This window comes from Loxodonta africana, chromosome 14 (genome assembly GCF_030014295.1).
Source record: "Loxodonta africana isolate mLoxAfr1 chromosome 14, mLoxAfr1.hap2, whole genome shotgun sequence".
NCBI classification, from domain to species: domain Eukaryota; kingdom Metazoa; phylum Chordata; class Mammalia; order Proboscidea; family Elephantidae; genus Loxodonta; species Loxodonta africana.
In genome coordinates this window covers 27,063,476-27,135,564 of record NC_087355.1, presented here as the reverse complement: position 1 = coordinate 27,135,564, position 72,089 = coordinate 27,063,476, and positions in this window count along the sequence as shown.

Here is a 72,089-nt window from a genome sequence, read left to right as displayed (position 1 = left end):
TCCAAAGTCATATATTATCACTTCTGTCATATTCTATTTATTCACACAGTGGAATAAACCAAACAAAACCAAACCCAGTGCTGTCGAGTCGATTCTGACTCATAGCGGCCCTATAGTACTGTGGAATAAAAAAAAAGAAAAGCTTTATTATTATTATTTTTTACAGTGGAATAGGCCTGCCCAATTTAAAAGGAGGGGAAATAGACTCTGCTTTTCCAAGGTTCTGGAATGACATATAAATTTGAAAATATTGCTGTAGTCACTTTTGGAAAATATAATTTGCCACAACTCTATTTCATCCATTGACGTGTGTTTTATCTGTTTTCTGTGTTTCAGAATTTCGTTCAATTTCTTATTTGTCATTTCCCTCTCTTTCTTGTTTGCTTTTATAGGTTCATTTATTTAACTATCTCTTTGCTGACTTTACAGTTGAATTTCATGACACAAGGTTGGCAAATGCATGACTCAGGCCATTATTTTGAACTGGAATCTTTTTCATTTTTCTCTAACCTGCTAAAATAATGATTTTGAAAAAAAAAAAAAGCATGGGTCAGATGGCCTTTTAAAATTAAAAGTTTGTATGGAAGGAGGTGAAAATTACATACATGAATGAAATACTGCTAATTGTGCTGTAGACAAAATAAACAGCAAATAGAAGTAAATTTAGCAGAAAATAAAAATTAAATATTTTCAATTAACAAGTCACATATGAACAAGAGATCAATATTATCCAAAATAGGTAAATCCTTATTAAATTCTCAACCAATAGCAGTAACAAAAGAAAAGAAAAAACAGTAATTTACAATCTTAGAGCAAGAACAGGGACCAATAAACAAATGGAAAATAATTCTAATGTAGGACATCTTAATCATCCACTGAACCATTCTATCTGAGTTTCAATAGTATTTCTTCCATTTTCTGATTAACACTAACCTGGTAACTTCTATTGACATCCTTAAATTTATTCCTTGGTCCTTGGAAAAACTTTGATGTGTGCTGGGGTGAAGAAAATTCATTAGAGCTAAACAAAAATATTTCATTTTTAGAGTTACAGAACTTACCCTACAAACTTTAACAAGATACTTTTAAAATACTCTTAAATCCTAGGTAAATCTATCCCAGTGAAGATAGAAAGACTAATTTCACTTGTCACTTACAGTATTACTCTCACACTTTTGAGGCTATCTGAAACCTCCTTATAATTACAATGTTTAAAAAAGAATTTCTATGTCATTTTACGTCACCACGTATCACATTTTAAATTTTAACGAAATTAGCATATTTTCTTATCTCACAACAAAAAATATCACCATTTAAAAAATAAACGTAAAGTAAAACAAAAGTAAAGAATTAAAAATCACTTATAATTTTAAGAGTTAATCATGATAAAATTTTTATCAGTATCCTTCTATTCAATTTTTTTCTTGCTCTTCTTCCATCTTTTTTCCTTTCTTTCTCAGCTTTTCTCTATAATCATCATACGTAGCATTTTCTGTCTTCTTAATAGTGACTAGATTATAATGTCATGATTAAAAATTTGTATATAGTTAAATGTGATAATATTCTACACAGTGTTTTACAATATGTGTTTTTCCTTCATATGTTTAAGTAGCTCTTTTTATCACAGTCACACATCGTTTATTGGAAGCATATTATTTGTACTCAATAAGCAAAGTCCAAGGTGTAGATTTTTGGAGCTGGAAACATAGCATAGGTTGCTGGTAGTATAAGGTCATGTGAGACCTCTACATGCCACTAAGGTCCCTCCAAGTCTAAGGGGAAAAGACTAAATCATGGCGTCTATTCAGAGACATTTTATGAGTGCATGTATTTCTGATTATGAAACCCATTCAATTTAAACACACTCAAAGTGTCATTTGTGCCTCTTGAAAGGGAAGACACAATTCTAGAGGGAAAGGGACTGCACCAGTGATTTTTATATTAAAGGGATGTTTGTTTCAAATAAGATTTATATTATTGAAAAATTCATCTTCAGCTATGTTTCAGTGCTGTCTTCAAATCATCATCATCACACACACTGTTTCCTGACTTCTTAACAGCCATCAGGATAGTATGCCATGTTTAAAAACCACAGGGCTTGAACAAGATAGATGCCTGTATTATATTATCTCCAGGGGGAAGAAAAAAAAAAAAGATTGGGGTACAGGGAAAGCTATCTTACTCTCTACAAGATTTTTGTTGTTGCTGAATGACTTTTTTTTTCAAACTTCAGATATTAAAAGGGAAGCTCAGATAGCAAAAGGTACACTTTCAAAGAGAGAGAGAGATTCCTTTCTGTTATGGTTACCTGAAAGAGGAAAAAAAAAAAAAATTGCAAAGGCTGACTGACCAATACATGGATTTTAAAATTACAATTTAGTTGGACTTCCCATCTTTTTATTTGAAACACATTTTGATTACCATTTTTCCAGAAGCTTTCAAATGTTTACAATTTAATCTCTTTTATACAGCATGGTACCTCCTACTAGTGGGCACATCCCAGCAGGCCTCCAGCATTTACAGAGGGGGATGACTCCTAATAGCCTACTTTTTCAACTGCAAGTAGAATAAAGGCTAATTGCAACAAACCACCTCAGTTTAGTAAAACTAGAAGTCTCCTGACCAGTCAGACAAATCCATTAGGATTTTATTGGGTCCTAAAAAGAGTTATGTGATTCCCTAGGATCCAATCCTTGTCAATCAGGCATGGTAAATTGGATTCTTGAATAGGGAAATCCCTTAGGGAGAGTAGATGTTATTTAGATCAGATGCAGTGATTTTTTCGACTCTGTGCTCACTAGGTTCTGTTCTCTCTTTAGTGAACCAATAAAACCATAATAAGTATTGATTAACCCATTACTGAGCATTACCCACTGGCTTCTGCCTGGCTGTATTTAAACACTACATTGTACTTTCACAGTACCACTGTACAGGCACTTGCCTTGCTTTGGCCCTCTTGCCAAGATGATACCAGCTATATTTTCTTTTAGCACAAACAAAATATTTCAATTATACTGCTTGCGTCAGCCTCCAAGGTGTTCGGCTGGTTTTCTGAAGGAAGAAAATTATGCAAATATTCTGAGTACAGTTGAATAGAATCATATTTCAAGTGTTTGAATACTTACTAAATCTTAGGTATTGTTTTTCAAAATATTTCACAAATAAATATTCAAGCGCCTTGAAGCTGGTGCATCTTGGCAAGAGGGCCAAGGTAAGACCAGTGTCTATACAGTGGCCCTGTGAAAGTATAATATTGATAAAGAAACTCTCTTCTAAATTCACCTTGTATGTGTATCTTTGAACAAATTGTGTCATCTTATAATCATTTATGATGTCAGGATAATGAGTTTTCACTAGCACGCAGCTGATGTCATTAACTATTGAGAAAGTCATAACATTCAAGAGACAGACCGCCACAGTACAGCCTCTGTGATGCTATGAATTTTAGGGCAGGTGTTTAAGATTTCCCTGTAAATTGACTGCTCATGTGTGAAACTAAAATTTTTGACTAGCCTGATCTATAATATTTTGAGAACTTCCTTCTTAGTATTAGCATTTTCTTAGCTCTCTGATTTTCTTTCTGAGGCTACTTAGTACTTAGAAATGCAAAGCTCAGCCAGATAAATTAAGTTTGATTAGAGAGGACAAGGGGCATGTGCTGAATGGAGACAGGTCAATCTCAGGCATCTCACCAGTCTTTTTTTAACATTTCCATGACTTATTGTGCTTTTAGAAACTATTTTATTTCATATTTATGCTGAATACAGACATAGTTTTTGGTAAAAAATGTGGTTTGAGAAATTGATGTGTATTTACGTTCTTTTGGAATTTATAGTTTCCAAGCCTTTATTGTCTTTTGTGTTCATTACAGAATAGTCATTTGATCAAGTGATTTTCAATACATTGTCAAAATAAATTACATTCACTTCATTAGATGTACAGGATGTGTAGCTAAAGCAGGGACAAGTATTAATTTAGGGCTCTGCTGAAACTGACACTCCATCTCATGACCCTGAGGCTGTATTATTCAAGATACCTAGTGATGGAAGGAAGTCTGTCTCCATAGCAATTACCTGAATCTTTTATCAGTCATTTCTGGGAAGAAAATTAGAGCAATTGTGTCAGGATGGTCATATGGGCAGAAATTGCACACTCATTCAAACCACTTACGTCTCTGACTTTGTCCTTGCTTGATGGCTGCTTTTGTTTACTACTCTGTGTTTGAAAGCTTGATTGGACATGAGCAGATGTGCCAAACTGTAACCGCAGAAGGTCCGTCTTTTGTTTTCTTCTCATTTCTTTATATTTTCTGCTTCCTTTTTTTCAATTCTTTCTTTCTCTTCCTTTCTTTCCTTCCCTCCTTCTTGACCTCTTTCCTTCAATCCTTCCTTCTTTTCTTTCATCTTTTTCTTTCTTAGGGAAACTGCTAAATTGTGAGTCGGAATTGACTCTACAGCAATGGGTTTGGTTATTAGGCAAATTACTCATCTAAGGGTAAAATGTTAAAAAAATGACTCACCTAGAAATAGTTAAAATAAGTTGCAGCAGTCTTTCCTCCTTGACATAAACTTAAGCTTTAAAATTAGTAATTTTTAATAGTCAGGTGAACCTGATTGCCAACCGGAACAAAATATTGCAAAGAATGTCTAGCTCCTCTTGTCATATTTTATGATACATGAATATTAACCTATTAGATAGCTGATGTCACACCTGCAAACTTGTCAGTATGGAGGGTCACTGCCTAAATATGATTTTATTGATTTAGAAGTTTTGAAATACTAAAACAAATTAATAACCAAGGAGGAATGTCAGTTCCACTGTGGGAAAGACTTCAAAACTCCCTCTGAACATTTAGATTTTTGTACCGTAGGATTTTGAAGTATGAATAAAAAGCTTAACTCTTGATCAATAAGACTTGCAGTTTTCATTGAGTGGTATGTACAATGCAGTCTAAGCTTTCCCTTCATGTTCCTTGTTCAGGAAAATTTACAATTAATGGCTTGCTACAACAGCAAAGATATCCTCTTCTTCATGGCTCAGCTAGGGACCTGCCAGACTAATCTATTCCCAGTGGGCTGACCATGGTCCTTTACTCTATCTGTCTTAGCATATTGATTTCTGAGCTGTCTTATTGGTTCCTAACATAATTATAGCAGGAGTGGGTCTCTTAGTACAGCTAATACATTTACACCATGGCATCTAGGGGAGCTTATTATAACAGCATCCGGTAGTGCCTCTATAGTTAAGGGTCAGTTTCTACTTCCATTATAAACCCCATTTTTCAGGGAGTTCATACCTTAGCAGTTTTAATTTACCTAAAGAAAAAAAAAAAAAAAAACTGGCTTCGGGTCACCCAAGAGTCACATATTTTCTGCCCTTAAAAGTTAATAAAACTGAAGTCTCTATTCTTAACAATACTTTTAACATTTTCAGGAAAATAAATGATATCTTCTACTTTTATGGGTCTAGGACTTAGCAACTAGTTTGACATGTAGTTTAGTTGGGGTATCAATAGAGGTAGATTTTATACTCAAAACATTTTTTGGAGGACAGCCTATATTTATAAGTTTGCATTGACAGATTATGTATATTGCAATTTAATTTCCAGAAATTTTGTTAATTATTCTCTTCATTTTATATATAAAAAGTGACTTTTTGTTTTGGCTTATTTTGCTTTGGTTTGCTTTCTTCCAGAAATCTTCAGCAAATGGATAAATGCAATGACTGTGTGGAGTTCAGGAATACTACCCAGTTTTTTAGTGAATTGACAAATTCAGTTTTAATAATCAACTAGAACCGTAAGACAGAACTTGATCAAATTTCTGGGCTAACAGACTGGTAAGTTTGTATTAATGTACATTTAGCCGAAGCAACGAAATATTTCTATTTTTGTCATAGGTTATAGTCTTTACATCAGTGTAAATACACATACTCATATAATTTAAAAATGCAAGAAATTAACTCACGGTTATGCTACCAACAGGTGACTTTTTGAAGTTTATAGACTAGATCAAATTAGGATAAACTTTAAAGACAGCGTTTCAGCAGCATTCCTGAGTCATTTAAATTTTGCCAGGACATTTCACAAAATACTGTAGTTAGATTTTACATACTAAAAATAAACATTAACTGGACTTTTAGCTTTTTTTTAAACAGTTTGTGGGTTCTGAATGAAGCATGGAATTGCAGTGGCACAGAAATTTTACAAATAATGAGATGAAAACAGCTTAGCCAAACTTTCCGAATCTTCAAAGGAATTCTACTCTGGTTTGTAATAGAAGGGCCGTGGATTCTCCCTCACAGCAAGGTGGCTGGGCACTGCAGTACTACAATTCATATTCATAAAATAGGCTTTTTCTTGGTAAAGATGGCTTTACATCCCCTGTCATAGCAGAGAAGAATGGCCAACTATTTATTTCAGTGTTCCTAATTGTTGTCAGAATGTGACCTAAAACTCTGACACAGAATTTTTCAAAGTCAGGCTTGCAGCAGGCACAGGCATTTGTCAATGTTTATCCTGCATTCACCTATGCAGCCGCACTTGTGAAGGTCTGTTTTTATTTAATTCTCAAGATTTTGTTGTTAATGGGAAAACCGTCCCATAAATTAGGGAAGTGCTCAATTACAAGCCTGACAGAGATTGATTTTGGTTCTGTTGTTGGTCACTACCAGCAAGTGAAGGCCGCAGAAACCACAACTCTAGCTAATGCTCCTCATTTCAAAGGTGATCATGGAACAAGTGTTCACTTAAGAAGGCAGAGAATGGTTGGCAACACATCCACGTGTTGTTTTGTGTGTTCAGGCATATAGCTGTAATCTGTGTGACGATTCCCTCACTGTCTAGTTACATACATTCACGCGACAGAGCAATGTAACTTTAAATTGTTTGCACATAGATTTTTCAAAAATTATACAGAGCAATTGAAAGTTCTCAGCAATCCAATGTAAAACAGGAAACTATATTTTAGTAGTTATAGATATCTCACTGGAAATCCACAGAATAAAATGGTCTACAACAGAAAGACCATAGACCTAAGATATCAACCTAATAAGTGAAACTTTGGTAGCTACGTGTCATGAATCCATTCCCAAAACTCACTTAAGATTCAGTCAACTAGACTAGCAAGAGCATTCTAAAATGAAATGTTAAAATGAAGATATGCCTGAATTGTCATCTTTTGAGACAGAAATTAGAGGAGAGTTCAAAAAATTATTTTTCTTTGGCTTTGAGATAGGCAAGCCATTTGAATAAAGCTTCTGTTTTCTTTTGAATTTTCAAAATAACTACACTATATTCTGAAATTTTTTCAATGTGTTTGGAAAATCCAGGTGTATTTTCTGCATAAAATATCGGGCAAGAGCCATCATGGATCATGAACTATATTTGAAGGAAAAAATAAACTATACCAAAACAATGACATAAAAAAAAACCACGTGTGTTTTAATTCCCAGGCAGACCCATTGCTGCTATGCCAGTGTGGTGTAATCGGTGCCACAACCTCTTTCCTCCCAATTTCATGTCTTATATTTTGATTACTAAATAAAGGCACTTAGGTCTAGTGCTTGATAACAGATCACTTGTTTCCATAATTACATAAGGCAGAATAAACAAAAAGTTTAAAGATGGGACACCTGGGTCTAATACATCCCAAGGTTGACAAAGTGTCTTATCTATGGGTTTATTCAAGATATGATTACAATATTAAACAAAACTCTCCCTATATCTGAGCTTCTTTCCAGGATATTATATAATTGATTATATTATGACATATCATTTCAGGATTCTGATATCTGCTTATCCCAGCTGTTATTATACAGAGTTTCAAATTTTGGCTGTGCATATAAAGAAATTATATATTATATATAAAATAGAGAAATTATATATATATTGTTGTCAGAGCCCTGGTTGTGCAGTGGTTATAAGAGCTTGGCTGCTAACCAAAACTCAGCAGTTGAAATCCACCAGTGGCTCCTTGAAAACCCTATGGGGCCTTTCTACTCTGTCCTATAGGGTCACTATGAGTCAGAATCAACTCAATGGCAATGTTTTTAACGTTGTTAAGTGCCATGGAGTCAGTTCCAACTCATAATGACCCTATGTACAGCAGAACAAAACACAGCCCCTTCCTGTGCCATCCTCGTGATCATTGTTATGCTTGAGCCGGTTGTTGCAGCCACTGTGTCAATGCATCTTGAAGGTCTTCCTCTTTTTCTCTGGTCCTCTACTTTACCAAGCATGATGTCCTTCTCCAGGGACTGGTCTGTCCTTATAACACGTTCTAAGTATGTGAGAGGATGTCTTGCCATCCTCCCTTCTGAGGAGCATTCTGGCTGTACTTCTTCCGAGACAGATTTGTTCATTCTTCTGGCAGCCGGTGGTATATACGATATTCTTCGCCAACACCATAATTTGAAGGTGTCAGTTCTTCTTCAGTCTCCCTTATTCACTGCCCAGCTTTTGCATGCATATGAGGCGACTGAAAACACCATGGCTTGGCTGAGGCACACCTTAGTCCTTAAAGTGACATCTTTGTTTTTTAGTACTTTAAAAAAGGTCCATTCTTGTATCTTTTCTTCATACTCATTCCCAACTAAGTTAAGCAATCATTTAAACTCATCAAATTTATTGTAAAAGATGAAGAAGTGTAAATATTTCAATCTTTTATTCAGAAACTATATCATCTGTATTTTTAATAATATGAAAACAAAACAATGCTGTTTGTTATTTCTGTTTGTTTTTGATTGGAAAATATAGTGTTCAGATATTTGTGTGTTGTGCTGATAATAAAACAAATTTAACAACTTTCTCTAGGACTGAAATGCACAGTTCAGACTTTTCTATGGGAAAGGATAAAATCACTTTTCTTAGGAGCAAATATCAAATAAAACTGCTTTCAAGAGAAACAGAACCGTAATACCCTAAAAGTTAAAGTTTCTTTCTTTCCGTAAAGTAACATCACAAGGCTCTGGGATTATTTTTCTGCTTTACATTGTTTTCAAACGCACCTAATGGCAAGCATGGAATGTATATTGAATACAACTGTGTTTTATAAACAGGCCTCATGAAATAGCACATTTATAAGAAGCTGAGGATGAATATCACTACAGTTATTAAATTACCGTTCTTTAAAAAAACATTAGACAAATAACAGGAAATCAAGCTGTGCAGCAGGATAATATAATAAAGCTTCAATCATAAGAGTTATGAACAATAAGTGAGCTTCTAAATGGCAAAGTTGAAAGTGGTCTTTTATTGTAACTTAACATTTCGTGGTTTAGAACTTAAAACACTATTTCTTCAGCAAAAAAGAAAGAAAAGAAGTATTTATACGGTGTATATCATTTTCCGTAAATTTACAGAGTAATAGCATTTGAAGAAAATTATTTTGCAGTTTTATTTAATGAATGCTGCTTATTGTTGCATTTGTTTCCAGTGACTGAATGAATATTTGAACAGCTTTGCTAGTTACAAAGGAGCCGAGATGCATGCCCTTCTTGGCCTTAGTTTACTTTGTTGGAACATGGTTTCCAGGGAACTGAAATGTGAGTGCTTCATAGGCATTATAAAGACCTGATAGGATTATAAATACCAAACCTCATGAGCAGGCATATCAATCCTGGAGAAATTCCTAGAAATGTTTGAAATTTATAAGACTTCTATTACTTTATTCATCCTCATTCATTCACTCTAGCAGTGCTTAATCCCTGGTTGTTCTTTAATTACTTCTTTATCGGCAACACCTATGTCAAATATAATTACCTCTTTGAAGGCATTCTCACTCTTATTGCAAGAGTAATTCATTACTTCTGTTTTCTGGTAGCTTCTCTACATTTGGTGACAAATTCTATGGAAATAATAATCACTGTCATTCTTGATCATTGACTCTTTGCCAGGCATGCATGTATTATTTCATATAATTCAATGACCATGGGGTATATACTGTTAAGGTTCTCATTCCACAGATGAGGAGACTGCCACCTTCTAAGGATAAACAGCAAGCTTGACACAGCTAGAAAGCAGAGGAGTTGAAGCTGTACTCCAGGTCTATTTAAGTGCAAAGTTCATTCTCTTTAATCATTCAGGCAAGAAATCAAATAGGATGAGTTCGATGATAATTTGAGTCATACACGGCACATTATGTTAGAGATGTCCTTCTGCTTCAGATTGCCCTTTCTTAAGAAATAAGCCAAGCCCATGTATTTTTGTTCTTTCTTCACTTAAGATGAGTAACTTTCCAGGGGGATTCTGAGCTCTTTATGAGAAATTGGAAAAAAAAAAAAATTTTTTTTTTTTTTTTTACTGTGTGTGGCAAGTTGCATCAATGGTCCCAATTTTCACCCATTCATCCCTTCATTAACCCGCTTGCTGTGACCTCATCATGTCTTTGAACATCAACATGTGAGTTCATTTGGCCAATGATAAATAGGCAGAGTGATGGTGTGCCAGTTCCATGCCTGGGTCATAAGAGGTATCACAAGTTTCTGCTTGCTATCTTGCACCTCTGCCATTGCCAGAGGAAGGACAAGCTGTGGCTAGCCTGTTCATTCCATCAGGATGCAGAGCAAAGCTGCCCAGCTGAACCCAACCCAGCACAGGTAAATCCCAGCCGGCCCACAGACACATGATTGAAAATAAATGGTTGTTCCTTTAAGCCATTGACTTTTGAGGTTGTTTCAGGCAACAATACTGTGTTTCTCTCACCATATGCAAAAAAAGAATTATATTGAGTTAATATTGATTCAGCACTTATATTTTCAATGAATAATATAAAGACAGTATCATATTGGTCAAGAAGACCTTACCACCAAGTTATTATAACTTCTAACGTTCAGCTTGATAAACAGCAGAAAGTCATAGAGTCCATAATAATTAGAAATATGATTTTCTGATAAAATTTAGTCCTCTCATGGTAGAGAAATGTAGGTGGGGAGGTGGGAGGAAAGAGCTGCTCTAAGGAGTCAAATTGTTATCATATAATGTCCTTCCTTTAAGGATGATGTGCTGAAACTAAATTCAATACAGGTCCTTTTCAATGCACAAATATTGAATTTACATGGGTCAAACAGGACACAACAGTCGCATTCACTATCCTCTATGTCCTCTCGTTAACTCATAGAATTTCCAGTACCAATCTTCATGAGTTAGAACTGATGAATTCCAATTCTAAAAGTTTCCAGGGTAAATTCCCATATGACCATAGCTACAGCTGAGACAAGGAAAAAAAAAAAAAAAAGGATAGTTATGGTTTTGCCCCTTGACCAAAGAGCTGAACCTTCAGAGTTGAGCTGTGGAGGAAAAAATTATTTTAAATTATGGCACGTTGATTGGCTAGCTCTTCAGTGCAGCTCAGAAATCCTACTAAATGACCCTGGACAGCTTCCCTAGTAATCATCCCAGTGTATGTTCTAAAGCTTTGTGACTGCTACCACACTTCTCTTCTCAATCACAAAATGACTTTTATTTTTATTTCACATAGAAAATGGAGGCTTGAAGGCATGATTTCTGCCCTCCTATTTTTTATTTGTGCATCTGTAAGTATTTGCATCTAACCCAGACAATCTTCCACTGAGAAGTTTCTCCTCTATGCAATACTAATTTATTCACATGAACTCTTGATTCCTAGGCTCAATCTTTCATTTTCTACTGTCTCTTTTAGTATATAAGTATGCTTACATATCTTCCACTTACATACATTTCCCAACTCATTGCCCTCTCTGTTAGAGTCATATAACTCTCTTTTAGAGTCAAGCTTTTAGAGAGACTAGATTAACGTCTAATCCCAGGCTTAAAAGCATATTTTGTATCATACATATTTTCCAACATAAGCAACTACAAAATTGGAACAAAATAAGTAATAAAACTGCTTGGGAGCGTTATAGAAGAACCATGCAGGCAGGATTTGAAGAACTATAAATCCAGAGGAAGAGAGCACATAGAAGTGACTTCTTCACCAATACCAACTTTAATGATACTTCCTTCTACAGGAAAAAAGGCAGCCTCCTTGGTCTGAAGAGAAAGAGGTTAGAGTTAGGTTGCCAAAGCAGCCAGATGGCTAGTACATGAGGGAAAATATCCTAGAGAGGAGAGAACTGTTCCAAAGTAAATTTAGAAATGCCTGTGCAGTTTCCTCTTGAGGAGTGCACATGTGTGGGATGAGAGCACAAAAACCTAATAGAAAACAGTAGGTGAGATGCTGAAGAAAGAAGCAAAGATTTCAGTAGTTGTGTAGTACTGAACGGATAGTGGTTAGAGTTGCAGCTTCATACTCTTAAACATTCTAAACTTTTAACAAAGACCGCAGAAGTTCCAGCATTGGAAAACCACTAGTATTAACAGCTGATTTCTCAACAGGAACAATGAAAGAAAGAAAATAGTAGAATTACACAGAATTCTTAAAAATAACACCAACTTGATTTTCCATCCACAGTGAAAGAGTTCTTCAAAAATAAGAGTAAAAAAAGACTTACAAACAAGCCAAAAGTTCATCACTTAATAGATAAACAAAATAATGTTTATCCATCAAATGAGATATTATTAGACTACACAAATTAATGACATACTGATACATGCTACAGCATACATGTTTAATTCATCCAGTAACTGGTTTAACTAATTTTGAAAATAGATAATTGAAAGCTTTAACAATTTAATCCAAGAAAGATCATCTTTGGGTTGTTGATAATAAACAGCATAATTGTATTTGTAAATATTGTGACATGCACAACAACAAACCAATTATCCATGTTAATGAGAACTGGAGATAATAAAGTGCTGAAGCTTTTTTGTTTGTTTGTTCTTTTAGTCTCCTTGTTAAATGACACACAATAAAACTACTTAAACAAAAACAACAACAAAAAATAAAACATCATTAAGAATCTGAAAAGGCAAGGCATGATCTGGGAGAATATATTTGTAACACATATATTGAGAAAAGATACATATTCAGAATATGTGAAAAACTCAAACAAATCAATAATAAGAGGACAAATGGCCAAATAGAAAAATACTCAAAAGTTTTCATTGTGCATTACACAAAAGAATGCTAACATTAAAAAAGACACATATTCAGAATATGTGAAAAACTCAAACAAATCAGTAATAAAAAGACAAATGGCCAAATAGAAAAATGCAAAAATGCATTGCACAATGGAATGCAAACATTAGTCTTCAAATAAATGCAAATTAAAACCACAATGAAATTCAGTATACAATTGCCTGATAGGCTAAAATAAAAAAAGTTGGAGGGTGGAACAAGATGGCGGAGTAGTCAGCTGCTTCCAGTGAACCCTCTTACAACAAAGACCCAAAAAAACAAGTGAAACGATTATATTTTTGAAAAGCTAGGAGCCCTGAACATCAAAGGAAAATGAACATCAAAGGAAAAGTTAGAGAACGTACTGAGTGGTAGGCCGAGGGAGAGATGGTTCAGAAGTGGGGAGGAGTTGCCAGACCTGAATCACCCTTAGGCACCATTTCCTGGAGTGAAGGCAGGGGGCTGGTGGTAGTATTCAGTCACAGTTTCCTCAGGGAGAAACATCCCGCCTTACAGCCTACTCACACCTCCGGAACGAGACAAGAAAGGTGCTCTCGGCAAAAGCTGAGTACATGCTTAGATCTTACTGCACACCCCACTCCCAAGCTGGCTTCAGTGGCTGTCAATTTCCCTGGGCTTGAGATAGGATCTGCTGCACATCCTGAGGCATTCTCCTGGCCTTGGGGAAGGAATAAATTTGCAATTGGAGGAAAAGATAATCTGCCAGCTTCAATAATCTGGGGAGCTCAGGACAGAAGTGGCTCCTGTCCAGGCATAAACCATCTGTGGACTTTGAATACCTTTCCCCCCTGTATGGACCTGTGTGGGCCTATTTCAGGAAAACTGGCCTTGTTGGCAGACTGAAACTATTTCAGCTGTGCAGTGGAGAGGTGGGTGTTTGATGTCTGACAACACTTTGCCTATTAAACAGACCACATCAGAGGCCTAAGGACTGGTGGCTCCACTCAGGTCACCCAGCCACCTATGACAGGGGTACAAGCATAACTGGTATCTCCCAGTCCTTACAACCAAAAGCATCGGGTGCACATGGTCTGTCTGCAGAGCACACCCAGCTATGTAGTCTAGGGAACAGGGACGTGCTTTCCTCACACTCGGGGGACAGTTGTTAGCCCCCTTCCTTGTTAAAGGTGTGACCCCCTTTTGCAACCAGATACTGGTAGCTACACCAATCACCCCTGCTCCTCGAAGACTGTAGGACAGAGACTGTACCACACACTTGATGACCAACTACCTTGACACCTCACTGAATCCATATAAGAAAAGTGAATGGACTCCTAGGCTCATATACCTAATAACAGCTCTAGCCATCTGGTGACAGGACGTTAGAGCTTCAAAGGCAAAAACAATCAAGCTAGGTCACTCAAGCAACCTATATGGGCATATCAAAACAAAGCAAAGAAGAAGCTAGGATACAGTAAGCAACCATAAAATAAACAAATACAATAACTTATAGATGGCTCGGAGACAACAGTCAATACCAAATCACATAAAGAAGCAGACCATGATCTCTTCAATGAGCTCTCAAAACAAAGAATCAAGGGATCTTCTGGGTGAACGTGGCTTCCTGGAATTACCAGATGCAGAATACAAAAGATTAATATACACAACTCTTAAAGACTTCAGGAAAGAGATCAGGAAGGAGATCAGGCAATACACAGAACAAGCCAAGGAACACAAAAACAAAGCAGTTGAAAAAATTGAAAAGGTTATTCAAGAACATAATGCAAAATTTAATAAGCTGCAAGAATCCATAGAGAGACAGCAATCAGAAATTCAGAAGATTAACAATAAAATTACAGAATTAAACAACTCAATAGAAAGTCAGAAGAGCGGAATTGAGCAAGTGCAAGGGAGAATTGGTAAGACTGAAGATAAAACATTTGGCACCAATATATTTGAAGAAAAATCAGATAAAAAAATTAAAAAAAAAAAAGAAGAAAGCCTAAGAATCATGTGCAACTCTTTCAAGAGTAATAACCTATGTGTGATTGGAGTACCAGAACAGGGAGGGATAACAGACAATACAGAAAGAATTACTGAAGATTTGTTGGCAGAAAATTTCCCTGATATAGTGAAAGATAAGATATCCATCCAAGATGCTCATTGAACTTCATATAAGGTAGATCTTAAAAGAAAGTCATCGAGATATATTATAACCAAACTTGCCAAAACCAAAGATAAACAGAGAATTTTAAGAACAGCTAGGGATAAACAAAAAGTCAACTACAAAAGAGAGTCGATAAGCTCAGACTACTCAGCAGAAACCAAGTAGGCAAGAAGGCAATGGGATGACTTATATAAAGCATTGAAGGAAAAAAATTGTCAGCCAAAAATCATATATCCAGCAAAACTGTTTCTCAAATATGACAGCAAAACTAGGACAATTCCAGATAAACAGAAGTTTAGGGAATTTGTAAAAACCAAACCAAAGCTACAAAAAAATACTAAATGGAGTAGTCTCGTTAGAAAATCAATAATATCAGATATCAACTCAAGACTAGAACAGGACAGAGCAATCAGATGTGAACTCAGATAGGGAAATCACAAAAATAAATCAAGATTAAAAAAAAAAAAACAAACACTTAAAACAGGGAAACAGTGATGTCACTATGTAAAAGAAGACAATATTAAAACAATAAAGAAGGACTAAGAAACGTGGTCATAGATCTTTCATATGGAGAAGAAGGCAAGAAGATATAAGGAAATAAAAGTTAGGTTTAAACTTAGAAAGATAGGGGTAAATATTAATGTAATCACAAAGGAGACTAACAATCCTACTCATCAAAATAAAATAGAGACTCAGCAGAAACAAAATCAGCAACAAAGAATAAGAAGAAAAAACAATATATAAAGTACTCAGCACAAAAAATTAAGTGGGAAAAAGAAACTGTCAACAACACACAAAAAGACATCAAAATGACAGCACTAAATTCATACCTATCCATTATTACCCTGACTGTAAATGGACTAAATGCACCAATAAAGAGACAGAGAGTGGAAGAATGGATAAAAACACAATCTGCCTATATGTTGCCTACAAGTGACACACCTTAGACTTAGAGGCACAAACAAACTAAAACTCAAAGGATGGAAAAAAAATACATCAAGCAAACAACAATCAAAAAAGAGCAGGACTGGTAATATTAATTTCTGACAAAATAGATTTAAAGTTAAATCCACCACAAATGATAAGGAAGGACACTATATAATGATTAAAGGGACTATATACCAGGAGCATATAACCATATTAAATATTTATGTACCCAATGACAGGGCTGCAAGATACATAGAACAAACTCTAACAGCATTGAAAAGTGAGATAGACAGCTCCACAATTATAGTAGGAGACTTCAACACACCACTTTCAGTGAAGGACAGGACATCCAGAAAGAAGCTCAGTAAAGACACAGAAGATCTAAATGCCACAATCAAACAACTTGACCTCATAGACATAAACAGAACACTCCACCCAACAGCAGCCAAGTATACTTTCTTTTCTAACTCAGTTGGAACATTTTCTAGAATACGCAACATAAGAAGTCAATAAGCAAGCCTTAGCAGAATCCAAAACATCAAAATGTTACAAAGTATCTTCCTGACTATAAGGGCACAAAACTAGAAATCAAAAACAGAAAAAGCAGGGAAAAGAAATCAAACACTTGGGAACTGAACAATGCCCTGCTCAAAAACAACTGGCTTATAGAAGACATTGAGGATACAATAGAGAAATTCATAGAATCCAATGAGAATGAAAACACTTCCTATCAGAACCTTTGGGACACAGCGAAAGCAGTGCTCAGATGTCAATTTATATCAATAAATGCACACATCCAAAAAAAAAAGAAGGGCCAAAATCAAAGAATTATCTCTACAACTTGAACAAATAGAAATAGAGTAACAAAAGAAACCCTCAGTCACCAGAAGAAAACAAATAATAAAAATTAGAGCAGAATTAAATGAAATAGAGAACAGAAGAAGAATTGAAAGAATTAACAAGACCAAAAGCTGGTTCTTTGAAAAAATTAACAAAATTGATAAACCATGGGCGAAACTGACAAAAAAAAAAAAAAGAGAAAATAAAGGAAATAACCCAAATAAAAGAGACGGGTGATATTACAACAGACCCAACTGAAATTAAAAGAATCACATCAGATTACTACGAAAAATTGTACTCTAACAAATTTGGAAACTGAGAAGAAATACATGAATTCCTAAAAATACACTACCTACCTAAACTAACACAGAGGTAGAATGACTGAATAAACCCATAACAAAAGAAGAGATTGAAAAGGTAATCAAAAAACTTCCCCTCGCCAAAAAAAAAAAAAAGCCCTGGCCCGGACGGCTTCACTGCAGAGTTCTACCAAACTTTCAGAGAAGAGTTAGCACCACTACTACCAAAGGTATTCCAGAGCATAGAAAAGGACGGAATACTACCAAACTCATTCTATGAAGCCACCATATCCCTGATACCAAAACTAGGTAAAGTCACCACAAAAAAAGAAAATTACATACAATATCCTTCATGAACTTAGATGCAAAAATCCTCAACAAAATTCTAGCCAATAGAATTCAACAACATATCAAAAAAACAATTCACCATGACTAAGTGGGATTCATACCAGGTATGCAGGGATGGTTGAACATTAGATAAGCAGTTAATGTACTCCAAAGTAAAAATAAAACAAAAGACTAGAACCACATGATCTTATCAATTGATACAGAAAAGGCATTTGACAAAGTTAAACACCTATTCATGATAAAACCCAGTGCCGAAAAGCTCTCAGCAAAACAGGAATAGAAGAAAAATTCCTTAGCATATTAAAAGGCATTTATGCAAAGCCAACAGCCAACATCATCCTAAATGGAGAGACTCTGAAGGCACTCCCCTTCAGAAGGGGAAACAGACAAGGATGCCCTTTATCACCACTCTTATTCAAAATTGTGCAGGAGGTCCTAGCCAGAGCAATTAGACTAGATAAAGAAATATAGGGCATTCAGATTGATAAGGAAGAAGTCAAAGTATCTCTATTTGCAGGTGACATGATCTTTTACACAGAAAACCCTAAGGATCCTCAGAAAAACTATTGAAACTAATAGAAGAGTTCAGCAGAGCATCAGGATACAAGGTAAACATACAAAAATCAGTTGGATTCCTCTATACCAGCAAAAAGAACATCAAAGAGTGAATTGCCAAATCAATATCATTTACAGTAGCCCCCAAGAAGATAAAATGCTTAGGAATAAGTCTTCCTAGAGATGTAAAAGACCTACACAAGAAAGACTACAAGACACTACTGCGAGAAACCAAAAGAGACCTACATAAGTGGAAAAATATACCTTTCTCATGGATAGGAAGACTTAACATTGTAAAAATGTCTATTCTACTGAAAGCCATCTATAGATACAATGCAATTCCAATCCAAATTCCAATGACTTTTTTTTAATAAGATGGAGAAATAAATCACCAACTTCATATGCAAGGGCAAGAGAGCCCAGATAAGTAAAGCATTACTGAAAAAAGAAGAACAAAGTGGGAGGCCTCACTCTACCTTATTTTAGAATCTATTATACCTCCCTTTTTTTTTAGTAATCGAAACATCCTGGTATTGGTACAACAACAGATACATAGACCAGTGGAACAGAATTGAGAATCCAGACATAAATCCATCCACATATGAGCAGCTGATATTTGACAAAGGCCAAAGTCAGCTAAATGGGGAAAAGACAGTCTCTTCAACGAACGGTGCTGGCATAACTTGATATTCATCTACAAAAAATGAAAATACCCATACCTCATACCATGCACAAAAAGGAACTCAATATGGATCAAGGAATTAAATATAAAAACTAAAATTATAAAGATTATGAGAGAAAAAATAGCAACAATGCTAGGAGACCTAATACATGGCATAGACAGTATATAAAACATTACTAACAATGCAGAAGAGAAACTAGATAACTAGAAGCTCCTAAAAATCAAACACCTATGCTCATCCAAAGACTTCACCAAAAGAGTTAAAAGATTACCTACAGTTTTTAGCTATGACTTTTACAACTAGCTTCTGATCTCTAAAATCTACATGACACTGCAAAAACTCAACTACAAAAAAGACAAATGACCCAAGTAAAAAAATGGGCAAAGGATATGAACAGCACTTCACTAAAGAAGACATTCAGGTAGCTAACAGATAGATGAGGAAATGCTCATGATCATTAGCCCTCAGAGGAATGCAAATCAAAACTCTGATCAGATTCCATCTCATTCCAACAAGGCTGGCATTAATCCGAAAAACACAAAATAATAAATGTTGGAGAGGTTGTGGAGAGACTGGAACACTTATACACTGCTGGTGGGAATGTAAAATGATACAGCCACTGTGGAAATTGATTTGGTGTTTCCTTGAAAAACTAGAAATATAACTACCATAGGATCCAGTAATCCCATTCCTTGGAATATATCCTAGAGAAATAAGAGCCTTTACACAAACAGATAGGTGCACAGCCATGTTCATTGCAGCACTGTTTACAATAGCAAAAAGATGGAAGCAACCAAGGTGCCCATCAACGGATGAATGCGTAAATAAATTATGGTATATGCACACAATGGAATTCTACACGTTGACAAAGAACAATGATGAATCCGTGAAACATTTTGTAACATGGAGGAATCTGGAAGGTATTATGCTGAGTGAATTTAGTCAGTTGCAACAGGACAAGTATGGTATGAGACCACTACTATAAGAACTTGAGAAATAGTTTAAACAGAGAAGAAAATATTCTTTGATGGTTACAAGAGGAGGGAGGGAGGGAGGGAGGGAGAGGAGTCGTCACTAATTAGATAATAGATAAGAATTATTTTAGTTGAAGAGAAAGATAACACACAATACAGGAGAGGTCAGCACAACTGGACTAAACTAAAAGTAAAGAAGTTTCCTGAATAAACTGATGCTTTGAAGGCCAGTGTAACAGGAGTGGGGGTTTGGGGACCATAGTTTCAGGGAACATCTAAGTCAATTGGCATAACAAAATCTATTAAGAAACCATTCTGCATCCCACTTTGGAGAATGATGTCTGGGTTCTTAAACGCAACACGCCAGCACCTAAGATACATCAGTTGGTCTCAACCCACCTGGAGCAAAGTAAAATGAAGAACACTAAAGACACAAGGTAATTATGAGCCCAAGAGGCAGAAAGGGCCACATAAACCAGAGACTACAACAGCCTGAGACCAGAAGAACTAGATGGTGCCTGGCTACAACTGATGACTGCCCTGACAGGGAATACAACAGAGAACCCCTGAGGGAGCAGGAGAGCAGTTGGATGCAGACCTCAAATTCTTGTAAAATTAATGCTCTGAGAGTAGAAGGATCCTGAAGGTCATGGTCCCCAGACCCTCTGTTAGCTCAAGACGGGAACCATTCCCAAAGCCGACTCTTTAGACAGGGATTGGACTGGACTATGGGATAGAAAATGGTACTGGTGAAGAGAGAGTGTCTTGGATCAAGTAGAGACATTAGACTATGTGGGTATCTACTGTCTGGAGAGCAGATGAGAGGGCAGGGGGGTCAGAAGCTGCCCAAATGGACATGAAAATAGAGAGTGGAGGCAAGGAGTGTGCTGTCCAATTAGAGGGAGTGCAACTAGGGGTACATAGCAAGGCGCATATAAATTTTTGTATGAGATACTGACCTGATTTGTAAACTTTCACTTAAAGCACAGTAAATTTTTTTTAAAAAAGTTGGAAAACACAAATATTGGCAAGGATAAAGAGCAACACTCACATATTGCTGATGGGAGTGTGAATTGGTACAACCATTTTGAACAAACTTGACACTTTTCTATTATAGCTAAACATACGACTACATTATTATATAGCAATTCTGTTCTTACATTTGGATTAACTCATTGCTATCGAGTTGATTCTGACTCATAGCTACCCTATAGGAGAGAGTAGAACTGCCCTAAAGGACAGAGTAGAATTGCCCCACAGGGTTTCTAAGGAGTGGCTGGTGAATTTGAACTGCTGACCTTTTGGTTAAGAGCCAGATGCTTACACATTGTGCCAGCAGGGTTCCTACATATGGATTATACTTCAAGATAAAGAAAACAAAAATCCTCAGAAATGGACGAATAACCAACATCATGAAAAACAGAAAAGATTGAAGTCATCAAGGATTTCATTTTAATTGGATCCACAATCAGCACTCATGGAAGCAGCAGTCAAGAAATCAAATCGCGTATTGCATTGGGCAAATCTCTCTAAAGTGTTAAAAATACAAAGATGTCACCTTAAGGGCTAAGGTGCTCCTGACCCAGGCCATGGTGTTTTCAATAGCCTTATAAGCATGCAAAAGCTGGACAATGAATAAGGAAGGTGGAAGAAGAATAGACACCCTTGAATTATGGCGTTGGCAAAAAATATTGTATATACCGTGGACTGCCAAAAGAACGAATGATCTGTCTCAGAAGATATACAGCCAGAATGCTCCTTAGAAGCAAGGATGGCGAGACTTTGTCTCACATACTCTGGACATATTTTCAGGAGGGTTCAGTCCCTGCAGAAAGACACCACGCTTGGTAAAGTAGGTAGTCAGTGGAAAAGAGGAAGACCTTCATCCGGATAGATTGACACAGTGGCTGCAACGATGGGCTCAAGCATAACAATTGTCAGGAAGTTGCAGGACTGGGCAGTGTTTAGTTCTGCTGCACATAGGATAACTATGAGTTGGAACCAACTGGATGGCATCTAACAGCAACATTTGTAATAATATAAAAACCCAATAGCCGTGAGAAATGGGAACATAGTTCCCAAAAGATATGCACAAAATGTTAATAGCACTAATGTAATGATCAAGAACATAACAACCCAAATGTTTATCAACAGCTGCATGGCTGAAAAAAAGTTTGGATTATCCACACAATGAGATGCTCCATGACTACGAAAAAAATAGTTAATGACAGCCACACACATGTACCAACGTGGAAGAATTTACAGACAAGAGACAAAGAAACTAGACACAAAATAATATGTTTGACATGATCCCATTTATACATGAGGTTAAAGAATAGGCAAATGTAATCCACAGTGATGGAAATCAGTATATTGATTGTCCTCTTGGGGTGGGAGTTTATTACTGGGAGGAGACACAAGGAAACTTTCTGTGGTGGCTTCTAAATTTTGATGTGGGAAGTTGTTGCACATATGTACCTGGAACTAAAAAATTATTGAACTCGTGCCCTGCAGTGCCTTTTACTACCGTGTATATCTCTTAATAGCTCACTCTTACCACTCCACACTATCTGCTGCAACCAGATTTAACTCTCGCCACTCCACTGAACCTGCTCATGCTAAGTTCTTCAATAATAACTCTTTAGATAAATTCAATGAATATTTATAGACCCCAACATTCCTTAACCTTTCCACTGCATTTCAAATTATTTATTATTCTTACCTCCTATACCTCTCCCCCCTCACTCTGACTACCACGATTTCTGCGGTCTCCCTGATCTTGTATGTTCTTGCAAGGTGAATAGGTTACCTTCGTGCACATTATTTCTTTTATTACAAATGGGATATACAGTGGGTCTCCAACATTTCCTGCTTCTCTGGTTCATTGGGAAACTGCTTTCCCACTGACACTGCATGCTGCCTTTATGACTGTTTGAAACTAAAAAAAATGGGCTTGTGCTACAAATTACTGTTTCTACAGGGTGTTGTATGGGGTGTGTGCATTTTGGTAAGAAAAATAGGAGATTTTGAAATTTTTTTTTTTTTTTTTTTGGTGACACATATGTCCCAGTAGACTAAGCGGGGAGAGGGCTCTGGGGCTAGAATTAATGGGACAAGGTTTGTTCCTCTGGATTCTAATGGTAAGCCTGTGGGTGGGGGCAAGGAAAAAAAATTCATACTCCCTACCAGAAATTCAGCAACACTCAAAGACTCAGCAAGCTCCATTAACAAAAGCACATGGTATCAAAAAAAATTCAAAGCAGAAAACAATTGGGTCTTGAAAGGGTTATTTTTAAAAATCCCCCTTCTGGTAGACGATTACAACCAGGCATTTTCTCTGAAAAGATGAATTAGAAAAAAAATCTCTTTATTTGGTGTGAACTAGTTCTGCTCCAGGGAAGAGGGCTTTGCAATTGGACAGCGAGCCATATTTCAGTCTCACTTTTTCCTCACCTTTTGGCTGGGAGCCCTTATGCAGGACACCACCTGCACAACCCTTCCTGATGATACCTTGCCTGGAATAAGCTTGACAAAATCCCATTTATTATACGAGTCTCAATTCAGTAGTGAACTTCTGTATGATACGTTCCCTGCCTTAGGCAGACAGACAGAGACATATGCTTCCTCTGTGTATCCAGTCTATCCTCCATTAGGGCAGTTGACACATTGCATTTTAATTGTTTGCATGTCTGTCTCCAATCTAGACTGTAAATTTTATGGGCAGGGAATGTGTCTTTTAAACTTTGCTAACTCTGTACAATACATAGCATGTGACCTATGGGTACAAGTAGTAAATATTTGTTGAATAAATCCAATACCAACTGAAGACAAAATAAGAATATCTACAGGAAAAATTCTTTTACCCCTGTAAATTCACTTCACTTATATTTCCTCAGTGTATGTTTAGTAGATTACATATGCTGTATCTATCAATGGCTAGTATTTTACAAACAAAATAATGAAGAACTACGTTTTTCTGAGTTTGGCTCATTTTATTAATTCCATAACTTGCTTTTTTTAAAAAAAAAAAAAGAAAAAAACTTGTTGGGCGTATCAAAGTAGGTAATACTATTACCTGTTTTCAGATAATGCAGCAACAAATTTCCAGATAAAAATGGCTAACCCACTCCCATATGTCCTTACCTACATATTCAAAACTATACAGAGTGACATGAAAATAGTGGCATGAGAAATGGAAATTTTGAAGATATTTTGCAATATTTCAAAATTCACATTTTGAATTTCATTTTCTAAAGTATTTGCTATAAATATAATTCATCTTTTTAATGAAAAATCAAGTATTCAGGTTGAATAATTTTGTAAGAACACATTTCTTATACTAGACATCATGTCAGACACATACAAGAATAACTAAGTTAAATGTCTTTGCTTTCAAAGCATTCTCCGTCTGAAGGGAGATTATATGTATAAGTAGAACTGTAAATTGAGCCACAGAAATTACCCCTACTGGCCTTCTATAACATCCGCTACCAATAGTGGAAGTCTGACAGATCACACCACCACCGGGTGCAAAGCTATAGAAAATTGTTATAAAAAGTAGATGATCATTTCGGAACAATTCTGTATATTGGATGTTTCCCAGCTAAACAAGCTGTAAAGAAGGAACAGTTAGTAATGGAATCCCTCCATTAGTAAATATTCTCATAGCTAGCAAGTTGTTTTTGCTATTGTGGTTTTTTACCTTGCAAAATTGATCAAAAAAAACTTGGTCTCTGTGTCTTTATTGCAGTTTCCACTGGTCTCCTTATCTGGCGTGTGACCTCTCAAGAGGAACTGAGTGCTCAGTATCACCTCTGTGGCTCTTCACTTATATTGGCACTTCCCTTCGGGCTTATGCTGGGACATGCATGTAACATCTTTTCTGTGTGAGGTGATTATTTCCCTCTCTCTGCCTCTCTCTTGCTCTATTTCTAACTTTACTTCTGCCTCTCAGGCTCAGAGTTCTTAGCCTCTTTAAGAAGATGAACAACAGTAACTTCTCCTCTAAAACTTCTGCGTTCTGAGCTGCACTCAGTCACAGAATTGGTGCAGGACACAGATGTGCAAGTCAAGGATTTAGAGGAGTTTCAAGGATTTTACATCTCCACTGCTGTCTCAGGAAAATATCACATCTTTCTGCTCTCAAAATCTCAATCTTTCCCCTCTTATTATAAGTGCAATTTACCAAAAGTAGTGTGGTTTCTTTTTAACTCTGAATAAAAGGAAACAAAGAGCAAAAAAAAAAAAAAAAAAGAAGGAAGAGACCAAGAGCTAGGACTGACATTTTTCTTTGTCAACTTACATAGAGAAAACAAAATTTTCAGAAGAAATTCTTTTGTGAGAAAAACAATGGAATATTTTTATTAAGAATACTTTGTGTTACTGATGTTTTTTAAAAAATAAGTAATTATAGTAGTACTTAGGGAATTGACCTATATTTTATAAGGGAAGATACTATTTATAGTTACTTTATTAATAATTAGGTTGTTTTCAAGAGTTCCTGAAAAATACATGTGATTATTTGAAGTTTGGAAATTAAGTAGAATTTTCCAGATTGAAATCATTGGTAATAATGGTCTTTTGTTTAATTTCTCTTTACCTTACATCTTGCTTTGGTCTTGTTTGTTTGTTCTTAGAAATTATTTAAGGTAGTTAGATAAGGAATAGGTGTACTATTACTTACAAGAGTTAATTGGGACCTGATCTATGCCACTGAAGACAAACTAAGGGATGGACGGAAAAATACTGTGAAGGCAGAATTGACAGTTGTAAGGATTTTATTGATGTAAAAGAGAGAGAAGTAGTCTTGCCTGAAAGACTGGATAATCAAGAAAAGAAAGTTTTGGAAGGAAAGACATGCAGAGTTTGAAAGTTCTACAGATCCCCTGTGAGAAGCGATTCAAAATGCAGTGAAGACAAACAGGATTAGAGATGGATTCACACTTAGAGACAAGTTTTTGTAGTCTGTTGCATGGAAATGAAAGTTGAAAGAGTGGCAAGTGTTTAAAATTGCTAAACTAAAAAGTATAAGGAAAAAGAATAATAGAGGCAAAAATTAGAGTGAGAGTGAGTGAAAAGGTCTTAGAGTTAGGAAGACAATCAGGAGAGTACAGTTTCACAGAGGTAAGCAAGGGGAGTCAATACAAAGGAGATGTTAAATCTTGTCAAATGATGCTGATAGGAATTCAGAAGACGGGCCATTCTTTGAGGAGGGCTGATGGCCCAGGAAGTGTGAGCATAAAGAAAAGTCAAAATACTTGAGGATTGATGAAGAGGAGGGGTAAAATAAATACATATGAGAGACAAGAGATATAGAGATATTGTAGAAGAAGAATTTCACAGAATAGTCTAAGAGGACCTTTTCTTGAAAAGGAGTTTATTTTTTCTCTGACATGAAAAGGAAAAAGGAGAAAAATTATGGGGAGTATCTACAAGAAAAATTTGAGATTAGAAGACACTTGAAGTTAACTCTCATGCAAGTTCTCAATGTAATAGAAATTGAAGGTATCTGCTCAGATATATGATATGGCATATGTCTGAGGGGATAAGGTAGATGATTGGAACAGCTGATACGCAAAAAGAGATTGAGTAAAAGATTCCAGGATAGATTTTAGCAGCCAACTAAGGTTGGCTATCATGGCTTTAGACTACAACCATTTTAAATGTGTTGATACAACTCAAGAGTCAGGATAAATAGAAAACGTACATTTGAGTAGACCCAGCATTGGTTATAGGCAAGAAAACATGACTGAAAAACAGAATATGGAACCATGAGAAGCAAGGAGTAGGAATGTTAACCTCTTTTACTAAATGGATTTAGTAGATTGAAGATTATAATAAAAATAATCCAGCAGAAATGGATAATGAAGAAACTTAACACTCATTTCAGCAACCAACTTGTCAAATAATTGTGGGCAATGGAAAATGGAGTTTTACATTTATAACTAATTTGTAGCTTTATTTTCTTTTCAATAATATCTGAATACTGAAAAGCTAATTTAAAAATATATCGGAAATTGTTTTATAAAAACACAAAATACAAAGGTGCTATAGGAGTGTAGCACAGCTTCTAGCATTGTCCCATAAGAAAAAGAAAATGGAGAGACAGCTGTTAATGTAAATGATGTTGATGTTAATACCGTCAAAGAAAAAAGAAGTCTGATTTTTTTCTGAAGATGTCTTATCAAGTGCTTGAGATGAAAAGAGGAAAGATAACGTTTTAAATAGGGGCAGATGTTAAAGCCAGACCGCAACAACAAAGAAACAGAAACAAACAAATTACCTCCAGCATGACATATTACCACTCGGAAGAGCAGAAATTGTAAATTCCACAGGAGGAATACTAAGGTATTTAGACAGAATTAGAAAAACAAGAAAAGGGCGCAACAGCACCCACTATTTTATTAAGTAGACAAAGAAATAGCTTATCCATAAAAAAAAAAAAAAATCAAACCCATTGCCAAGAAGTCAATTCCAACTCCTAGAGACCCTATAGAACAGAGTAGTACTGTCTGTAGTGTTTCCAAGGAGCCCCTGGTGGATTTGAACTGCCAACAGTTTGGTTAGCAGCTGTAGCACTTAACCACTATGCCGTCAGGGCTTCCAGTTTATCCGTAGGAGAGAGTAAATAAAATATTTCCCTAATTTTCATTCAGAGTCAGAAATTTTGTTGGTACATGTGTTTAAGGAAAATAGAGCAGGAGACCTAAAACTGATTGTAAGGAAGTGATTGTAATGAAATTCACTCTTATTTGAGCTAGAGAAAGGGTAAAAATGAAATAAAGAATGAAGAATGCTAAAGGCTTGTGAGAATAGTGGGGCCAATGGATTTTGTCATATAGGTCAGGAATTTTTATGGAAGAAACTCTTGTGAAGCAGGAAGAAAAGAAGTTGTGATTGGAGAGAAAAAAATTTAGCAATAGAGATTTTGGAAATTGGGTAATGACAAAGTCTAGGAGTTTTTTGTGAAAAGAGGAAGTGGTCATTAGGATGAGGAGGTCTACACACTTTGTTAGCAGTGTGTTAGATGGGTCGTTCATATGAATTTTGAAGCCTTCATGTGTGATGGCAGTAGTTGGAGTGGAAAAGAATATGAGTCTAAAGGCCTTCATCAATATGTTAAATGGTCATAATAATTAAAATAAAAGAAGTACATACTAGGGATCTTTAACCTTTGCTATGTGCTGTAAAGTGTTCAGGTTCATTAAACTTCATTATTTCTTTCTTGATAAAACATCCACAAAAACAAGATAAAAGGGGAGTATTTCCAAGTCACGTCATATTCTTGTTGGCTCTTCAATGTGAACCTTAACTCAAATGTTCTTATTTGGCACACTAAGTGGGTGAAAGTTCTTGACTCTGCACACACATGTTCCAGTATAGCCAAGGAAATGGGCTACCCACTGTGAAATAAGATGACACTCCTTTCTTTGACTACAAGCTTTATATTTTAGTCTGGCAAGCAAGAATATATTTGAGAGCTCATATCAGTAAAAACAGAGGGATTAATATAACACAGCACTTAGTCCGGATCCAGGTAGTAACGGTCATGATAGTAATGATAGTCATAGGAATAACAGAATGGTAACTTCTCTACTAATTGCTAGCATACACATTTATTACAAATTTATTTTAATACACCTCAACGTAGAGAAAACAAAAATCCTCACAACTGGACCAATGAGCAACATCATGATAAATGGAGAAAAGATTGAAGTTGTCAAGGATTTCATTTTACTTGGATCCACAATCAACAGCCATGGAAGCAGCAGTCAAGAAATCAAAAGACGCATTGCATTGGGCAAATCTGCTGCAAAGGACCTCTTCAAAGTGTTATAGAGCAAAGATGTCACCCTGAAGACTAAGGTGCGCCTGACCCAAGCCATGGTATTTTCAATCACATCATATGCATGTGAAAGCTGGACAATGAATAAGGAAGACCGAAGAAGAGCTGACACCTTTAAATTGTGGTGTGGGGGAAGAATACTGAATATACCATGGACTGCAGAAAGAACGAAGAAATCTGTCTTGGAAGAAGTGCAGCCAGAATGCTCCTTAGAGGCAAGGATGGAGAGACTGTGTCTTACATACTTTGGACATGTTGTCAGGAGGGATCAGTCTCTGGAGAAGGACATCATGCTTGGCAAAGTACAGGGTCAGCGGAAAAGAGGAAGACCCTCAACAAGGTGGATTGACACAGTGGCTGCAGCAATGAGCTCAAGCATAACAATTGTAAGGATGGTGCAGGACCAGGCAGTGTTTCGTTCTGTTGTGCATAGGGTCACTATGAGTTGGAACCGACTCGATGGCACCTAACAACAACAATAATGACAAATTTATTTAGATTACATATTATTTTTTCTTTTATCTCCTAGTTAGATCCTTCATCTTCTAACCATGGTAAAGACAAGGGGGTTCTCCACCCAGGATATTTGGAATGAGCACTGCGACTGAGGGATAGTCATTCTCTGCTGGTCTCCTAAGGAGAGAGATGTTAACTTTGGGGCTATGTGTAGGTCATGACTGGTGGAAGATGCCTACACAGTGCACATTTGTCAGAGGTCCTGAGTGTTTGTCCTAGTGGAGAGAAAAAATGAGTAACCTTGTTGGAGATTTAGCAGTACCATCTATTTTATTTTTTATTATTACTATTTTTGTGTGTGTGACCACCGGAAACAAATTTAAGGAGTGAAATAGAGATGTAGATCGTAATCTAAGTAAGTGGACAAGGTCACCAAATATTGATTCTGACAAGAGAAAATCTGAAGGGCCTCCCGTGGTTATCTTAATCTAAGGATTGTAAAGTCAGATTCAACAAACATTTACCGAAGGTCTATCATGTACCAACCCAGTGCACCATATCACTTCATCTCATCCTCATAACCATTCCTACTGCTACTTTCCCCACAGAGGATATATAATTTGCAAAATTTCCAAGATGAGATTCAGGCCCTTTGACCTCAAGCTCTTTTTCTACTATATCTAGCTTTCATTAGAGCTAACAGTTTCTTTTGGAATACAAAACAGATTCCTAGAGCATAATAACATCTATGTATTATTAACCATATTTTCTATTTATATACTTTCTCTCATTCCAAAATGATACAAAGCTCATACAAATAGGACAGAAATTTTGGGAAAAAATACTGTGTAGAAAGTTGACCTAAAATTATGAGTAAATTCTTGTAAGTGGTAGGGTTTTGAGCTTTGTTGTTGTTTTTAGTTGCTGTCAGGTCAGTTCCAACTAATGGTGATCCTATGTGTGCAGAATAGAACTGCTCCATGGGTTTTCCAAACTGTGACCTTTTGGAAGCAGATCACCAAGCCTGTCTTCAGGGGGGCCTCTGAGTAGGTATGAAACACCAATGTTTTGGCTAGTAGTCCAGCCGTTAACCATTTGTGCCTTCCAGGAACCCCTTTTGAGCTTACTAGCAATCAAGAAAAAAGAGAAAGAAAGAGGGAGAGAAGTGAAACAAAGAGATGAGAGAGAAAGAGATCGTTTTTCTCAGTACTTGCATCTGAATGCTCACATATAGATCCTCAGAGCGGCTGAAATGTGAGAAAGCAGATTGCATCTTCAACAACATTCCTAAACAAATAGAATAATGGGGATTATATGCCTCAATGCGAGCTGTTGTTTTGCGCCTTCAAGCTGATTCTGACTCCTAGTGACCCTATGTATAGTGGGACAAAATCAATGCAGGATTTGATAAAAATAGTTCTAAAAGAGATTTTAAAACAGTGATGTTAGTTGAATGATAGGATCAGCATAGAGACGTTTGAGACCAAAAATAACTTGAAGAATATCACTTTGAGGATGAAGAATTATAATCTTTCTTCAGTTCTTCAGGAGATAAATAGCACAATTTCTTTAATCAGATGACTGGGCTTGAACTATTTTGGATTATTTATGTTCCTTCACCATCTCCAACAAATTGATGACCAAATCCATTTGATTCTACCACTGAGATTTTTTTTTTTTTTTTAAATCTATTCCTTATATTCATTCCCAATGCTAGTGATGGGGCTTGGACTATGATGATTTCTTACCAGACTTATTACATCAGACTTTTAACCATTTTTCTGCAATTTTTTTTTTTGGGGGGGGTCCTTTCTAGTCTATTCCCCAATACAATCTGCCTAAAGTCATTTGGTACTTTCATGTCACCCTTAAGATAAACCCAGACCTATAAACATGATTTGCAAGACTATACAAATTAGGAATACTAATGAATTTTGTAGCCTCAATTTTTACTGCTGTCTTCCTTGAACAATGAATTTAGCTATGGACTAGATTTCTCTCACCTGCCATATTTTTAAAAATTCTCTTGGCTCACATATCCTTCTTTCTAAGAAATCTTCTTTGATACCCTTGTTTATGTTAAATGTCCTTCCTTTGCACTCCTTTAATTATCTTTATATTTGCCCTTTTTTAGCATTTTGCATATTATACTGTATTTTTTTTTGTTTACTTATTTGAGTCATCATTTAGAATGTGATAGGCAATGAAGTACTTTTCACTGTTCCTTAGTATATGAATGTTGTTAGTTGCTTTTGAGCGGGCTCCTGACTCATGGAGAGCTCTAGAACAATCGGATCTGATCCTTGTGAGCCATGGGGTTCTCAGGCCTGATTTTTCAGAATTAGATCAGCAGGCCTTTCTTCCTAAAATAAATAAATAAATAAATAAATATATATTTTTTTTAAATAAAATTTGGAAGCTCTACTGAAACCTTTTCATAGCAACACACTGGCCTCTATTGACCAACATTAAGCCTGTAACATACGGAAATTATATTGAATTTGATAGGTATGCAACAATTATTTTTTCCTTAAAGGACAATATCTACAAATACATATAGTCCTTGGAGGCCTTCACAAAAGTTTTAAATTGCCTTAATTCAATAAACAGCATTTTCATCGTTGAAAAACAATAAATACTTAATATATTTTAAAACTTAGGTTAGGAAAATAGATTTATTAGTTTCCTAGGGCTGCCATAATGAAGTACATAAATTGGGTGGCTTATAAGAACGCACTGGATTTTTGGGTATAAGAACAAAAATTTATTGTCTTACAGTTCTGAAGGCTAGGAGTCCTAAATCATAGTGTTAGCCATGTTGATCTTTCTGAGGCTTGAGGGACAATCTGTCCCATGCTTCTGGTGATGGCCACTGTTCCTTGGCTTGTATGTTATTTCAATTTCTGTGTCTTCTAATGGCTGTCTTCCCTCTGTCTCTATCTCTTCTCCTATCCTATAAGGCTACTACTTTTATTGGATTAGGACCCAAGCTATTCCACTTCAGTATGACCTCATGTTAACTTTACTGATAACGTCTTTAAAGTCCCTATTTCCAAACAAGATCGTATTCAGAGGCACAGAGGCTGAGAGGGAGGTTTAGGACTTCAACATATCCTTTGTGGATACAATGAAAACCATTAACAACAGACAATGTAAGTTCATGTAGAACTTATAGGGGTCTTCAAAGATTAAATGACATTTTTCCAGAAAGCCAGAAAAGAAAATGAACCTAAATCACTTTCCCCCCTAAAAAGTAGGAAAAATTGGTATTAAAATAGCCCACCTTTTTGAGCTTCTATTCTATTCTATTTTGCTTTTTCCCATTTGTTTCCTTAATGCATTTGGAGATATATTGATATGCAAATGACAAAATAAAGAATGACCCATTTCATAATTTTATGCAGCCAAAGATTACTTAAATTTTATAAATTGGAAAAATATGTGTATTCACTATTGTACAGGTTCCTCTGTGAAATAACTCTAAAAATCATAGTTTATATGCTATATTAGTGTGTGGTTGTGTGGTTTTCTAAGAAAGACTTCTAAAGCTCATAGTGTGGTAGTTACTGAGAAAGAAGTTTTCCATGAAGAGTGAAGGGACATGTTTATAGAATCTATATTACATAAATTGCTAGTACACAGAATAGAGACTCATGATTCCTTAGGAGGAGACTTCTCCTCTTTCTAATCACTTAATAGAGATTATAATTAGCAAATACGACTTTTTAAACTGAGGTGTTGATGTGAGATTTCAGGATAAAACCAATGGAAATTTTATTATTGCCAATGAGAGTTCTCCAGTGTAGTTTAAACCATTAATGGTTTTCAATTAGTATAATTTAGATTAAAATAGGTATATATTCAATCTCTGTTTTCAGTAGTTCCTAGTTCCTTCAAACGTTACCAACTTATACATAAAATTGAGGCCACCGTTAGTGTCTCTGATTTTGAGAACCTACTATTCACCAATGGCAATAGAGCTTCCGTTAGTGCCCTCTAAAATGTTTTTGTTAACCCTGATAAAAGTTCTCAGTATTGTGAAGACTTTCTTGAAATTTAGCAGGAAATATTTCTTTTCTTGATTTTTATTAGTTTTTAACAGTATATGACTAACCACAAATTGTTTAAGAATTCCTTGCTTTCATTTGATCTCTCTCATCTCTGAACTCAAATTTCTGGGGGAGAAAAATGTGCTAATACAAGAGCCAAGGTGTGTTCTGGCTTGGGTTGCAAAATCCTAAGAGCAAGAATCCAAAAGCAAACCAGAAAACTTTCACTTCATTACAACTGCATTAAGGTAAGAAGTCTAGTCTCCTCTCATAGTTGTTTTATGAGGTGATAATGTTGAGAAAATTCTCTGGCCTAGACAATAACACATATTTTAAAGCGGGTTGGAACAGGTCACTTCAACCTGCTCAACTCAACTAAAAGGCATTTGAATGACAGCTTCTGGTTGAGAATAAGTAGACTGTTTAAAAAATGGAAAGAATAAATAACAGAAGCATTTTAATGGATTTATCAAATTAAAAGTCTTATTTTTTCAAAAAAGCCTGAAGTCTTTCCTTATGCCCACAATCATTGCTAACTTCTAGCGTTTCAGAATATCACTTTGGCATTCTTTACATTTGCAGACCAATAGAACTGAGTTCAGTATTGATAACCCAACTCCTTCTAATGATGTATGATATTGTCCAGGGTGTTATATAATGTTCTGATGTAAAGCAATTTCTACAGGAGGGAGGGCTATGTTGTCATTTAGAGGGCTGTTGAACATGCACCATGAAGAATATAAAGCAAGCACAATGTGAGACGTAAATTATAGATCTCTGTGTGTTAAAACAGTGTGTATATCACACTTTACTGTTTTTACTTTAGAAATGAAAAAGAAAAGAACTATCAGCGTATCATGGAGAAATGTGTCATTACCACAATAAATGTCGTATACTCTCCAGTCATCTTTTCTCTCTCTCCCAACACACTTCCCAGGATTTTTTTTTTTTTTTTTAACCTGCAGAACATTTGATTAAGCATATCTCAGTGGCAATGTTAACAATGATAATAGTAATCCTGACATCTTTAATTGCATATTCCTGCTAATATAGTAATAACAGTAACAAGAACAACCATAACAATGTCTTCTTTTTTTTTTAATTTAGAAGCACTTCTCACATGTATCATCCCATAAGTCTTCATAGCCATTCTGTAAGGAAGCTAAGAATCAGAATGTTAATTCACCTAATTTATGGTCACATATCTAGTAAGTAAAGGAAATGAAACTAGGAATAAACGAACAAACGGAATACAGCTGGAAAATATATTTTAAGCTTTCTAAAATACTAAATTTGGCTTGACTTGCATGCTTCAAGGAAAATACTTTCTTACGTTGAGTAATGAATCCTTGGTAACCAGCTGCTGTAGAGTTCATTCTGACTCCTGACAATCCCATGTGTGTCAGAGTAGAACTATTCTCCATAGGGTTTTCCATGGCTGATTTTTGGAAGTAGATTACCAGGCTCTTCCTCTTATGTTCCTCTGGGTGGACTTGAACTTATAATCTTTTAATTAGCAGCTGAACTTGTTAAAACGTTAACCATTTGCACTGCCCAGGGACTCCAAATACTAGGTACCCGTTCATATTTAAAGAATGAATAGATGACGTAATGAAATAATTAATGAATCAAATGATTGACTTATTTCAACTCTATCATAGAAGAGCTCCTAGGGGTTTGAGCCTCACATATATTCAAAAGTATAGGGAGGCCTGGGAAAGGGCACATTACATACGATTTAAAGCACAAAATATGCTACTAAAAAAATTTTGTGGCACAGTGGTTAAGAGCTATGGCTGCTAACCAAAAGGTTAGCAGTTCAAATCTACCAGCCGCTCCCTGGAAACTCTACAGGGCAGTTCTGCTCTGTTCTATAGAGTCACTGTGAGTCAGAATCAATTTGATGGCAACAGGTTTTTTTGTTTGGTTTTTGTTAAACAGGCTTAAAGAAATGCTTGGAAGTAGAATTTAAGGACATAATTTTGATTTCAACTCACACCACTCAAGTGAAAATGATGTTATCCTTTTGGAAAATACTAAATATACCTTGTAACACAAAGATACTTTACATCTACAAAAGTAAGACAAAAACATAGTCACTTAAATAACTATATGAACTGTGATCTTAAAAATACTATTTAACACTTACATTAAAATAGTGGTTGAAAAAGGAGTAAAAAAAACTATGACTGCTATTTCATTGATACTAGATATGACTGCTATTTCATAGATACTAGTATTTTGTTTATGAGTTAAATATCACACATAGCTCTCACATTTAAAATAAGGAAGTATCTTTCCAAACAGAAGAAAAAAATATTGGTGCCACTGTTCAGTGAATACTTTGATGATGTTGACAAATGAATGTGGAAAGATGGCGTTCAGCTGCCAATTTTTCCCAAGGATAAGCAATTCAGGCCCCGCTTTTATTCCTAATAGTACACGCTTAGATTTAATTTTGAATGAAGCATGATAGAAAGAGTCAGTGAAGAGGGAAGGATGAATGCTAATTAACTTGAACTGATCCGATGCTCTTCATTAGTGCTAAATATTCCTGAATTGCCACTGCCTACAGACCCAAAATGCAAAATCTCCCAATCTAGCTTTGCATATTTAGTAGCAGATGGAGTCTTGTCAGGCAGCCAGGCGCTTCTTCATGTGCTCGACTCTGAAGGAAAGGTTGCCCCCAATTTAGTACCTTGAAGTGATTTTATTAAGGTTGTAATCTGCCTTAATTGTTATTAAGGCATTAAATTGTGTAAAACAGCTCTTAAATTCCATTTATGACTTAACTAGAATCATCACAGGGAATAGAAAAGGCATAAAAGCCAGTTCAAAAATACAGTTTAATTTGAAAGCTAATTTCTTAATTAATGGTGTTTCAGAATTTTTCTAGAGTTTCTAAAGTAAAAGCCCCCAATAAGATTTTTTGATTATAAGATGGACTATGGCAGTTTATTATGAAAATTAAGGAATGGTACTCTACAGAGAAACCTGCCGTGTTTATCACCCAAGCAATAAATGGTAAGATCCTTTAGTCCTTTTCTTTCAGCCAGAATGAGTACAGTTGATGCAAGTATTAAATTTTTGAAGAAATTTCAGTAATGCAATGTGTAGATTAATGAAAGTAGAGTTATGTCACCTGTTGTAATGGAGTCCCTGGTGGCGCATGGGTTAAGAGCTAGGGCTGCTAACCAAAAGGTCTGCAGTTTGAATGTACCAGCCACTCCTTGGAAATCCTATGGAGCAGTTCCACTCTGTCCTATAGGGTCACTACAAGTCAGAATCTATGCCAATGGGTGCATCATAGAAGTAATTTGGAGTATTTCCATAGAATCAAATCTGACACTTTAAAATGCCCAAGAAAATGCCTGAGGAATGCAGGAGTGGATTCCTATGATAATACTGGCCATGCTGTGTAAGCGGTAAGTTAAGCTATTACCAAATGGGTGAGGTCTTCATTTTACCAGATCCCCAACATATCAGTTCAGATACCATAATTCTTGCTAGGATTACAGAGAGTTCACTAATGTAACAGGAACAAATTCAAAGATGTAAGAATTTAATATTAGAACTGGACACTTGAAGAGAATAAACTATGTGAAAATCTCTGGGAATTGGACTTGTCACAGTGTTTTTACCAGAATCCATCTATAATTTTTTTTTGAAGCAGCCCTGGTGGTGCAGTGGCTAAGCACTTAGCTGCTATCTGAAATGTCAGTGGTTGAAACCCACTAGCTGTTCTGAGGGAGAAAGGTTATGGCAGAAGGAAGATGAGTCTTTCTGCTTCCATAAAGATTTACAGCATTGGAAATCCTAAAGGGCAGCGCTTTCTGTTCTATAGGGTTGCTGTGAGTGAAAATCAACTTGACAGCAATGGGTTTGGTTTTGGTTTTATACATAATTTTGTTACGTGTAAGGTATAAGATAAGAAAGTATCTCTTGCGGGTTTTTTTTTTTTTTTTTCTACCAGTAACTTCAATTCTACATGTAAATATAAATTTATATATAAATGTAAATCCCACATTTTCAGTCTTTTTCACATTAATTTTAGATGTTCCCTTCACCCTACACTAAATGTGTTGATGTATGTGAGTCCATTTCTAGATTTATTTATCTTATAGAACAAAGTATCTCTCACTAATTTTTCAAATCCATCTTAATATGGTTGACTGAATTAGGACCTGAACGACTCTGAGCATGCTCCAAGAAAGACTCTTCAAATAAGTCCTATATAAGGACAATGCAGGAAAAATCTACATTTAGTTTTTATGTAATAGAAATCAGAATGGTGAAGAAAATAAGATTTAGATACCAGGAGAAGGGAATTCTGGTCCTGAAGTTAACCTGATAAGCTTTTTCCGCCTTTTGTCTATCATCCTATAGTGAGAATGATAACCTTTCCCTGTTAAAATTCCAGCATCTATAATTCTAATGCTATAATTCTACCATCCACCAAAAGCCATGTCTTAGATATGGCAGGGCTGAAACAGAAAAGATGCCCACATGACTTTGTGAGAATGAATTGCTGATCTCTGTTAACCTCATCACACTCTCATGATTGTAGCTCTTTCCATGCGCCTTTGTTTTCAATGTACCTTCTCAGTGTCCCATCGTCCTCACTAAGGTGACTTGCATTTTCCTCTCTTTCCTCATACTGGAGAAAATCATCCCTCTCAACTGTTTTTCATTCCTCACTCTTGATAGTAACATCAGTCTCATCTTTATGATGGTAATTGCTTTGGACATTAAATTCTTGGTGTAGTTTAATAAGGACTTAGCTAAAAAAAATAGTTTTATTTTATTCTGACTCAGTTATAATCTTTTTTGGTTTTGTCAAGATAGAGTATAGACTGCATACAAGGCAATTAAAAAGACTAACAACGAAATAAATCTAAGCATCTAAGATCATCCAAAGGAATGTTCACCTTTTTGTATATTCTGTAATACTGTAAATATTTACTTTAATGTGAAACTACAAAGAAGCAGGAGGATTTTAACCTTGTGAGCAATGTATTCCACCTGATAATTCTTGTGACAAACTTGACTGAGTATGAACAATATACTATCATGCCTATTAGTGATAATTACGCTTTTCTCTGAGAATAATACAGTAAAATTCATTATTGATGAAGCAAATAAAATACACGAGATAATTCTCTTCATTTCCTAATCAATTTTTTTTCAAGCTCATTGGATTTCTGAGGAATATTCATATTCCGTAAGTCTCTAGTCTTTTGCTCTGAATCTGTGAAGGACAAAACTCTTCTTGTGGCATATTTTTGTTTTGTGTGTTTATACTGGGAACATAGGGTTACTTCCTCAAAAATCTAACACAAGATAAAGATTTTAGACTCTCACAGACTTTGAGATACTATACTGTGGAAATATTGGAGGAGCACATTAATAATTCATTTTCTGTAGACATTCCTGTCTTAATAAGCTTTAATGTTTGTAATGCCAGAAATCAGAAGAAGAAATAAGTAGGGAAAGTATAAAGTATATGTAGTACATATAGTTTGTTTTCATAGTGTTCCATCTAACTGATACTCAAAAAAATGTCCAGAGTCTGTATGTGAAGTAATACTCAGAAAACCCATTGCCGTCTCATTCCAACTCATAGCAACCCTATAGGACAGAGCAGAACTGTCCCATGGGGTTTCCATGGAGCACCTGGTGGATTCAAACTGCTGACCTTTTGGTTAGCAGCTGAACTCTTAACCACTACCCCACCAGGGTTTCCATGTGAAGTAACAAAAAACCAAACCCACTGCCGTCAAGTCGATTCTGACTCGTAGAGACCCTGTAGGGCAGAGTAGAACTTCGCCATAGAGTTTCCAAGGAGCACCTGGTGGATTCGAACTGCCGACTTTTTGGTTAGCAGCCATACCACTTAACTACTATGCTACCAGGGTTTCCACGTGAAGTAATATTACCATTAAAAAATGAGATCCTAATCCTCCAGAAAACTACTGAAACTAATAGAAGAGTTTGGCAGAGTCTCAGGTTATAAAATAAACATACAAAAATCACTTGGATTCCACTACATCAACAAAAAGAACATCGAAGAGGAAATAACCAAATCAATACCATTCACAGTAGCCCCCAAGAAGATAAAATACTTAGGAATAAATCTTACCAAGGATGTAAAAGACCTATACAAAGAAAACTACAAAGCTCTACTACAAGACATTCAAAAGGACATACTTAAGTGGAAAAACATACCTTGCTCATGGATAGGGAGACTTAACACAGTAAAAATGTTTATTCTACCAAAAGCCATCTATACATATAACGCACTTCCGATCCAAATTCCAATGTCATATTTTAAGGGGATAGAGGAACAAATCACCAATTTCATATGGAAGGGAAAAAAAACCCAGATAAGCAAAGCATTACTAAAAAAGAAGAAGAAAGTGGGAGGCCTCACTCTACCTGATTTCAGAACCTATTATACAGCCACAGTAGTCAAAACAGCCTGGTACTGGTACAACAACAGGCACATAGACCAATGGCACAGAATTGAGAACCCAGATATAAATCCATCCACGTATGAGCAGCTGATATTTGACAAAGGACCAGTGTCAGTCAATTGGGGAAATAATAGTCTTTTTAACAAATGGTGCTGGCATAACTGGATATCCATTTGCAAAAGAATGAAACAGGACCCATGCCTCACACCATGCACAAAAACTAACTCCAAGTGGATCAAAGACCAAAACATAAAGACTAAAACGATAAAGATCATGGAAGAAAAAATAGGGACAACCCTAGGAGCCCTAATACAGGGCATAAACAGAATACAAAACATTACCAAAAATGATGAAGAGAAATCTGATAACTGGGAGCTCCTAAAAATCAAACACCTATGCTCATCTAAAGACTTCACCGAAAGAGTAAAAAGACCACCTACAGACTGGGAAAGAATTTTCAGCTCTGACATCTCCGACCAGCGCCTGATCTCTAAAATCTACATGATTCTGTCAAAACTCAACCACAAAAAGACAAACAACCCAATCAAGAAGTGGGCAAAGGATATGAACACACATTTCACTAAAGAAGATGTTCAGGCAGCCAACAGATACATGAGGAAATGCTCTCGATCATTAGCATCATTAGCCATTAGAGAAATGCAAATTAAAACTACGATGAGATTTCATCTCACACCAGCAAGGCTGGTATTAATCCAAAAAACACAAAATAATAAATGTTGGAGAGGCTGTGGAGAGATTGGAACTCTTATACACTGCTGGTGGGAATGTAAAATGGTACAACCACTTTGGAAATCTATCTGGCATTATCTTAAACAGTTAGAAATAGAACTACCATACAACCCAGAAATCCCACTCCTAGGAATATACCCTAGAGAAACAAGAGCCTTCACACAAACAGATATATGCACACCCATGTTTATTGCAGCTCTGTTTACAATAGCAAAAAGCTGGAAGCAACCAAGGTGTCCATCAACAGATGAATGGGTAAATAAATTGTGGTATATTCACACAATGGAATACTACGCACCAATAAAGAACAGTGACGAATCGGTGAAACATTTCATAACATGGAGGAACCTGGAAGGCATTATGCTGAGTGAAATTAGTCAGGGGCATAAAGGACAAATATTGTATAAGACCACTATTATAAGATCTTGAGAAATAGTAAAAACTGAGAAGAACACATACTTTTGTGGTTACGAAGGGGGGAGGGAGGGAGGGAGGGAGAGGGTTTTTTATTGATTAATCAGTAGATAAGAACTGCTTTGGGTGAAGGGAAAGACAACACTCAATACATGGAAGGTCAGCTCAATTGGTCTGGACCAAAAGCAAAGAAGTTTCCGGGATAAAATGAATGCTTCAAAGGTCAGCGGAGCAGGGGCGGGGGTCTGGGAAAAATGGTTTGAGGGGACTTCTATGTCAATTGGCAAAATAATTCTATTATGAAAACATTCCGCATCCCACTTTGAAATGTAGCGTCTGGGGTCTTAAAGGCTAACAAGCGGCCATCTAAGATGCATCAATTGGTCTCAACCCACCTGGAGCAAAGGAAAATGAAGAACACCAAGGTCACATGACAACTAAGAGCCCAAGAGACAGAAAGGGCCACATGAACCAGAGACCTACATCATCCTGAGACCAGAAGAACTAGTTGGTGTCCGTCCACAATCGATGACTGCCCTGACAGGGAGCACAACAGAGAACTCCTGAGGGAACAGGAGTTCAGTGGGATGCAGACCCCAAATTCTCATAAAAAGACCATACTTAATGGTCTGACTGAGACTAGAGGAATCCCGGCGGCCATGGTCCCCAGACCTTCTGTCGGCACAGGACAGGAACCATCCCCGAAGACAACTCATCAGACATGAAAGGGACTGGTCAGCGGGTGGGAGAGAGATGCTGATGAAGAGTGAGCTAATTATATCAGGTGGACACTGGAGAGTGTGTTGGCAACTCTTGTCTGGAGGGGGGATGGGAGGATAGAGAGAGAGGGAAGCTGGCAAAATTGTCACGAAAGGAGAGACTGAAAGGGCTGACTCAATAGGGGAAGAGCAGGTGGGAGTAGGGAGTGAGATGTATGTAAACTTATATGTGACAGACTGATTGGATTTGTAAACGTTCACTTGAAGCTTAATAAAAGTTAATAATAATAAAAAAAATGAGATCCTTTCTGCTAAATGAATGGCAAAAATCCTTGCACTTCTGAACTATGGAAAAGAAAAAAAAAAATACATTAAGACCTGGTCTGGGGTATGAGGAGAACTAGGAAGCATTGGGGAGCTTCAGAAAAAGATCAATGGTATTGTGTGTTTGATTGAATAGAAGTTAAGAGACTACGATTTGGCATGGGCTCGACAGCCACTGTTTATGTTGTAGTATTTAACAGCATCAGAAAAGCTACTTTAAAGATATCAAACAATACTAGTACAGATTAAGCACCAGCCTGCATATTTGAACTGCTGAGAATTGGGAATCAGCTGCACTTTTCCTATTAATAGTAAAGTGAAACTAATCCCCTTAAATATCCTTAGAAGCTATTCCCTGGCTGCTTAGTTCCTTTGTAATGTTTGTAAATAATAAAGAGCTTTCAGTAACTATCATTTTTAATACATTATTATAAAATAAAGAAGTATATTTTCAGCATATATTTTTAAGTAATTGAAGTTTTAATTTCATGTTATTTTATGTAATCAAATGTAGGATGATTTCCTAGTCTGCTAATTTAAATATTGATTTCCATTTTGAAATCTATAGTTATTACACTGTCCAACAGGACCAACCTATAAATTTTAGGAGGCAACATGGTGGTTCAGTAGTAGAATTCTGGCCTCCTGTTCAGGAGACATCTTTCAATTCCAGCCGATGTACCTCACGCACAGAGATCAACTGTATGTCAGCGGAAGCCTGCGTGCTGCAGAAAATCTTTGTAGCTTCCAAACTTCCAAAAATCAGCCTGTGAAATCTCTATGAATTACAGTGGTCTGATTCACAACTGTTAATGGGAATGGAGCAAGACCAGTCATAGTTTCATTCATGGGATCACCATGATTCAGGGAATGACTTGATATGGCAGCTAACAACACCGAGTTATAGGTATTGTTACCTCCATTTTATTAGGGAACTAATTAAGTTTTGAGGAGTCCTGATGGTGAGTGGTTAATTGAGCACTCAGCTGCTAACCAAAAGTTTGGCAGCTCAAATCCACCAGCCACTATGCCAGAGAAAGATGTGGCAGTTGGCTTCAGTAAAGATTACAGCCTTGGAAACCCTATGGGGCAGTTCTTCCCTGTCCTATAAAGGGTTGCTATATATCAGAATTGAATCAATGGCAATTTTTCTTTTCTTTTTAATTAAGGTTTGGGAGTCCCTGTGTGGTGTAAATGGCTAATACATTAGGCAGCTAACCAAGAGGCTGGAAGTTCAAATCCATCCAAAGGTGCCTTGGAAGAAAGGCCTGGTATTCTACTTCCCAAAAATCAGCCATTGAAAATTGCGTGGACCACAGTTCTACTCTGACACACATAAGCCAGACTCCACTCCATGAACTGGAGTCAACTGCATGACAATTGTTCTTTATTTGTGTTTGTTTGTTTTTGGTTTAACTGCAGCTTATAAAGGTTACTCTGGTGAACACTGTCATGCACCACCCAGATCCCTAGCTGCTGAGAATGAACAGCTTGTAGCTATGAGCCTGTCAGGGACTTTCTTATCTTCAGACCGTTCCTTGCCCAGGTTATACCACTTCTCTCAGTGGTCCACATCCAAAGACTGATTAATGTAGTAATACAACAACCTCTCCAGGTGGAATACACAGGAATCAAATCAACTACATCTGTGGAAAGAAACTATGAAAAAGCTCAATATCATCAGTCAGAACAAGGGCAAGGGCTTGTATGCAAATACAAGCTGAAACTGAAGAAAATTAGAACAAGCCCATGAAAGCCAAAGTACAACCTTGAGTACATCCCACCTGAATTCAGAGACCATCTCAAGAATAGATTTGACGCGTTGAACATTAACGACCTGGCAAATTATGGAATGACATCAAGGACATCCTACCTGAAGAAAGCAAGAGGTCATTAATAAGACAGGAAAGAAAGAAAAGACCAAAATGGATGTCAGAAGAGACTCTGAAACTTGCTCTTGAATTTTGAGTAGCTAAAGTGGAAGACTTTTAAAGTGGAAGAAGAAATATGAAGTAAAAGAGCTGAAAAGAAAATTTCAAAGGGCAGCTTGAGAAGACAAAGTAAAGTACTGTAATGACACATGCAAAAATCTTCAGATAGAAAATCAAAAGGGAAGACCATGCTTGGCATTTCTCGAGTTGAAAGAACTGGAAAAAAAAATCAAGCCTTGAGTTGCTATAATGAAGGATTCTCTGGGTAAAATATTAAACAAACCGGGAAATATCAAAACAAGATGGAAGGAACACACAGAATCACTACACCAAAAAGAATTGGTCAATGTTCAACCATTTCAGGAGGCAGCATATGATCAGGAACTGATGGTACTGAAGGAAGAATCCCAAGCTGCACTGAAGGCATTGGTGAAAAACAAGACTCCAGGAATTTGAAGGAATACGGATTGAGATGTTTCAACAAAAGGATGCAATGCCAGAAGTGTTCACTCGTCTGTGCCAAGAAATTTGGAAGACAGCTACCTGGCCAACGGACTGGAAGAGATCCATATTTATGCCTATTCCTAAGAAAAGTGACCCAACCAAATGTGGAAATTACTGAATAATATTACTAATATCACATGCAAGTAAGTTTTTACTGAAGATCATTCAAAAGCAGCTACAGCAGAATATCGACAGTGAACTGTTAGAAGAAGACACGGAACCAGGGATATCATTGCTGATGTCAGATGGATCCTGGCTGAAAGCAGACAATACCAGAAAGATGTTCACCTGTGTTTTATTGACTATGCAAAGGCATTCAACTGTGTGGATCATAACAAAGTATGGATAATATTGAAAAGAATGGGAATTACAGAACACTTAACTGGGCTCACGAGGAACCTATACATAGATCAAAAAGTAGTTGTTCCAACAGAACAAGGGGATACTGAATGGTTTAATGTCAGGAGAGCTGTTTGTCAGGGTTGTATCCTTTCACCATACTTTTTCAATCTGTATACTGAGCAAATAATCTGAGAAGCTGGAATACACGAGGAACGGGGCATCAGGACTGGAGGAAGACTCATTAACAACCCGAGTTATGCAGATGATGCAACCTTGCTTGCAGAAAGTGAAGAGGACTTGAAGCACTTACTGATGAAGATCTAAGACCATGGCCTTTAGTATGGATTACACTTCAACATAAGGAAAACAAAAATTCTCAAAAATGGACCAATAAGCAACATCATGGTAAATGGGGAAAAGACTGAAGTTGTCAAGGATTTCATTTTACTTGGATCCACCATCAACACCCATGGAAGCAGCAGTCAAGGAATCAAATTATGCATTGCATTGGGCAAACCTGCTGCAAAAGACCTCATTAAAGTGTTGAATAGCAAAGATATTGCTTTGAGGCCTAAGGTGTGCCTGACCCAAGCCATGGTATTTTCGATCACCTCATATGCATGGGAAAGCTGGACAATGAATAAAGGAAGCTGAAGAAGAATTGGAGCCTTTGAATTGTGGTGTTGGTGAAAGATATTGAATATACCATGAACTACCAAAAGAAGGAACAAATCTGTCTTTGAAGAAGTACAACCAGAATGCTCCTTAGAAGCAAGGATAGCAAGACTATGTCTCACATACTTTGGACATGTTATCAGGAGGGATCAGTCCCCAGAGAAGGACATCATGCTTGGTAAAATAAGATGGTCAGCAAAAAACAGGAAGACCCTCAGTAAGATGAATTTACACAGTGGCTGCAAAAATGGGCTCAAGCGTAATGATTGTTAGGATGACACGGAACCGGGTAGTATTTTGTTCTGTTGAACATAGGGTCGCTATGAGTCGGAACTGACGTGATGGCACCTAACAACAACATAACAACCTGGCCATCTCTGAAAAGCCAGTTGAGCTCCAGAGCTGCCTATGTGGTCAACTGCAGCTGTGGTCAGATGGGTATCACAAACTACTTCTCCCTTGACCCACTCCTGCCTTCTTTCCCCATTTTCTGCAAGTTTTGGTCCTAAGGGCAGGCCTTCATATGCACCCTGAATGCTTGACTCTCTAAGCCTGCTTTCTGAGCAATCCACCCTTTGGCTAGTTGCTTCCTACTCAAGGTGATTTACCTGGTATGTAATCACGTCAGGTTTCAAACCCAAGTTTATATAGCCCCAAGCATTCTGTCCTGCTTCTACAACGTACTCACACAACCTACTCATGGGTCGTCTCCTTGAAAATTCAAGATCTCTGCACGTTTCATCAGTTTATAAAGCATTTCAGTAGATGACTAAATTTTCACTGGGTTGAGCCACACTCACATGATCATGCAACTGCTTAATGATAGGCAGGTGGCAACTTCAGTTCTAATTAAATTATTGTCTTCTCATAACCTCAGTTTAATTAGCCTTCTCATTTCTTCAAAGATTTATTTTAGCTTACAAGCAGCTAAATTGCATGGTTGTTTTTTTTTTCTAATTGTGCACACAAAATTGGTGTGGTTTATGAGGGTGACCTAGAAATGTGCTTTTAAATACATCAAGCCCATATTATAGACATTATATGTTATCATTTGTACCTGTTTAGATTTACTTTAAAAATCTCTGGCACACTGTAACGATTGGATTGGTATTATCTGTATGTGGCCTGACAGCTCTCAAAATAAGGTTTTAAATATAAAAGCAATTTCTAAGCTTGCGGTGAGATCATAATAACAGACCCATTTGCTTGGGGGAATTAACTTCATACTTCAACACTACAAACATGTCTGTGTAGGTTAGCAAAAATATATCTTGGTTGCACCGAATGCTCTGCATCTCAAAATGACTGTTATACTTTGCGTGCATCATGGCTAATGAACACACGCCCCTTTCCAAAGACCATTGTTTCTGGAGGAAGTAAACTGTCCCTGGTAATGTGTGTTGATTGTTCAGAACCCTTATTCAAAAGAAAGCATAGATGGTTTTTATTTTTCATTTGTGCCTGGTAGGAAATAACCCCAGAATCCACTGTTTTTCAGGTCTATTTCTCAGAAATAGTATTCTTTGGAAATACGGCAAAAATAGTATTCCCAGAAATAGTATTCTTTGGAAATCTACATGGCTAAGTGCCCTGTGATCTGGGAAGTATTCTGCCAGAGGTATCACTGCTGCCTTTACAGAGAATGGGCGGGGAAATTCTTTTACATTAATTCTTTGGGCTGTTCTGAACCCAGACCTCAACCCACCTTCAGATGTACACCTCTGTCCTGGGCACTAGAATGGCTGTTTGAGTTTGGACTGAGCTGTCAGACTCTCCCACTGGTGTCATCTTTCTCTTTTTCTCTTTCTTTTCTTTCTTTCAAAGCCCTATCATTGCAGAAGCTCAGCCATGGGCAGGACTGAGGAAGCCTTTGAAAGGAGACCTGGCTGTACTTTGCCATTGGGGCTGAGCAGAGCTAAGCAAAACCCAGCTCACATCTGTCTAAATCACCCTGAAACGAATGAACTTTTAAACAAATGAGCTGCGTGTTTTTCTCTAATGCTTATTACTAACTGTGCAGTGAGGCTGCACCGATTTCAAAAGCTTTTCAATTCCTGCACAGAACTGAGAGGCTGTAGCAACGGCTCTTTGAAGAGAAAACACCACTTTTGGGACAGGCAGGCAGCTTGGGCTTGGCTGAAAGACCTCCAAAAGTGACAGGGAACCACAGAAGGGAAGGCTCTGGCTATAGGCAGCTGGAGAAATTCATATAAAAGAGGCTTTCCTCTGTCCCCTCCTGCAAAGATTTTCTTTTGCAAGAGGAATCCTTGGAACTTGTCACAAATACGAATTCTCTTTCAACTCCAAGGGGCTAACTTTCATGCCTGCCTTTTGGTATCACTCTAGACTTTAGACATTTCAAAAACTACCTATGATTTAAGAAAAAAAAATTTTTTAAAGCTTTTTTTATTGCAACTTAACATCTTTAATTCTGCTTTTACTAACTTAATATTTGGTTAAGCATCCCTAAAGGACTTCTAGTCTTTTGTTTTATTCTTTTCATTCTCCAAAAAGCTTTTCTAAAAGATTCAGGTACGAAATGAAAATGTTTATCAAGTTGGGAATACAAACTAAATCATGAATTTTAGTGTTTTTTACATGAAAGCAATCTGTAATACAAGGTTCAATTGACAGGATTTGGGAGAGCACTTTGGTAAGTTAATTGAAATCATTCTAATCTGTTCAGCCACAGAACTTCTCTTAGGTGGCCTTGATTAGAACGGTTCAAGTTACACTCTGTACCTAGAGGTGATGAAGCTATATTTCTTCAAGAATATCTTATAATTTGGACTTTTCACTCATTTACTCCAACCTGTATCTCTTTTATCCAAATTAGTGAGATTTAATGTTGAAATTTAGGATAATTCATAAATTCTGGGCAAATAGAAAAAAAAAAAAAAAACTCCAAAATAAAGTAGAGGGAAATCTTATGTTAAATATTTGCAAAACCATGACTTCAGAATATAAGAATATTTATAAATGTTCTATGCCTGCACGAGGAATCCGGCATGCAGTTACAAAAAGAATCAGCTTGTGAAATCAGATAGAATTTTTTTATTGCTAGCTTTGTCACTTTAGAAGATGGAGATCTCCATCAGTTCTCTTACCATTTCTGAGTCTTGCATTTTTCATATGTATAGTGGGAAGAGGAATGTTTGGAAAAATTATGAAAGGAATTCACTAAATAGCATATAATTGGTTAAGATTAGTTCCATCCCCCCTTTTAATTAATTACTTTTGAAACTAAGTTTGAACTTATTTCATTGAAATTCTCAAACATTGTTTGTGACTGTTGTTGGGTGCCATAGAATCGGCTCCAACTAATAGCGACCCTGTACAACAGAATGAAACACTGTCAGGTCCTATCCCATCCTCACAATCATTGTTATGCTTGAGCCCGTTGTTGCAGCCACTGTGTCAATCCATCTCCTTGAGGGTCTTCCTCTTTTTGCTGACTCTCTGCTTTATCAAACATGATGTCCTTCTCGAAGGACTGGTCCCTCCTGATACCACATCCAAAGTATGTGAGAGGAAGTCTCACCATCCTTGCTTCTAAGGAACATTCTGGCTGTACTTCTTCCAGGATAGATTCATTTGTTCTTCTGGCACTCTGTGGTCTATTCAATATTTTTGCTAACACCATAATGCATTTGTGACTGACGTTTATTAAATACTCACTATTCAACTTCTTTAAGATTATTCCTGCTGGTTATATTGTCGTGATTAATATGTTATCATAGCACACTAAACAGTTTTTTAAACTCTGAAAATAAACTCTATCGAGGTATAATTTATACAAAATATATTGCACTCATTTTAAGTTTGTGGCTTAATGAGTTTTGACAAATATGTATACCAAGTAACCACCCCTCAAATAACAGGATATAAAACCTTCCAAATCATAAAGATGATCTGCTTTCTTTCACTAAATATTAGTTTTGCCTGTTCTAGAATTTCATACAAAAGGCATACTACAAAAAAAAAAAAAAACTTTTGCATCTGGCTTCATCTGTTCAGCATCACATTTTTGAAATTTATCCATGCCGTTGCATGTATCAGAGGGTTTAATGGTTTACTAGTATTTCATTGTATGAATATACCACAACTTATTTACCTACTCACCTCTTGAAGGGTATTTTGGGCTGATTCCAGTTTGGGACTGTTAGGAATAATAAAATTGCTCTGAAGATCCTTGAACAAGTTTTTTGCTGAACATATGCTTTTGTGTCTCGTGTAAATATATAGGAGTAGAATTAATAGGTTACATGGCAATTACAGGCTTACCTTTATAGGGAATTGGTAAACAGTTTTCCAAAGTAAATGGAGCATTGTATGTTCCCACCAGCATTATACAAGGATTCCAGTTATTCCATATCCTCACCAACTTGTGGTATTTTCAGTCTTATGAGTGTCTAATAGTATCTCACTGTGATATAATTTGCATTTTCCCTGCACGAATGTTGCCCATATTTTCAAATGCTTATTAGTCTTTCACATATCTTGTTTTGTAAAATGTCCGTTCAAATCTTTTGTCTACTTTTTAATTGACTTTTCACCTTATTTTTGATTTGTAAAGTTCTTTATATATTCCAGTCACAAATCCTTTAGTCAGATACACACATTGGAAATATTTTATCTCACTATTTAGCTTACCTTTTCATTTTCATAACACTATCTTGGGTAGAGCAGAAGATATTAAATTTTACAAGGTCCAATTTATCATTTTTTTCTTTTCTGATTAACAATTTATATGTCCTTTCTATGAAACCTTTGCTACACCAAGGTCATGCAGAATTCCCCCAGATTTTCTTCTAGAAATTTTATAATTTTTGTTTCATTTTTATGTCTATGATACATTTAAATTAATTTTTGTGTATGATGTGTGATATGTTTGTAGTTGTTTTGTTTCCATGTAGATATCCTATTATTTTACTGTTTTTTTTGGTTGTTGCTTTTCAAAATATGGTTCTTTCTGCATTAAATGACTTTAGTACTTTTGTGGAAAATCAATTGGCCTTCTATGTGTGGGCCTACTTTTGTACACACTATTCTGTTCCAGTGATCTTTAAGTAATTAACACTGCCTTGATTGGCGTAGCTTTATTCTAAGCCTGAAATTATGTACAGAAAGTTACCTTATGTTATTTTTTGCTTAAATCATTCAATTGCTAAGGCATTGCTAAAGTTCTTTTTTGGTCTATGTTTATGAGAAATATTGCTCTGTAGTTTCCCTTCTTGTAATTTTTGGTCTAGCTTTGGTATTAGAGTACTGCTGGATTCTGTGAATTGAGTTGTGATATAGTCCTTCCCCTATTATCTGAAAGGGAAAATGTAGGTTTGGCGTTATTTCCTCCTTAAATATTTGGTAAAATTCTTCATTAAACTCATTTGGGCTTGTAGCATTTGTGTAATTTTTTAACTAAAAATTTAATTTCTTGAATATGTATATGGGTTGTCAGGCTTTCTATTCCTTCTTGAGTCAGTACTGATAATTTCTATCTTTCAAAGTCTGTGCATATTTCATCTAAGTTGTAGAATTTTTCTTCTAATATGCAAAAGATCTGCAGGGAATCCACTCTTTTATTCCTGATATTGATAATTTGTGCATTCTGTCTCCCTCTGTTTTTGTTTTTTCTCCTTAATCTGTCTTGCAAAAAAAATAATAATAATAATTGGCGTATTAAAAAATTCAAATAATTAGCTTTTGGTTTTATTTAGTTTCCATTTTGTTCATCCACTTTCTACTTTACTAATTTCTGCACTTTATTATCCGCTTCCTTATATTTGATTCAGGTTTAATTCCTTCTTCTTTTTCTAGCTCATTCAGGTAAACTCTTAGGGTATTGATTTTTTCCCCTTTTTCTATTTGTCTAAATACTTTTTATACTTCTATCCTTTCACCTCTCTTTTCTTTCTGAGACTCAGCTTACACAAACGCTAAGCCACTTGCCATGGTTGCACAGGTTCTGTGGCTCGTTTCATAAAATGGAGCCTTGTTTCCCTTTCACGCTTACATTTTGTTAGTTTCTGCTGTGCCTTTAAGTTCACTGACTTTTTATTCTGCAGCTTTTACTTTTTGTTCAGCCTATCCAGTGAATTTTGCATTTCAAAATATTGTGGTTTTCAGCTTTCAGTCTCATTTACTTTTTTATTTAAGTCTTTCATTTCTCTAGTTGTCTTCATATTTTCTTTAAATCCTCAAACATAATTGTTGTTTTAGTGTCCTACAAATTCTAGTGACAGCCTTCCTGAATTACAATTTGTTTCCACAACTCAGAAGACTGCTGTGCTCTGCTTTTTTTCCCTCTCCTGGCCACAAAATCTGGAAAGTCCGTGCAGATCAAAAGCCAGGGCAATCATTTGGCTTGCCTTGTTTATTTCCCAATGCTCAGGCTCACAGTTCTGAATTGCTTGTTGTCTAATGTCTGAAAATAGTTATTTTATTTTCATATACCATGAGCAGTTTTCTAGAGGTCATGTCTGGTCCAAATTACTCAGTCCTTGTTTGAAACAGAAGCTAGATGGTTCTTAATTTTATTAATCTACAGATTCCCAAAATAAATATACATATGCATATAAAACAAATCACTAAACATTGTACCAGTCAAATGAAAATAAAATAGGTATTCAACAAATGATGCTTTATAGATGGAATTCATTTGTCTTTGGATTCAAATGAAGCTTATCTTTGTACAATCTTCACTTAGTTGCACAGGGACAATTAATTTCATATGAAGTCTTTTAATCACATTAAGTTGTACAAGTTTTTCTGAAAACAATCTTTTCTAAGTTTGTATCTTTACTGAAAATCCTTCTGCCATTTAAATCTGAGGAATTCACCTACAGTAATTTATAGCAAGTTATTGATAAAACTAGTTTACTGTTTTAATGCTTTGAGTATTGATTTCATGAACAGCATAATATTCAAAGAAAGAGTCTTTTGAAGTTATAACAATGACTTCAGAGAGATACACAATTCACAATCATAAAAAAAGATTTTTTAAGACAAAAAAATCCAAATAATATTAAAGAGGGCCATTGTGAGAAGAAATCATGCTCCTTGTCAGGGGATTAGATAAAATATATGCTGACAGATAATTACCTGTATATACAAAACCTCTGGGCTAGCAAAAAAATCATTTTTAAGGGGCAAATTTTCTATAGTCACATACTTACCAGGGTTACATTTTATATTTATTTATGAATGTGCACATTTATGCTTTTTATATAGTGATGTATTTACCTATGAAATTTACAGTATTCAGAAAGAAATAATCTATACGCTTTTAAATGACCCAAAAGAGATGCTTGTATTATATGGGCTATTTTGCAGTCATAGAGAATAAAGATACGAAATCCCAGTTGACAAGAAGAGATTGAGGTTGGATTAGATATCATTTCCCTATAATTATTTCCTTCTTCTAAAGTTAAGTTTCTCATTATTAAGAGCCTTTATTCAGTTTGATAAATAAAATGTTTACTAGTACACATTCATGAACTCTTTTTTCAGATTATTAAAACAGTCTCACATGCACAAAAGCTGGAAGAAACCAATTGTTTGTATTTGAGGGTATTTTAGTGATTTATAATGTTTCCAGTTATGAAAGCCTCAAAGTAGGCATTTTGTGTGCTAAAAATTTCACTGGTAAGACCAATGTATTTTAAAAGGTATGATTTTCAAAAAATTCTTAAATTTCTTAAGAAAGGAATGACTTTTTATGGGACTAACGTATTTTTGTCATTACTTTTATTCAGTGAACACTTAATAATTGGCAATTATATGCAAAGCCCTAGTGGCGCAGTGGTTAAGAGCTATGGCTAGCTACAGCTGCTAACCAAAAGGTCAGCAGTTCAAATCTACCAGCAGTTCCTTGGAAACTCTATGGGACAGTTCTACTCTTAGGGTCCCTATGAGTTGGAAGCGACTAGATGGAAATGGGGTTAATGCCAGATACTGTGCTAGATGCCTGGGATACAGGGTGAATGAAACATTAACCTTTCCTTTTAGGGGCTTAGAGTTCAGCAAGGGAGATAGATATAAAAATGAATTTGCAAACCAAAAAACCAAGCCAAACCTTTTGTCATGGAATCAATTCCGACTCATAGCGACTCTGTAGGACAGAGTAGAACTGCCCCATAGGATTTCCAAGGAGCAGCTGGTAGACTCAAACTGCTGACCTTGTGGTTAGCATTAGAGCTCTTAACCACTACAGCACTGTACCTAGAAGACTGTAAATATGTGAACTATTCAGATGCAGCACAGAGTTATTAATTCTTTCTAGGGAAGCAGGCATCACAGAAGATGTTACCTGGGCAAGATTTTCAAAAATGTTTCTCAAGTCATCCCTAGAAAAATGGGAAAAAGACAATTGAGATTGACGCAAGAGTTTTTGGAAAGTATAGAGAGTAAAACAGCAAGATATTTGAAACAAATTGAACATAATTCTAATTGCAATGTGTACAGCACATACTTTCATATTTTAATTCAATTATTTTTCTCTCGTGTCCTGATACCATAATTCATCTACACAGTGTTCAGGTAGCAACAATATCCTGCCCTCAGGAAGGCATAAGAATACCAACAGAGAACAAAGAAGACAAATTTGACTTTCTAAGCCAAAATAAGAGCAATTATTTAGAAATCAAGCCTTTTTGGATAAGAATAATTTATTGAGCTCCTAAGGGCTAATTCATGTCACAGAGCTTGCAATTACCATGTATAAAGAAGAATGTCTGACAATATAATAGCAGCATCCAGCCTTAAAAAAGAGATTAACTCATGAGAGGTAAGGATGTTTAAGAGAGGATAGGACTAAGCAAAGATATTTGTGGAACCCCTGAGGAAAGGCCTAGACCTTCACTTCTATGGGCCAATTCCTGTAGTCTACTAGATAGAAAAAATCCTAGGAGAAAACCTAGTGAAGTATGCAGAAGCATCCCAAAGCCAACTGGCATCTCCATGTATAGCCTGAGAAGCTATTACACTAGAAGAGAAGTTGTTTCCACCATCGACTCTAAGCCATAGAGCGAAAAATGGCCGAGGATCCCAGTGTTGTGTCTAGACGATTGGGACCTCCGGCCACCTTACCAAGTTCACATGCAAATGTGATACCCGTAGCAGGAGTCCAAACATGAATAGCCTTCTATATGGCATGTTAAGAAATTTGAATTTTAGCCATACAGATACTGGGACCCCAAATCTAAAGCAGCAAATTATTTGGTGAGATTTATATTTCAAGCAGACCATTCTGGGGACTGGGTTAGAAGGATGGAGGAAAAACAAAAAGCTTGAAGGAAAGAAGACCACATAAATAAAATCCTGTTGCAATGTTACAGGTAGAGATGATAAGGACATGAGCTAAGCAAATAGCGTGAATAGTAAGAGAAAATCAATTTAAGAGATGTTTTTTGGAGATTAGGTCATATTTGTATTACCTCTAATATAATAACGTTCTCTTGCTTGACAAACGTTTGCACTTCTGTTTTTCTGCTCTTTTGCAACTGGCCTATAATAGATTCTACCTACCACCTAATTTTTTCCTAAATCTTTGGACAAGTCTCACCTCTCTTTCAACATTTTTTTAAACGGCTATATTAAAATAGACATCATCAAGACTCCATCTCCTTCACACCCTGGTTTTGTTGGAAAAAAACCCACTGCTGTCGAGTTGATTTTGACTCATAGCAACCCTATGAGACAGAGTAAAACTGCTCCATAGGGTTTCCAAGGAGCACCTGGTGGATTTGAACTGCTGACCTTTGGGTTAGCAGCTGTAACTCTTAACCACTACACCACCACGGTTTGGATTGTTGGAAAAGTACACGCTATTAAAGGAATTTTGTTCCAAAGAGTTCTGACATGCCATTAGGTGGTCCTTTTGTTGGAGATATAAGTGTCATATGGATAAACATGCAAAAGTAGATATATACTTGCTTCTTTTCTATTTGCGGTAGAAGATTGAAACTCAATTTGGAGTGTAATTTACACCTTTCTAATTTATTGAAGCAAAACACCCCAAGCAACAAGAAAATCTGCTTTCCCTGATTTCTTGCTACTCTTCTGTCCAATTAGCTTCTTATTTATTTCTTCCCCATAGCCTAAACACAGCACAATTACTTAATTTTATTTTCTAGCTCTATTTTCCTTTAGTACACTATAAGCTGGAAAATTTCTCATTCTAAATATAGGACCCAAACACGTTCCTGATGGTATTTGTTTGCCTAATGCAATATATGTCTCATTCCAGCTTAGCTCTTAATATGTATTTAATTTTTTTACCAGTATTATTAGCAAGATGTACTCTCTAAAATCTCAATGATTAATTAGAACAGGTGCATTATTAGGCTTATTTTTTACTCTATGTTTAAACAGTGGAAGAATATTAAGAGCAAAGAAAAAAAAAAACACCTAAGTTTTTACTCTTTACAATTCCCTTCCCTATCACCTTTCGAAGGGTCTATTTTAATTTCATATAGATATTAAAATCAATATATTGTTATTTATGTTTCTTCGATGGCACTAGTTTTTTTTTTTTTTAGTGCTAATACTTTATACATTCCTTAGGTTTCCCAAAAACTATTACTTAAAGTCCAAGTAGACTTATCAATAACTATAACCTTGTCATGAAACAAATAGATACGTCTCTCAAAGAGATAATTTTCAGAGAAACAAAGTATTTCATCAGTAATAGAAATAGGACACCAAATTTATTTTTTAGTTTTTTCGCTACCACTTGAAGGTAAGAAGGAATATTGAGGCTTAAGGACTCGTTAAAGCATGTGAATCCTTATTTTTTTATGGCTTTACCCATACTGTAAAATTATAAAATACAAAACTATAGAACAATTTTTATTTTAAATATATGTTTATTCAGTAGGCCAGGACACAGCTGAAGAAAACAATGTAAAATTCTCTATAAGAAAATGTTTGGAACTCTTTGTTAAGCTCTAAGAATATAGAGGTGAAGACAGTAAAGCAGAATCTTTCTAGAAACTGGACAGATGGGGTAATATTGTATCTAAAATGAATACAGGTACTGTTTAGAGCTTCAGTAAGTAGATATAGGTGGGAGTGCTCCCAGTCCACATCTTCATCACGACTTAAAGCATTTGTGTTTTAACATAATATACATTATTCAACATAAGCATCAAAGCACCACAACGAGACTTGGCCACTAAAAAAACTCACAGAGGAGAAGATTCAGATTTCCTAGCAGCACTCTTTGGATTACAACCCACCCATCCCATGCTCATTTATTAATATATCTCTTAATACACAGAGAAATCACCAATTTTGTTGCTGGTGTCAACTGGTCTTTGATAATCCAGATTTTGTACATAAACTTCCTTATGTTTTATTCCAGTGAAGAGGATTCTTATATCCTTCTATACCAATTTGGTTATGGTAAAAATTATGGTGTTTAATTGATTTTCATGATGGCCTATGGTCTTTGCCTTAGTTGATTCTTAATTTTTTCTTTCTTTTTATCATTTCTCAAACAAAACAAAGACAGCTCTTTGCTTACTGAAAACAACTCTGTAAGTTGTTAAAATAAGATATTTATTTATTTATTTAGTTTGCTGGTATGTCAAAATATTCCTTCAACTGGGATGTATTCATATTTGATGCCCTCAACTAGCTGAGAATCTGACTGGACCACTATTGACTTGTGGATAATGCTGTTAGAACGTTGCTGTCAGTATTGCAGCCCAGAGACTGGGTAGTCCCCAGAACTTTTTTAGTTGTGCTAGGGAGCCCTTGGGGAAAACATCCGTGTTTCATCATTCAGGTAATGTTGACAAGCTCATTGAAGCAAGCATTTTTACCGGGCTTAATATGTTTTGCTTCTTTCTGTCTCAATGTGCATCTATAAGTTCTTTGATAATAAAAGCTGAGGAAAAAGTAGTTTCAGGCTAGGTAGATCTGTTCTAAGTGTTTCATTTCACTGCAATTCTAAGAGTCTTCCAGTTGCCATTTACCGTCAATGTGTCATTGGACTTTCTGGGAAAAAATGGCGGGGAGAAACACTGGCTATTTTCTGAGTCAGGACAGATGTGGCACCAACTTTTGCACCTCAGCACATAGAAAACACTGCTTTCTGCCAGTAGGGATGAACTGGAGTGGCATAACCATAGTGGCTCATGTGTTGCGAGCTAAGATGTAGAAGAAGGATGAAAAAAGTTGTATCTTTCTTGTCTGAAAGCACAAAGAAAATAGGGTTTGATTATAAAAATGAGTCTGATTACTAAGGTTTTTGAAACTTTTTAAGACGATAGTTGCTGTTTACCTTTTGTAACCTACTACTCCCATGAGTTAGTAACTTAGGATGGTATTCAGAAATTTGTTTTATCTTTATTTTTTTAATTTAAGCTTTAAATAGATATTTGTCAAAGATAATATAGTTTAATTTTGTAGTTGGTTAGAGCATAATTTTGTTAGATGTTCAAAAGCTGCTTCTATTTCCTCTATTAGAACAAAAGATATATTTCTTTTTTCAAGCTGGTTGGTATAATTACCTTTTCCTATTGAAATAACAGTGGCTCCTTGTTTAAGCTGTTAGTTCTTTGGGACATACCCTGACAAAACTCTTGAAAATATGTAATGGTTGCAACTTGTCTTACCTCAGTTCCACAACTAAATTCATCCCCAGTGCCATACAGTATTCATTGTATAAAATGAATATTGCATATACTGAATGTATATACAGTATCCATTGTATATAATTGAACTTCTATCTTATACACCTAGAATGTTACCAGCCATGTATCATTCTAGGGAGAACTAAGAAAGCAATCACTCAAATCATTTCTGTAGGGTGCAATTCTCTTGTAAAATTCCAGGTGAGAAAGGCTGAAAATTAGGGGATTTCCATTAATTTTTTTTTTAATCAACAGGATCTTTTTTTCTAATAAAATTTTATGTAGAAGCCCAATATAGAAAACAAATAAAAGCAGAGCAACTCTGCATAAACTAGGAGTTCCTATGGAAACAAAAAATTTACTCGATACCCCTTTCTCCATTTTCCCCACAGAAACTCCTAGGGTACATTGAAGAATGCCCATGGCTTTATGATGTAGAGTTATAAAACATTGCTATAGCCTACTGAATGTCCTTATGTGGTAGAAACAGTTGACACAGAGCTATTAACCTAAAGGTTGGCAGTTTGAACTCACCAGTTATACCATGGAAGAAAGGTCTGACAATCTGCTTTCATAAAAGGTTATAGCCAAGAAAACCCTATGTAGCAGTTCTACTCTGTAACATATGGGATCACCATGAATCAGATTCAACCTGACAGCAAAAAACAAAAAAACAAAAAAACCTGACAGCAAGGGGGAAGAGAATAGCCTTTTGAGTGGTTTGGATGTCCTGAACATTAATTAGCAGGGATATGACCTAGTGTGGTTCTGATACACTTCTACCATGGCCTCCTAATGGAATTAAAGTTTCTCAGAAAAGGAAATATATAATATATTCAACAACAATTTCTAGAAAAATCAAATGATAAACTAGCTCCAGAAAGATGAGATAAATAATTTTCCCCTAGTCCTCTCACCAAGTACAATGAAAGGTTCTGCATTATATACGAAAATCAAATATAAGAGACTCTGAAAGTTTGAGAAAAAAAAGATAGTCCAGTTAGGAACTCCAGGACTCATGGAATGATATATGGTAAGTTAACTAGGTTTTCATTTTTCCTCATATCCCAGGCTAGAGCTGAAGAAGATGGTGAACCAATACCAATAAGCACAATAAGCACAGGTGAAAAAGAGCTAACAAAAGGCTATTCTCTCTAGCCAAAGATCCAGGGAAGGGGTAGCTTAGCAAGACAGAAAACTTTTAAACAATAATCACTCTACTCTAGCCAAAAACACAGAAAAAACTATGACCTACTTCCACCCATACCAGGAAATGTTATATGAGGAGACCTGGTTTCCACCCTCTCCAGGCAGTAATAAGATACCCAGTTGCCCTTCTTGGTGGTGTCAGAGAAAGCTGGGTAGGAAATCAGCACTCACCTCCACCAGGTGTAATGGGGCCCCTCTTGCTGTAGTGTGAAAACCCTCTGCAGAACCTGGAAATCTGTCCTCAGCCAGCAGTAACAAAGTACCTCCAAATACCACTATTGCAGTGGTATGAGATGAGCCTAGCTGGGTGTCAGGAGTACCACCACTGCCGAATGATAAACAGGCCATACCTCCATCCCTGTGATGTCAATGGAGGCCACATGGGAAGCAGTATTAACATACTCCTGCCTCTTCCAGCCAGTAAGATTTCTATTGAGGCCTAGTAGGGAGTTGGAACTCCCATCTCTGTCCAGTAACAATGAAGAGCTGCCCCCTTAAGTGTCAAAGAAGGTCAAGAGGTGAATCATGACTTCTATCCCCACCAGGAAGTTATGAGGTGTTGCTCTTATCATTGGAGTTGTTTCAGAGAAAACGAGCTAAAAGAGAAGGTTTAAATAAGATCCAGCATCTCATAACATATAATCTAAATTTCCAGGTTTCGATAAAAAATCATTTGTCATACCAAAAACCAGAAATATTTTAAACTAAATGAAAAAGGACAATCCATAGGTACCAGCAACAAAACAACAGAGATGTTACAATTATCTGAAAAAGATTTAAAAGCAGTTATCATAAAAATGCTTCATCAAGTAATTAGTAACACAATTAAAACAAACAAAAAAGTGTAGAAAGACTCAGCAAAAAAAAAAAAAAAAAAAATTAAACCCCCTTTCTCAATAATTCATAGAATGGGTAGACAGAAAAAGAGCATGGGCATAGAAGAACTCAACAAGGGGATATCAAGAAATAACAGACTGCTTTTTTTTAAACTTAGGAAGATAAGGGTAAATTTCAGAGTAACCACAGAGAAAATTCACAAACTACTCACCAAAATAAAAAAAAGAAAAAGAAAACCACAAAGACGCATTAAATACAAAATAAATAACAGCTAAGGAAGTGAAAAGAAAATCCACAAACAAAAAGAACCCAATACAGAAAATTAAGTGGAACAAAGAACCATCAACACCAAAAAACAAAAAGTATAAACAAAATGGCAGCAGTAAATTCATACCTATCAACAATCACACTGAATGTAAATGGTTTAAATGTACCAGTCAAGAGACAGAGAGTGGTAGAATGGATAAAAAAAAATAGGACCCATCAATATATTGTCTACAAGAGACACACCTTAGACATAGAGACATAAATAGGTTAAAAATAAGAGGATGGGGAAAAAAATCAAGCAAATAGTAACCAAAAAAGACTAGGAGTGGCAATATTAATCTCTGATAAAATAGGCTTTAAGGCAAAATCCATGATAAGAGACCAAGGAAGGGCATTATATAATGATTAAGGGGTAAATCTACCACAATGACACAACCATAATAAATATTTATGCACCCAATGACAGAGCTCCAAAATACACAAAACAAACTGTAACAGTATTGAAAGAAAAATAATCAGTTCCACAATAATACTGGGGAACTGTAATACACCACTTTCAATGAAGGACAGAACAAGTAGAAAGAAACTCAACGAAGATACAGAAGATCCAAATAACACAATCAACAAACTTGTCCTCATTGACATATACGGAATACTCTACCGAAGAGCAGCACAGTACACATTTTTCTCCAAGGAACATGGACCATTCTCCAGAACAGATAATAATTTAGGCCAAAAAGCAAGCCTCAATAAATTCAAAAACATTGAAATAATACAAAGCATTATAAGACTAGAAATCAATAACAAGAAAAACAAGGAAAAAATTAAACATATGGACACTGAATAGCACCTTGCTTAAAAAACACTGGATAATAGAAGAAATTAAAAATGAAGTAAAAAAATTCCTAGGAAAAAACACAACATACTAAAACCCTTGGAATACGGCAAAAACAGTGCTCAGAGGAGAATTTATAGCAATAAATGCACACATCAAAAAAGACTAAAGGGCTAAAATCAATAGCTCAACCCTGCAACTCAAACAAATAGAAAATGAGAAGCATAAGAAGCCCACAGTCAGCAGAAGAGAGGAAATAATGAAGATTAAAGCAGAAATAAATAAAAGAGAACACAGAAAAACAGTAGAATCAACAAGACTAGAAGTGGGTTCTTTGAGAGGATCAATAAAATTGACAAACCAGTGGCCAAACTGACAAAGGGAAAGAATGAGAAGATGTAAATGAACAAAATAAGAAATGAGATGGGTTACGTTATAACTGAACGAAATGAGATAAAAAAGGTCAAAACAGAATATTGTGAAAAATTGTACTCCAACAAATTTGAAAACAAGAAATAGACAAATTTCTAGAAAAACACTACCTACCTAACCTAACACAAACCAAGGTAGAAAATTTGAACAAGCCCATAACAAAAGAAATATTGAAGAGGTCATAAAAAAAAAAAAACTCCCAACAAGAAAAAAACAAAAAACCCAGACCAGGCGGCTTCTCTGGAGAATTTTACCAAACATTCAGAGTAAAGTTGACACCAATTCTACTCAGACTATTCCAGAACATGGAAAAGGAAGGAATGCTACCTAATTCATTCTATAAATCCAGCATAACCCTGAAATCAAAGCCAGGCAAAAATACCACTAAAAAAGAAAATAGCAGACCATTATCCCTCATGAATATAGATGTAAAACTTCTCAACAAAATTATAGCTAAAGAATTCAACAGCATATCAAAAAAATAATACATCATGATTGAGTGGGATCATACCAGGGATGCAAGGATGGTTCCACATTAGGAAACAAATCAGCATAACCCACCACATAAATTAGACAATGGAAAAGAAACACGTGATCATTTCAATCGATACAGAAAAGGTATTTGATAAAATTCAACACCCTTTCTTGATAAAAACTTTCAGCAAAAAAGGAATAGAAGGGAAATCCCTCAACATAGTTACCAACAGCCAACATTATTCTCAACAGACCCAAAAAACCCATTGCTGTCAAGTTGATTTCGACTCAAAGTGACCCTATAGGACGGAGTAGAACTACCCCATAGGATTTCCAAGGGGCATGTGGTGGATTCAAACTGCTGACCTCTTGGTTAGGAGCCATAGCACTTAACCACTATGCCACCAGGGTTTCCATTCTCAACAGAGAGAAACTGAAAGCATTCCATTTGAGAAAAGAACCGGAAAAGGATGCCCTTCATCACAAATCATATTCAATATTATAGCTGAACTCCTAGATAGAGCTATAAGGTAAGAAAGTGAAATAAAAGGGAATCCAGATTGGTAAGGAAGAAGTAAAACTATCCCTATTCAAAGATGGCATGATGCTATATGTAGAAAATCCCTGAGACTCAAAAAGAAAGTTACCGGAACTAACAGAAGGGTTCAGCAAAGTGTCAGCGTACAAGACCAACATGCAAAAATCAGTTGGATTTCTCTACACTAACAAAGAGAACTCCAAAAAGGAAATCAGGAAAACAATACTATTTACAATAGCCCCCAAAAGGATAAAATACTTAGGAATAAATCTAACTAGGAGCAAGTACAGCCAGAATGCTCCTTAGAAGTGAGGATGGTGAGACTTCAGTTCACATACTTAGAACATGTTATCAGAAGGGATCAGTCCCTGGAGAAGGACATTATTCTTGGTAAAGTAGAGGATCAGCAAAAAAGAGGAAGGCCCTCAACAAGATGGATTGACAGTGGTTGCAACAATGGGCTCAAGCATAACAATGATCTTGAGGATGGTGCAGGACTGGGCAATGTTTCATTCTGTTGTACATGAGGTTACTATGAGTCGGAACCAACTCAATGGCACCTAACAATAACAACATGGGCATAAAAGATTTATACAAAGAAAACTGGAAAACATCACTGCAAGAAACCAAGAGACCTACAAAAATGGAAAAACATACCATGTTCATGGATAGGAAGACTTAATAGGGTGAAAATGTCAATATTACCCAAAGAAATCTATAGATCTGACGCAATCCTGATCTGAAATTCAACAACATTCTTTAATGAAATGGAAAAACTAATCTCCAACTTTATACAGAAAGAAAAAAGGTCCCAGATAGAGCTAAAGCATTATTGAAGGAGATAAAATAAGAGATCTCACACTTACCGACCTCAGAAGCTAATATACAGCAGCCTGGTATTGGTACAATAGAAAGACCAATAAAGTAGAATTAAGAATCCAGAAATAAATCCATCCAGTTATGGTCAGCCGATCTTCTGCAAAAGGTTGATTTTTAAAACATATAGAAAACTTCAACACCTCAATGATAAAAAGACAAACAATTCCATCAAAAAATGTGCAAAGGACATGAACAGACACTTCGCCAAGGAAGACATTCAGGCGGCTAACAAACAGATGAAGAGATGCTCTCAATCACTAGAGACATGCAAATCAAAACTACAATGAGACATCATGTCACCCTGGCAACGATGGAACTGATTTAAACAAACAAACAAAAGCCAGAAAACAACAAATGCTGCCTAGGTTGTGAGGAGATTGGAACTATTATATACTGCTAGTGGGACTGTAAAACGATACAGCCACTATGGAAAATCATATGGCACTTCCTTATAAAGGTAGAAATAGAAATGCCAAGGATTCTGCAAGCCCACTCCTAAGTATATATCCTAGAGAAATAAGAGCTGTGACATGAATAGACATATGCACAACTGTGTTCACTGCAGCATTATTTGCAATACCAAAAAGATGTCAACAACCTAAATGTCTATCAAAAGATAACTGGATAAACAAATCGTGGTACATACATACAACAGAATACTACCCAATGATAAAAAATAACGATGAATCTGTTCACAACATGGATGCATCTGGAGGACATTATGCTGAGTGAAATAAGTCAATCACAAAAGAACAATTGCATGAGGCAACTATTACAAAAAGTCAAGAATATGTTTATATACAGAAAGAAACATGGTTTAATAGTTATGAGGGATGGAGCGGGGAGGGAGGAAAAACACTAATTAGATAGTAGACATGTTAACTTTGGTGAAGGGAAAGAAAATACACACTAAGGGGGAAGTCAGCACAACATACCAAGGCAAGGGAAGACACTGAGAGGTAAGCAAGAATAAAAGGCAACTATGGTAAATGCTATAACATATACTCCTGCAAGGTGTGAGAGGGTGTATGGAAGTACATCCACATGCATATATTTTTAAAGCTATGGATAATTCTACATGTATATACTATAACATAGAAATCTTACAAGAGTAGTAACAAACTATAATTTATGAGTGGATACAAAGGGAGATACGCATACTAAATAGGTGTGGGAAGTCACACTCGCATAGACGCGAGTGCGTATATAGGTACGATTGTGTGCGAATACAGGTATGATTGTGGCTATTTCTACATAAACAATTGTATGTGCTGCACGTATATTCATATATATATATATATAATAGAGCACAGAGGTGGCACAATTATGGAAACTTCTTAGACATATCTGAATACCTTCCAGGGCTGAGCTACTGGGCTTGAAGGCTAAGGACCATAGTTTCAGTGGACATCTATGTCAATTGGCATAACAGAGTTCATTAAGAAAAAGGTCTACATCCTAGGCTGGTGAGTAGCATCTGTGGTCTTAAAAGCTTTCAAGCAGCCATCTAAGATAAAACTACTGGTCTTTTCCCATCTGGAGCAAAGGAGAGTGAAGAAAACAAACTCAAGGAAGCAATTAGCCTAGAAGACTGATGGTTCATGTGAACCACAACCTCCTCTAGCCTAAGACCAGAAGAACTAGATGGTGCCTGGCTACCACTACTGACTGCTGTAACCAGGAACAGAATAGAAGGTCCCAGTTAGAATGGGAGAAAAATGTAGAGCAAAATTCAAATTCATAAAAGAAGACCTGACTTACCGGCCTGATAGAGACTGGAGGAACCCTTAAGACTATTGCCCTAAGACACACTTCAGACTTGGAACTGAAGCCACTCTCGAAGGCTCTCTTTCAATCAAAAAATAGACTGGTCTATAAAATAAACAATAAAAACACCCCTGAGGAATGTGCACCATAAAACAATCACTTATATGAGACCAAAGGGCAACATTTGCCCAAAAGCAAAGATGAGAAGGCAGGAAGGGCAGGGAAACCAGAGGAATGGTAACAGTGAACCCAGGGTGAAATGGGGAGAGTGCTGACACAACGTGTGGATTGCAACCAATGTTGTGGAATAACCTGTAAATGAATCATTGAATGCAAAACTAATCTGCTGTATAAATTTTCAACTAAAGCACAATAAAATGTTCAAAATAAACAAACTCGACAACACTGTCAAACAGCAGTATCAGATTAATATTTATAGATCATTCCACCCAACAACAGCAGAATACCCATTCTTTTCAAGTGCCTATAAAACAAACTTCAAAAAATTAAAAATAATTGAAGTAATGGAGAATGAGTTTTCTGATCACAGTAGGATAAAACTAGATACCAATCACCAAAAGATAATATAAAAATCTCAAGACACTTGGAAACTAAGCAACCAGCTAGGTCAAAGAGAAAAATAAATTAAAAAATAAACTTAACTGAATAAAAATGGAAATATAATACTTGTGGAACACAGCTAAAGAAGCACTGAGAAGGATATTATGGTATTGAATGCATACATTGGAAAAGAGGAAAAATCTCAAATTAATAATCTTAGCTCCCACCTCAAGAAACTAGAAAAGCAAAAGCAAAATAAACCCAAAGCAAGCAAGTGGAATGGAAGTATAAAGGGCAGAAATCTGTGCAATGGACAAGAGCACCAAGTAGAGAAATGCCATGAAACAAATAGCTTGCTCTTTGATGAGATGATAAAGAAAAAAAGAGAGAAGACACATCAATTATCAGAAAGGTAGGAGGGAATATCACCAGAGAGCCTGCATGCATTAAAATAAGTAAATGCTGTTAATGACGGAGTCCTGATGGCATCATGATTAAGTGCTATGGCTGCTAACCAAAAAGGTCAGCTAAATCCACCAGCTGGTCCTTGGACACCATTTGGGGCAGTTCTGCTCTGTCCTATAGGGTCACTAAGAGTTAGAATCGACTGCACAGCAGTGGGTTTACTAACAACTCTATATACATAAACTTGATAATTTACGTAAAATAAGACTAATTCCTTGATAAACACAAACTACAGAAATAGATTCAACTAGAAATAGAAAATACCAATAGGCATATAATTATTAAGGAAATAGAATTCATAGTTTTTAAAACTCCCCTAAAAGAAATCCCCAGTCCCAGATGTTTTCACTGGAGAATTTTACCAAATGTTTTGAGAATTAATGCTAATGTTATACAATCTTTTTGAGAATCTAGAAGAGAAGGGAACACTTTCAAGTTTTTCTGAAACGTGTATTACCCTGTTGCCAAAACCAAGCAAAGACAGTCCTCTCCCCCTACCAAAAAGCCACACGTCAATATCCCTTATGAATATCAATGAAAAATCTTAAAAAATATCCACCAAATAGAATTCAGCAATATGTAAAAAGAAGTAAACGTCATGCCAAACCAAATCTGTTGCCTTCGAATAGCTTCGACTCCTAGCTACTCTATAGGACAGAGTATAACTGCCCCGTAGGCTTTCCAAGGAGCATCTGGTGGATTTTAACTGCCAATCTTTTGGTTAGCAACCATAGCACTTAACCACTACGCCACCAGGGTTTCCACATCATGACCAAGTGGAGTTTATTCTAGAGATGGAACACTGCTTCGATATTTGAAATCAACCAGTACGTTAACAGGTTGAAGAAGAAAACATCACATAATCATATCAACTGATGCAGCAACAGCATTAGGCGAAATCAACACCCATTCATGATAAATACTCTCAGGAAAATAGGGAGAAAATAGGAAGAATAAAATGATAATTATTGCAATCTTGGCAAATGCATAATGGTCTTGCCAACATTTTTATAAAAAGCTTGCAAGTTAACTTTACCACACTTTAGAAAACAGAAAGTACAGTATATAACAAAACTTACACATTTGCTTTTTTCCTTGTATCAGCTGTATATTAATAAAATATTTTTAATTGGTGAGTTTTTACTCACCAGCATTGCCTATTGTCATTTAGTATGGACATATGCCAAAAGTAAACACTACCTAATTATAGTGTGTACATGGGTTCTCTGCTGAAGAGTTTCTCACTAAATATATTTAATAAGCAGGGAAAAACAATCAAGTCTTGAACATGCGGTATGTATTTAGTGTAGGCAGGAAAACAATAGTAGTATTTAGAGTCCTTTAGTTTAGGAAGAATAAAAATGTACACGAATCTAAAGTTCCATAGTTTCAACCAAGTTATGACATGTTAAATTATATTATACATACGTAATATATACAATATATATAATGAGTTAACTTCATTTTAACAAATCTTGAAAATAGGTACATCCCATCATATCTAGATAGAAATGTCCTCTTAAAAAACATATAAAGACCTTATGTTTTGAAACTTTGTATCAAATGGAGTCATTGTATGCTAGAATGTCCATGATTGTATACTTATCTTCTTTGGATTCTCAAAGGCAATGTTTTTGGCACAAAGGAACATTTTCTATGAATACTTGAAAAACAATATGGCATTCAGAGCCTTTGAAATTATCCTTTTGTTTCTGACCAGGGCATATGCCAAAAAAATTAAAGGAAGGGAGAAAATGAATCCGTCAATGGGCAAAATGATTTGACAAGCCTTAGAATTTGGGTCAGATCAGTTACACTCTATTGAAAACCGTAAGACAATGGTAATGCTATTTACATTTAAGCATGTCTGAAACATTCTTCTTTGTTTTTCATTGAAGCCTAGGGAGAATTACGTAATTATTAAGTATAATGTTCTTTTTTTTTTTAAGAGATTGTTTCATAGCATCAAAAGACAGACTGCCAAATTTCCTCATGTTCCTTTCTTTTTATTTTTCTGAAGCAAAAGTAATTGCTTTCTGTTTATTCTTTGACTATTCTATGAAACTTATTTTGAAGGTAGTCATAGAAAATGCTGGCAGGGAAAATAAGAGGTACTTTGTAGACTAGGTGTTATTTAATTAAACACAGAAAGCTAATTTAAAATAATACTATGCTCATGATTATGAGACAACTTTGATTGAAGGCCACTAGAATGCTTTTAGCGGACCCCTCAGCATCTGACGGTAGTGGAGAGTAGCTGTCCCTTCGGAAATTGCCCTTCATCAATGACGACTTATCCTGGGAGATCTATTCAGTATTATCATAACTCCCTCTTCTCTCGTACTCTTTGATTATTTAAAATAATATCGAATGTTTGAAAGTTTTTTTTAAAAGATATACTTAAAGATATAGAAGAGCCAAAAAAGAATATCACAAATTGTCTATTTTATTAACAGAATAAAATACAACTAAGTGTATTTTTGAATAGTCTTCATTAAATTATTAGCTTAATATTTTAGGGACATTATACATCTAGATTAATTAATATGAAATGAAACGTTTCTTTAAAATTAAAGGACTGCAAGTTTTTTTTCCTTTGCTATATTTTTTTTATATCCTACTACTTCCTCGCTCATGTTCTCTTTAGTTATATTGTCAATGTAACAACATATTAACACTGAATTTAGGTATCCTTGACTTATGCTACCTCGAATACTAATACCTCAGTCAATTTATATTTAGATACTACTACTACCTAAAGAGTTATTGCTCTGTCATAGCTATTAATTCAGCAATCAACATAAATTCATTAAATTGAGCTACAATTGGACAACTAAAGGGATGGCTTCTCTAATGAAAATATTTTAAACTACTGTAGTAGTACAACTGAAGATCATGGTCACAATATCTCTAGATTAGCACTTTGAGATACTAATAAATGTAAACTTTTAAAGGATCCCACAGGAAAGTAAATTAGACAAATACAGTGTTAAAAAGGTTTGTTTCATTTTTTACTGTAGGACTTCTCAAACTTTTTATTGGGTTGATATGCATATGAAGTGGAACACACTTTGGGAAATGCTCATCTTTTCATGGAAGTAGCAGAAGGAAGGGCTCTCTGTGTAAAGAAATATAATATACATAGCATCCCCTTTGCCAACTAGAACGTGCAAAACTGCCTGATGAAGTTGCCTGGCCCAGCTGTATAAGAATAGCATTTAAAAGAATCATCCGCTGCTCATTTTTCATTTGTTGTGATATTTGATCCAAACTATTTCATGTCTCCCATTTAACTTCTTGAATAAGAAATTAAAGCTAAAAGCAGGCCTAGTACAGGAGGAGCGCCGCAGAGGGCCAGAGCTAAGCAGTGGGCTCTGTTTTTGAAGCAGCCTTTTATTTCTGCATCTCTGATATCCAAGGCATAGCTTTCAAAAACACTTCTCTTGTGACTAGGTGGCTTTTATCTTTCCCATTTTATTAAAAGAGTTAAATGGGAGCTATTCTGAAACTCCAATTTAGCTTTTATTTTTCAATAAAAATGACAGTCGGAAAAACAGCGTAGCCACAGGAGAGGCAGGGCAACCTGGCACGGAGGGGGTGAATACCTGCAGAGCTGGGACTACAAAGTGTTTGGATAACAGACTCCCCAGGTTTGCTAAATACCTCGGTGAGACACTGTCAGAGGAGGGCAAATAATAGCCTTCATCTTTCCATTCACCCACGCTCTCTCCACTGTCAGGGAATTTTTATTTAAAGACATCTAAAAAAAGGAGACCATTAGAATATGGTTCTTGAATATGCTAATGTCTTTGTTTTAGTTTGATGTGCCTTTGTGCCATAACTTAGAAAGTACAATTTTCACTTCTTTTTCAAATGAAATTGCTAGTCCCCTAGATCTCTCTAACGAATCACAATGCTCATTCAACACTGTCGCTGTCGCATGGCCTTGAGTAACATTTACTGAATTTATACAGCGATGTTCTAAGTTCCAAGTCCGAACTGCCACCATAAATAATCTTTTCCTAAAATGTTGTATTCTTAGAAAATTGTTGGGGTTTGATAAAAGTTCTACAATCCTTTCAGTAATTTCAGAACAACGTCTCAATGTTGTTTTTCTAATGTGCGCAAAAGATATTCATAAGAAATGAAACATTAGTTTGTTCTTTTATTTGTTGTTTGTTTTTACCAGCACAATACAGGGCTACTGGTTGTCGTGTTTGCTATCTTATTTTAAGGAAGTTGTGCATACCTGATAACACTAATAATCTGTTGAAGATTATAGTGCAGAAGGGTTCATATTAAACCAAATAATCTGGAACATATTTTGCAAATATTGTCACTCATGCTTGGACAAAGGTTAAATAAGGAAGGAATTAACAGGAGCATTGAAAAATAGAGACGGGGGTAAATGGGAGAAATTTGAAGTGAGGAGTAGAAAGGAAAGGAACCTTTCCATAGTGCAGCTTTGGGAGAAACATGGAGTCATACATCTAGACCTTTGGGGCTACTTTCCAACGTGTAAATTCAGAGATCTGAGGAGCAGGTCTGAACTTTCTGCCTGGCTTTAGTTTGCGCCTAAAATGAGAGGTTCTGAGGCAAGCTAAAGCTGAATAACCCTGCGTTTGGGGTATAAATTAAACCCAAGGGCTTTTTTTACTTAGTCGAGCCAAGACGAAATATTAGTGAGAATGTTTTTCCTATGAGAAGCATCCAACTTTTCACATTTCTCTGTGGCTTTGAGTATTGCCAGTGAGACATGGGTATTATCAAATATGAATTTATTTCCAATTTTCAGCATGAGAGGTCAAATGTTAAATTTTAGCAATCAATTAATATGCTCTGATGGACATGTACATCATGAATCCCTGTAGAACTATTAATTCAAAAGCACTAAAAAATTGCTTTTAAGAATTTACAATTTAAAGATCAATGGAGTAGTTTCTCCAAATGCTGGAAGGAAAAGAAAAGCATCACAAGTAAATCATTTTATTCGCTTTTTAAAAAGACTGCATTTGCAGGGTAGTGCCGGAAACCCTGGTGGTATAGTGGTTAGGTGCTACAGCTGCTAACCATGAGGTCGGCAGTTTGAATCCTCCAGGCGCTCCTTGCAAGCTCTATGTGGCAGTTCTACTCTGTCCTATAGGGCCACTATGAGTCAGAATCCACTCGACTGGAGTGGGTCTGGGTTTGGTTTGGTAGAGATTAAGATTCTGGAGCTAGACTGCCCAAGCTTAGAATCCCACTTATTAGCTGTGTCACTTCAATCAAATTATTTAAACTCTCTGTGCTTCGATTTTCTCACTTGAAAAAGGGAATGATAATAACACCTACCTAGAGTTAATCTGCATTTTTTAAAAAAGAGCTAGTATTTGTGAACTACTTTTAAAATGTTTGAAACATAAGGGTGCCTTAATTGTTAAGTGGAGTCCCTAGGTGGTGCAAATGGTTAAACACTCGGCTACGAACAGAAGGTTGGAGTTTCGAGTCCACGAAGGGACACCTTGGTCTATTTCTGAAGGGTCACAGCCCCACTGAAAAGCCTATGCAGGACGGTTCTACTCTGACACACGTGGGGTCACCATGAGTAGAAATTGACTCCAGGGAAACTGGTTCTTCAGTTGTTAAATATTATTATATCATAACACTCAGGACAAAGACTTGCTCTTTTTTCCCTTTTTTGCCTGATTATTGGATTCATGCATTGTCACATCTCTCTGTCAATCCACTATTGGTAATAGCTGCTCTAGACACAGAAATTTTTACACAACTCTTTTTAGCAGTATTTATAAACTCATCAATAATAAAATTAACAGGAAAACTATAGTATACAGCAAGAATTTTTTTAAAGATCTTCATGATACCAATATCTGAATATTCAGTTTATCCTTTATATCACTTTCAGAACTACATTTTCCTT